The sequence below is a fragment of the Patiria miniata genome, unplaced genomic scaffold, assembly GCF_015706575.1.
Source record: "Patiria miniata isolate m_02_andy unplaced genomic scaffold, ASM1570657v1 HiC_scaffold_26, whole genome shotgun sequence".
Taxonomy (NCBI): domain Eukaryota; kingdom Metazoa; phylum Echinodermata; class Asteroidea; order Valvatida; family Asterinidae; genus Patiria; species Patiria miniata.
In genome coordinates, this window is record NW_024037065.1 from 3,815,814 (window position 1) to 3,887,902 (window position 72,089).

The 72,089-nt window shown below is 40.6% G+C and overlaps 2 protein-coding genes, 1 long non-coding RNA gene and 1 pseudogene across 3 annotated transcripts; 1 reads left to right on the forward strand and 3 right to left on the reverse strand.

Annotated features, from left to right (window-relative positions):
* Window positions 1–30,936: 30,936 nt before the first annotated feature.
* Window positions 30,937–60,058, reverse strand: LOC119733846 (annotated as a pseudogene).
* LOC119733962 lies at window positions 51,038–56,329 on the forward strand. Its single transcript, XM_038207334.1, has 8 exons — window positions 51,038–51,055; window positions 51,229–51,371; window positions 51,736–51,820; window positions 52,672–52,804; window positions 53,215–53,417; window positions 53,778–53,943; window positions 54,517–54,638; window positions 55,530–56,329. The coding sequence occupies exons 1-8, from the start codon at window positions 51,044–51,046 to the stop codon at window positions 55,842–55,844; spliced, it is 1,179 nt and encodes a 392-aa protein (XP_038063262.1). The 5' UTR covers window positions 51,038–51,043; the 3' UTR covers window positions 55,845–56,329.
* Window positions 60,059–67,426: 7,368 nt separating the features above from the next.
* On the reverse strand, window positions 67,427–68,450 carry LOC119733848. The gene is made up of 2 exons (XM_038207214.1): window positions 68,368–68,450; window positions 67,427–67,853 (listed from the first exon to the last, which is right to left on the reverse strand). Exons 1-2 carry the CDS (start codon window positions 68,448–68,450, stop codon window positions 67,427–67,429), a joined length of 510 nt encoding a protein of 169 aa, XP_038063142.1.
* A 910-nt stretch (window positions 68,451–69,360) lies between these two features.
* LOC119733963 lies at window positions 69,361–71,073 on the reverse strand. The gene is made up of 3 exons (XR_005271992.1): window positions 71,027–71,073; window positions 70,100–70,216; window positions 69,361–69,843 (listed from the first exon to the last, which is right to left on the reverse strand). It is a non-coding gene; the product is annotated as an uncharacterized LOC119733963 (long non-coding RNA).
* Window positions 71,074–72,089: the final 1,016 nt, after the last annotated feature.

Here is a 72,089-nt window from a genome sequence, read left to right on the forward strand (position 1 = left end):
TAACTTTCCTGAACTTTTGACCTCAACGCGCCTCCGCAAACACGTTGCTACTTTGTCACAGGTCCTCTGTGTGAAAGACAATGAGCTGGACATACTAACCAACTTTCTTGGTCACGACATCCGCACACACAGGGAATACTATAGACTACTAGAGCAGATAACCCAGACAGTCAAGGTTAGCCAGATCCTGATGGCCATGGAAGAGGGTAACCTCCAGGATTTCAGGGGCAAAACATTGGATGAGATAGCTGCAACTGCTGGAGGTAAGATATTGGTTCTTCTTCTCTTGTTCTTGGGTTTATCTTACGTCCGTTGGTCCCAGAGAGAAAGCAAGATTTTAAAAAAAGAAAGAAATACTAATGCTCTCAAATAACGTACAGTGAAGTCATGAGACTTGGCATCTACTGTGTAAAATATCACTTTTCCTATCGTCAAAAACAAGCTACTGTTTTTTACAAATCAATTGAAAGTTTCGAAGAGGAAAATACCAATTCTCATTCGGCTTTCTCTAATGTTTTTCTAAAATTTAACTTTTAAACACAAGATTTAGAACAACTTAATTTTATATCCATGTGCTTATCAGTTTTTAATCTTACCTTTTACAGGAGTGCATGAGTCTTCTCCTGGAGAGACCAGTAGAGAGACACTAGGGAGCATCATTGACACAGGATGTCCAGGACCAGGTCCATCCAAAGAAAGTGATGGATCAAGAGCAAGAGGTCACCTTATTTCACCTTATTGCTTAACCATTCAAGACTATGGGCAGGGGTTTATCTTGAGTAGCACACGGCGCTGCTTCAACTTGGCTCAGTATATAGTTCAGCCAAGTTTCAGTTCAAGAGCTACAGGTAACTTATTTCTCTCAATTAATTACCTTCACATATTTTGGCAAAGGATTATCCACACTAGCACACATGACTGCTTCACATCAGCTCAGTGCCATTCTGCTCACCTCTGCTACGCTACATTAAGCTTTTTTTTTTTATCGGGAGAGTACACCATGAGCTTTATCGGTTTCAATCTTATCTTTTGCAGGAGTGAATAAGTCTCCTTCTAGAGTGACTGCAGGGAGCATCAGTGACACAGGATGTACAAGACCAGGCCAATCCAAAGGACGTGATGGATCAAGAGCTAGAGGTATCTTTTCTCCATATTGCTGAACCTGTAAAGATTACGGACAGCCCAAAATTCTACTTCTCTGATGCTGAACGTTAAAACAATATGAAAACTTAAAAGATCCTTTAAAATACAATTTTGAAATAAGTCAATTGATACAAAGCCAAACCTTCGTGAATTCAAAGTTAATAATTTTTTTTTTGAATTCTAATGCAGCCTTTCAAAATCATCCCTGTGCCTGAAAAGGATCCAAGATGCTGTTTTTTCATGGCGCTGCCTTTGCAGGAAAAAAGGGGAAACTGTGCACTCGCTGAAATGTAGAACTAGCTGTTTCCTTGGATGAAAATACGAGAATTGCACTGTTTAAGTTCCCAACATACTGTAACATTTGAGCAATTGACACAATTTGTTTTGACATGGCGCGCCATAGAAAGCGATAGACGCGCAATAAGTTTGTCGCCGCCAGCGGGCTAGTCAGTTGGTGAACGCGACTTGTGCTGGAAGGACCAACCAAGCCTACCGGAGCGTCAATCCAAGGAGGCGAAAGGGCGTACTGCAGTAAGTATATGTGCCTACCTACCTTTAGCGTGGGGCATATAGCGGAGCCATAGGCGCGACTGTTGGCCGGACGCCTCGAGGGACGACGTACGCTAGCGAGCGTACATCTACTGAGGCGTCGGTCCGAGCACTGAGGCGCAGGGCTGCTGTAGGTACCGCTGGAGGCGTTAGGACTCATCGAGGAGTTACACGCTCCATATAAACCAGGCTCACGAGGAGCCTACCCCTTTGAGGCCCGAGGAGACGAGAGGCGTTGCTGAGGGAACAACTGTGCGCGACATTTAGAAGTGCATAAATGCGGCACTTGCGTGGTGGATAAGTGCAAACTAGTGGCGGCGGAGGCGCTGTGCACTCACGGCAGGCGCTATACACTCACTAGAGGCGCCATAGCAATCACTTGAGGCGATATTTAGGGCTCATTCAAGTAAATCACTCTAAACATAATAATTGATCTAATTAAATAAATCAGTGAAACCTTCTTTCTTTTGTCATTGCGTCACAGTAGTTTTTACATGTTTGTCAGTCTGTATTGCCTGTCTGGAAGTCAGCGAACTGTGAGTAGACTGAGTATACGTGGTGGTATATTTCCAACCGAACGGACCTGCACCTCGGCGCTGTTAGGGTTACTCGCCTTACCCGCGAGTGTTCGCCGAGGACAACCGACCTGGCAATAGTAAAATCCGCCACAATACCAAGAGCAGTTTTTATATGTCATTTTGTAGCATAAATTTAGGTGGTATTGTTTCCTTTCTCAGGGGTAAAACGACCATGGTCCGATGATGAAATAAAGGCCATTAAAACAAGGAGGGCCCTCGTTGCACTGAGACTACCTGGGAAGGCAGACATAGAACAGCTGCAGCGACAACATCCTGTGCTCAAAGCAAGATCCTGGAGAAACATCAAGGACTACTTCCGAAACAATAAAAGCAAGCTTTTGCACTACTAGGTTTGATTTTGCCTTTTTCAACTGGTTGGATAATCAGAGCATTATAACTTTTTTTTCATTTTATAAGAAGTTTGGTCTTTTGTCTGTTTAGCATACTGTTTCATGTCAACATCCTTTGATGAGAAGATGTATGCAACATTTCAAAGGAACAAGGCAGAAAGTGCCGTGCCTTGCTAATAAAGAAATGTGGCCGTAAAACTTTTATCACTGGAAAGGAACATGCCAAATGTCATGTTTTTTTTTTAATGAAACATAACATCGGTATATGCCATCTAAATGAAACCTGAAATTCTTTTATGTTTTGCTTATCTTTGCCAGTATAATTCTATAAACAAATTGGGGAAAAAATGATCTTTGTACTGAGAAGTTCATTTGATCATGTCAGACTTAGAAAAGATTGGTTTGTGTAAATCCAGACCCAGAACCTTTTTTTCAAAAATAGCAACAATAAGATGTTTCAATAATTTTCTGCAATTTGTGTTCTCTTTTTTTTTTTGGCAAGACAAATATTTTTGCAGTTGAAATATTAGTTAAACCTGACGCTCGTAATCAACCATAAATGCAGGAATAACTTTGCTTTATTTGACAGAAGCGGTAAGCTCATTGTTTTGGTTATTGAGAGGTCCTTAAAAACCCACAAAGAAACACGGCCATTTTTTCTTTATATTTTCAGTTAATTTCTTTTTTTTTCTTTCTGAACAACCAAGAAAAAGTTCCTGCTTTCCAGTTAAGTGATGTGACTTTACTATTTATTGCCAAGTTATTTACCAAAATCAGTGGGAGTATTACATGAAAAATCATGTTGCAAGTTCCAAATCTAAATTTAATAATAAATCATGATGCATCAATCAACAGAACGTAAAAAGTAGCACACTTAAATTTTATAATTTTTATAAAATTTTATAATGATAAACCTGTTAACTTTTTAAAGTTTTAATTCACAGTGTTGTAAGTTTCAAACTCCAAATTTCAGTAAATGATACACAAATTAAAAAATGTAGACAAATATGTATAATTTATTATGCTTTCGGTATTATAATTGATGTGCACAAATTTCCAATCTGTGAAAAAGTAAAATGCCAATTGCAAGTAGCAAACTTTAAATTTTATAACTGATGATACACCTTTAATTTTTAAAGTCTGTAAATCTAAATTTAATAAATCATGATACATCAATCAACAGAATGTAAAAACAAACCTTTTAAATTTTGCAAGTAGCACACTTAAATTTTATAAATGATGATAAACCTGTTAACTTTTTTAAGTTTTAATTCACAGTGTTGCAAGTTTCTAACTCCAAATTTCAGTAAATGATACACAAATTAAAAATGTAGAAAAAAATGTATGATTAATTATGCTTTCGGTATAATAATTGATGTGCACAAATTTCCAATCTGTGAAAAAAGTAAAATGCCAAGTTGCAAGTAGCAAACTTTAAATTTTAAAACTAATGATACTCCTTTAATTTTGTAATTAAGTCTGTAATTGTAGGTGTTGCAAGTTTTCAAAATCGAAAAAACTTTTAAATTAATAAAGTGATGCACGAATTCACCATTTGTTAATTTGTCAGCTTTCTTTTTAATGTACTGTAGGGGGGCCTATGTGTATCTTGTATCCAGAGCATTTTGGTTTGGAGAAAACCGTTTTCAACATGAATAAAAAGAAAACTCTTGTGGGATAATTTCCATCAGCCTGGAATCATCATTAGTTGGAGTTTCCTTCAGTCAAAATAAAGCCTAAAAAGAATTTGAAAAAAAAACACCTTTGGCAACATTTGTTTTGATGCAGTGGTGAGTCCTCGTCAGAAAAAGGAAAGCCTAATTTTGTACAGCTAGTCCTCACTAGAATAGAAATACCAACCTTTAGTCCTCATTAGTGAGGTCTGTGAACAAAGTTCTCATATGAATAGAAAAACCCGTATGGGTGTGTATGCACGTGCATGGACATATATGCATGATGTATGGTCTGACCTTGTTAATTGCATGTACATGTACGTTCATGTCATGTTCTGGTAAGGTGCACAAACAGGCATTTATCAGTCCTAGAATTCATTCATCCCCGTCATTAGTCACATACATTGGTAATCACAATAATATAGCATGGAGTACTGTATAGCACTATGGAGTACCGAAGTAGAACCAGAGAGTGTCTGCCTCGACTCCAGGGGCGCGTGCGCGTTCTTTACACTAACCCCTGGTCGTGAAGATGACGTAAATGACGATGATTGGCTATTCACAGCGTACTGCGCGCGCATTTCGAAGATTGCATGCCGGGCTTTGCAAGTAACGTCACGTACATAAAAAAGAATTGCTATTCAAAAGTAACGATGCCTGTACGATATGGATTATGGCAGCCTCGTTTTCGTTAAAAAAATCCTGTATCTTCGCTTGTAAAGGAACGACAGGGGTACGTACATTTCGTCACCGTTTTCACGAACAACCACATATCTCCAAATAACGTAATAATGTTTTTTTTCGATTTTTTTTTTGATATTTGGTTCAAAAACATCAAACCCTTCATCCTGAGTTGGTTTACATCTTTCAAAAATGCTTAATTAAGAAATTAATTAATTACTATAAGGGCCAATATGATTATAATTAACAGATTGCGTTTTCACGAACAGCCACATACATATGTGGCTCTTCGTGAAAACGCAAATTTCACTTCTGTCCGCACAGCCAAAGTGCGAAAATGTAGTTTCGAGAGTTTTTACGAACAAACACACATCTTCGTTAACCTTCTTCTCGGCATTACGCAAATAATCCACAGTCTGCCACGCACATAAGAACAAGGAAGTTTGCCATCGCCCCTCACTGTTTCAACATGGCGCTGTCCTTGATTGTTCAGGCATGTCAGTTCGCACGTTGACCCATACTTATACTGTCTGATATTTATCAAGACGGGGTGTGACTGGTGTTATTTTTTTTTATAAGAGCTGGAGAAACTGAGTGTGTTTTACGTTAGTTTCTCCTTGGTCTGTTCTTATTATTCCGAACATCATGACCATCATGCATGCCAATCATCCATGCACATTTATGATTAAACCCAGGCCCTACATCATGCTCGCTAAAACTGCTATATACATGTTCATGTAAAAATAGTTGTTTGGCGTACTGTACTGTAGTCTGTAATGACTGAGCTTCAGATTTTAAATAGTCAAATACAATTGGGCTAAAATAAAAAAAAAAGCCCAGGTCTAGGCCTAGGATAGTCAGTATTTTATTCCGAATAAAAATTACCTATGACTCTCTGTCCCTGAACTGTAATGTTAATCAGCTTACAATCATAGTTTGTATTGAAATTCTAATTTGTAATGAATTCCATTTCTGATTATTTTGTTTATAGACTTAAACCTACTCTGGTGGGAGAAAAGAAAAACTGAGGAAAAGCTGAAGCGCAAAATATGGTAATGGTTTTCGTGTAAATCAAACATCTTAATACATTTAAGTTAGCGTTATTTTTGCTTAATTTGTTAAAAGTAACATAAAACCTCATTGAAAAACAAAAACGAATTAGTGTGGACGTCCCGAATTTCGGCACCATTAGAGTCAATCATCATTTTTTTCGACGTGCAGTATCGATTTACCCCGTACTCCCATCGACACACAGCATGTGGGTATAGCGCATGTTGCGATACCAAAAGTAAATCGATCATAAACCTGCTTCAGTAATGTCAGGTGACTTTGTAAGACGTTCGGGTTGTCCGGAAATTCAGCACCCTGTGCGTAATTCATGTAAGTTCAGCAATGCGTGCAGTCACGTGCTTCTGCCATATTTTGGCACCATGTTTTAGCACGTGGGGAACAAGTTGCATAACGCACACGTTTAGTTCCATAGGTTAATATTTTTACGCCCGTAAAAAATGTATTTTGCCCTATATTAGTTATATCCCCAACAAAATTCAAAATGGTTCTCAGGCTAATATTGATTTTGTGAGTTTGTTTATGACGTGCCAAAATTCGGGTCACTTTTTGATCCCTGCTCGTAAGTACAGCACCCCAACAAAATTCCACACATGCACTTTGAACACGTTCTGAGAATTAATTTGCGGAAATTCTCTTTCTCCGCCGATGTATGTTATTTTCTACGATCCAAATTCGTCCTGATACGCTACTGTAGTCATGCACGGAACATCATGGTCCGGTACCGTACGTAGGCCGTAGTCACTGGTTCCTGGCCCACATCATAGCTTCGATTCTGTAAGTATGCGATGAGAACCAACGAATACTGATGGCACTGCTGCCGCACGGAACATCGCACAGCGGCATGGCTTCGACGACGTGCATCACAATGCGTCAGAATTATAGGCCTTTTCGTCAAGATTTAGCGTGTCAAGATGAAATAATATCGTGCAAATGATTATGTTGTGCATGCAAATGGCGTGTGTAATATTACTGTGCGTATCGGCGGCTTAATGTGATCAGCAATTTGTTATCTGTGTACGGTGAGTCATTATACTGACACTGTGACAACTCAGTTACTTCTCCCACGCGGTCTGGGTAAATTTTCCCGTGTCGAAAGTACAAGTGCGGACAGTGGTCACATTTGACCATTTCTCATTTTACCATCGTCTCGGTGAAACCTTCCAAAAAAAAAAGTCAAGTGCCGTCACGGCTTTAAAGGTACGAATTACAACATTGGCAACGAGGATAAATCGTTTCGTGCGATAATATTCTCAATTGTTGATGTGAAATAACTAGTTGGTAAAAATATTTATACTGTATGAGATTTTTGGAATTCACCCATACAGTTTTTCCAAGAATATTTTCGGCTCATTTGAGAGTTCCAGAAAACTTTTTTTTCGGAATACACCTATATTCAGCTTTCAAAGTAGGCAAAGTATGTTGTTAGACTAAATTTGTTCGTCGACAATAATCTACGTCTGTCAAGTGTTGTTGACGTCGGTCGAATTCCAATATTATAATATACATCGGCATTATCCTATTTGAGCATTTATTTCGATACAATCTGCATTCGCTGAAAGTATTTAAACACTCTAGATCAATGTTGGACTATATTAAATGTCTGTATAATTGTATATTGATATAAATATGTACATATGTATGTAGAAAGTTGGTATTCCTGCGAGCGTCATGTGCTACGTTAAATTTGCCAAATTGCCTAACGGAAATTGAAAATTGCAGTTTTCATTTATTTTTGACGATACGCATTCAAAGTACATGTACGAAATTGTACTGTCAATCAGGCCAATCTATTGTGCGTCACTACAGCAGGGGCGTTGACAGTGCACGTATATGTATATCACAAGTGACGGGCAATTGAAGCCACTCATTAAATACCAACGTTCATATTTCGTAAATTGTTTTTTCCGGTTTGTGCTCCGAGTATGAACCTGTAAGCCAATATGGCTCTGAACATTATAAGACTTCCCTTACACTGTAAAAATGTTGGGCCAAAAAAATGTTGGGCAAAGTGGTCTGTTTTAGTACAAAATGTTGGACTTTTTGGGTCGAAATTGACCAACACGATTTACCTACAAATGGGCATCAAAAACATCCAACAAATATGTGACTTTTGTCTTTTTATTGGTAGTATTTAATTACCAAACATTGTTGGTCACTGTTCGCCCTCAATATGGGCAATCCCAAATTTGTCGTACTAATTTATTGCGTAAATATATTTAAAAAACCAACAAATGTGACTAGATTAACCAAAGTTTTGGTAAACCAGTAATTGGTTACTTTTTTTCCCCAGTATTTTAGTTATTTATTATCTTCACACATTTGTTCGTTATGTTTTTCCCAACCAAAATGGTACAAATTGACCATCACTGTTGGGCAAACCACTTTCCCCTGTATTTTCGATTGAAATCACCCTACGACCTGGCATAAAGTGCCCATTACTCATTGGTAATGCATTTTACCCAATGAAAATTATAAAATCATCCAACGACAAAGTACAGATTACCCATGAAAAGTAGGCAAATTATTTACCCCGCGAAATTACCCTACAACTTGGTATAACTTACCGATCACTTATAGGTAATCCACTTTAACCAAAACAAATTATATAGTCACCCTTTAGTTGGAATTTCCTGCTGCTCAATTGTTTTTGTCTTCGGCGTTTGAAAAATTTGAACAAAAAAAACACTCGTATCGTATTAAACTATAGACCAATTATTGCTTGAAAATAGTTTTACCAAACAATTGTTTACCAACGTTTTTTCAGTGCGTAGATATTGGGAAACGTTAATTCCCCAATATCATTTTAACCGATGTTGAAACAAAATCTACTTCTGAGAAGGACCAACTTAAAAAAATGAGGTGAAAAAAAAACCTATTAGTTAAATAACCTTCTTAACTCCGAGTTATTACCATGATTGCCATGCTTTACAAAATATTTTTTGAGAAAGAAATAGGAAATTTTGGAGGTGAATTTCAATAAATAAATGACATATCTCTAAGTGGCACTGTTGTAGTCGAGACCGGATAGCCCGAGACCAAGACCGAGATCTGAAGTTGCGAGACCAAGACCGAGACCAGCCCCGAGACCGAGGATAATAAATAACAATAATCTAAATATAAAAACAAGACATTAATTATCGTTTCGGTTTGCGGTAACACCATGTGGTAAGAACTACTGCTTAGAAGATATTAGTTCTGAGAAGAACTTGTCCTGCTTATTATCAACTTTGCTAAGTAGTTTTTTGTTCTGTTTGAAACAGTCCTGCTGTAAGTTCTAAAAGAACTTGTCTTTGGTCTAAACGTTTCGACTAGCCTGCTTTAGTCATCGTCAGGAGACTTTAATTACAGGTGAACAGTCTGTCCTTGAGATGATGATGTGATGGGGATGTGAATGATCACTTGTACCTGCTAAATTGTGTCATGCGAGTGCTCTTCGTGTTTGCTTCGTACCATAAATTACAACATAGCAACATAATTTGTTATTGTCACAAAACATTTAAAATAAAATGGAAACAACCGAATTTAAAGAAGGGGAAAACCTTATTTGATGAATTCCATATATTGTTGCCACTTTTTTAAAAATATTTTTTTTTAAATATAATATTGTTTAACTACTATAAAGTGTCAATCTGATGAAGAAACACAATTTGCACCAGTTTTTTTGCAACGTTGAAACTTAACAAAAGTAAAAAGTTGAAGGTGGATGTTTCATCTATTATACAAACTAAACTGTTACAGGACCCTAAACTCCACGGCCACCCCTTGGTTTCAGCAATGACTACCAACGGATATTTAGAAACAGCTTTAATTTTACATTCGATCTCCTTGTAAACCTGATTCCAAAAAAATTGGATCAAGAAAATATTGATTTATTTTTTTTAAATTTCAGTCATGGAATATAGACTTGTACATGTAGACCCAAACATTGAGAGGTGGTAGCCAGAGTGGCCTGGCTTAGGCTAAAATGTAATGCGTCTTTATTTTTGTTTAATGTCAATAACGTTACATATACTATAGAAGATCGATGAACCATATTTGCCTGATCTATCTTCTGTTAATCTGCCCGCCGTCATCATCGCCATTAGCCTATTGGAGAATATTGCCGACACAATAGAAGGGCGCTGTCACAAACTGAATGTGGTGGGCGAGATGTACATGTACTTTTAGGATTCATGGCTGCGTGCACACACCTAATTTGTGTTTTGTACCACCGTATCAGCCGCATCGGCTACTATGCCGGGCGTTTTACTTAAATAACATTTACAACATATTGCCAATATTTCATGCGTTTATTGTGATGGCCGTAAACAGCATTTAGCGATTAATGGAACAAAAGTCTTCTCGACTCATGCAAATGCAATTGAAATTTAGAAAGAAGACAAGGCAGGCAATTTGACTCTATGTTTGTATGACTATGGCAGTAGCTCAATTTGTGTTTATCACAGATGAAAAGATAAATACATGGCGAGTCAAAAAGAAACTGACAGTATGATAAAAAAAAAGAAATGGCACCCTCCATTTCATAAAAAAAATATGATTGGGATAAAGAACATGTTATTAAGTAGTAACTCTGAAAATTTCACCTAATTTGCATTCTCTATTTCCAAGTCGTGTCTATTTTAATAAAGAGATCACAAAATTCAGCTGTCCACCACTTATAGCAATTTAAAAGTCTACGAAATGATGAATATTCATTAATAAATATAATGAAAAAAAATGTTTTCCCACCACCACGAATAAAGGAAAAATTGAAAAGGAAAAAAGAAAAAGTCACCAATATTTCTGGGGGAAAAGAGTTGAATTGTTTCCCATATTCAAAACAAAAAATCTGAGGGTAAGAATAATGTTTTAATCTTGATTCATAAGATTTTAATCCCAGTTGTATTTGGAATCAATGAGGATGGCTATAAAGTGCTTGTTTCAACAAACCTTCCCACAATAAAAACGATAAATAAGAAGAGGAGGAATGGTGATAGGACTATGCCTCACTAACAAAGTGAAGAGAGACATGTCCATTAGCATCACACTGCAGTCCCATTTGCCCTCAACTGATTCCTTTTTTAATCCTAAACCGGGGCCGAGGCGGAATCCACCCCCTCACTTTTTGGCTGGTCTCGACTAGAGACCAGCCAAAATATCGAGACCGAAGGGGACCGAGACCAAGACCGAGACCACAGCTCACGAGACCGATACCTGCAAAAAGTGGTCTCGAGACCGAGACCGGTCTCGAGACCTACAACACTGTTAAGTGGGGTTTTAAAAATCCCTCAAAGAAGAAAAGAACCTACCACAACAATCATGTGTTCATCACGTGTACCTGTTGCGCGCTTATATCCATACAAGGTTACAGTACAGTGGGCGAGGCTCATACCATCAAACACACAGTGTTAGGGGTGTTTTACCTTGCACTTAGTAAAATTGCTAATAATTTTTATTATTATTTATGGTTTGGGAATTGTTGAGTTTTGAACGGAAAGGTATTTATTTAATGGGAACAAATGTTTGCTCAAAAGTTATTTAGCACATTTTGTATTTCTAATACCCAGGCTTTACACACTCGATCCTGATGTCTCCACTCCCAGAAATGTATTGCACCAAAATGTTGGATGCGTGCCAACTCCGTTTACCGCGCGCGCGCAAAATCGGCTGTGATCTTCGTCGCGCCGGATCGCCCATTGCCTCTCCTGCCCGCCCGCAGTTTGCCAGTTTTATTCCTATAATACACCTCCCGTCCGGCACCGTTTCCAAAATGTTAAGGGGGGCCCGGAGCTGGAGACGTCGACGAAGATTTACCGGAAGTCGTTGCAGACCATGTCGACAGTGTGGACGAATACCTACAACATTGGGGTGTTCCCGAATTAAGAGCAAATTTCAAAGGTAGGCCGAGTATTGACATCCAGCATTTAGGGCCTACCTGCATTGCAGGGTATAGCCTAGACCTTGGCCTGGGCTAGCAGTAGGCCTAGACATAGACTAGACCCAGAGGGTCGTTAGAACTCTTTTCTCGCATTTGTCATTCGGACTGTAGCACCCCAGATCGAGTACGAAGTAGGGCCACTAGTCCCACTAACTGGGGCGCTAGAAATCCTTTTCTTGACATTTGGGATGTTGGTCTGTCGTATAATACAGCTTACAAGCGTCCCACTGTCAAAGTGACTGTCAAAGTGACAATGCAAAGGTCACACAAAACTACCTTTGAAATCACCTAAATTGCACATATAAAAGACGAAGTAGCTAAATGGGGCTTCAATGATAGGCCTAGGCCTACTCACAAATATTTTTTGGGGTCGAAAATCCGTGAAATTCAACAACTATTGAATATATATGGTACAGCGATCATTCAAAAACGTTTATGGCTTTTATCAAAGCAACGCATTGTATATCACGTATATGGTAGTATGGATGTACATCATGTACCACACACAAACAATTAACACGTAGGCTACATGTACGTGAAGCAGGGGCGCGGCCGGGACACGACCGCGCGCGATCTACATGCGGAGTTTGTGTTTGACAGATACAAACTCCGCATGTAGATTGCGCGCGGTCACGTCCTGGTGTCACATGAAAATCCGACTCCTATAAAAATCGGACGCCTTTTCCCTATTATTGGTTAATCTCTCACACGTGACAGGTCACTCTCCCAAAACGATCCTAAAAATAGCATAGTATCGTACTCACGCGTGCGCAATACTACCAATGAGTCCACATTTCATGGAGTCGGATATTCACGCTACACCTGCCCCTGCTTCACGTACGTGTTTGTATGTGTACGTGATGTATGTCCATATACCATTTGCCTACAATACGTTGGTAGATAAAATAATCATAGGCCTAAGCATTTTTGAACGATCGGTGTATGATGTCTGTTCAATAGTGGTTGAATTTCACGGATTTTCAACCCCCAAAAGGGGTGCATCACCATTGCTATTTTTTTCTAGGCATAGGCTAACTTTTTTATGCATTCACTTAAGAATGTTTTGTGGTTATCCACCCGGAATTATTAAATAAAAAGAGCATTTTACGGCAGATATATTCCATGTTGTACATGTACTTGTATACCCTACATGTATTATTGCCCCTGTGATTAGATCTTCTGATGATTCCTATAGCCCTTCAATTCAATCAAGGAGTATTAATTTTTTTTCTTGACAGGTGAGCTTACAACTACGTCACGGATATAATATTACTGAACACTGCAGTCATGGCAGTAGCTTCACATAAACATTTTTGGGGGTGGGGGTAGGATGGGGACAGATTCACCTCTTTGCCACTGAACACTGCTGCAATGCATGCTACATGTATGTGATTATGTCAATTAGCATCAGAGTTTGAATGCAAATTTTACCGTGTGTGTTTAACATGGGGGAAAAATTCTAATTTTGGCCTACCTGCCTTAAAAAAATGCTAATTTTGCTGGAATGGTATGTCCAATTTTCATAAAATTTGTGTTAGAATCATTGCAAGACATTAATGGAAAAACTCCTTCAGACATGGCACGAAAAATAAAATGCATTGCGAAGATATATCCAAGAAAATATATTGGGGGGGATAGACTCCGCCCCTCCCCCAGTGCTTTTTTGGTCAATTAGCAAAGTCACCTTTTTATCAAAACTGGCAAGATTTGAATTTGGTAACAAGTTTATTATCATTAGAAATGGTATTTCCCATGAAACTAAGGAAAAAAATTATTAGTTACCAGGTGGTCACCACAGAATTTGATTTTCAAGTACAATTTGGGCATCTGTCTCACGGCCTAATTAGTGTTTCTACTCAACAGGAATATGCCTGGTTTTTGATGATCGGAATCATTAAAAATTCCAGCCACAATGCACGAACCTGGCCAATTAAATAAAGGCCCACTTGACCTAACTAAACTATCTAGACATTTTAACTAATATGTTAATCAAATTAGGTTTTTCCCTACACGGCCTTATCATCATTTTTGTAATGAATGAACTTGGGCTTCATTGAGAAGAAACATTTCCCCAAAATAATTCTCAGAATATATTCCTGTATCATTGTATCTTTTTATGAGGGCTATGAAATTTTGAGGTTTTTCTTAAGGCTGTATGCTGTAACTTGTCATGCTTGTAACCGCTCGTACTGAGTCGTAGTGTCTTGGTTTCCTCAAACATAAGGTCTACATGAATTTGCCTTAATCATAAGTGTGGCAGGGGTGGGCTTATCTTACCTCCAATCATGTTCAGACTCATAGTGGTCCATCAGTCGTGCTGCCATCACATTTTTATCCAAGCCCAGGCGGGCTTGTAATGCCAGCCATCGCCGGCTCACTGCGGCTGACAAATACACTAGCGGTGACTGCACGCGGTCTCGTTTGTCATGTTTGTTGCTGGTGCGGTATTTAAGAGCAGCAGCTAGTCGGCATTTGCGTTTGCTGCTGGGGGTTAGGGGAGCTCTCCCTCCGCGGCCTCGGCGTTTCGTTCTGTTCATTTCTTCTTCGTGTGGTACGGGGGCGGACATTTTGTTTGTGCGCCACTTGCAAGGCCTGCACCCATTCACGGATTCGCCCGATTACAAACAAACTACATTTTATAAAACACATGTGGGGCAGTGTTCACGAACATTTCCTACGGTGATTCTTAAGAATCACCGTTGGAAAGTCCTTCTTTCGTTGATTTCTTCAAAATGACTGCCAGCCAGAACGAATAATTTCACAGGGAGTTTAGTCCCCTTACTATCTTTCAACCAAGTTCGTTTTCCATCACTAATTACGTCAGTCACTTTTTGGATAACTGCAAATGATGGACTATAGCTTTAAATTCACGTTGAGAATTGAGCTTGGCAAAGTTTGGAGACGAATTAAAGTATCCATATTGGAAATTGTAGTGATAAAAGTGTTAAAATAACTGGAAAACCAATATTACATTTCCCCAGAATGTTTTTGAAAATGTGATGGGCCTCTAGAACCTTAAATAAATCGGCCTAAATCATTTCTTTTAGATTATGCATCCACTTCTAAGGCACGCATTCTCTCTGTGGCGTGTAACTTGTCAGTAATTTTAGACGTAAATCATTAAAACGTGTCTTAAACACGTACAAGCTCACTGTAGATGTATTCATGTACATACCAGATGTAGAGTATAAAATGCATAACGCAGTATGGCTTCCGCACATGCGAATCCCTTGCGATTTCCACGCGCGGAATTATTTCGCATAATATTATTACAGTATAAACTTGATCTTTTGCAATAGTGGTCATTCGGTAGGCCTACTTCAGTTGTGAAAGGCCCCTACACTGTTAAAAAAAGGTTACATTTTGCCCAACTTTTTACCCAAAGTTGGTACAATAGTAAACATCCACATCTTTTGGGCGAAAAATGCCCAACGGCCGTTGGGCAAACACGTTTACCTAAAACCTTGGTAAAATTGAAGACGAAACATTTGGTACTTTAAGTTATCATTTAGTTGGGTAAAATTGCAGACTGAAAAGTTGGGTACTTTAAATTATCCTTTATTTGGGTAAATGTAAAGAACCAATTGTTGGTAATCCATTAACCGAAAAATGGTCAATACTTTTAACAAGTTGTTGGTTAGATTTTTTTCTCAATTATTGGGTACCAAGAAGACTCAGATGTTGGGTGCTATATTTTGCTCAATTTTTGGGCGATTTTGTTGACCAGTGGTTGGTGTTTGCGGAATATCTATATAAGGGATACTTTGAAAGCAAGGCTTGTTCTTTTTATATTTTATTACAAACATCAAACTCTTCTAAACACTTTTAAACAAACATGTAAAACAGTTAAGCAAAACCCTTTAATTTAGCCCATAATTATTTCAGAATTACATATCTCAAATCAAGACATGTTAAAAAATATGTTTACTGATGACTTGGTTTGCAATTATATATTATTTTAAGTCAAATCAAGACAGCGTACGTGTTCTAAAAAAATGTAAACACCAAAAATTTCAAGTTTTTAATTCAAATGGTTTAAAATTTGATTTGATATTGGAATTGGACCTCAGGGTAACGTGTGAAAACCCCCCACTTTGTTCCAGGTTGGCTATACATGTACATACTTTTCTCAAAAGAAGGTCCTTAATATCATGGTGCAATAATTATGAAGGTCAATCCATGTTTATTTCCTCTGATAAAAAGTGGCGGTTGATTTTAAAATTCCACGAAATGTTTAATGATTAGCCTTTAATTGTAATTCTCTAAACAGAAAACTCTAAAAATGGCCAGGTTAATCTTAGAACAGCATATAATGAACAATTGAAAGTGGTATAATGAATGTTGAAAGTGGTTAAACACTATCCTTCTAACATGGCTGTAAATGGCTCTCTTTTGGAATTAAGCAGGGCTGTATGATGGCGACAAAAATATGACCAATTCCAAAAGAGAGCCATTCACAGCTATGTTTGTAAGGCTAGTTGACATATGAAAGCTATAAGGCTCACTCTCTAAAGCAAACAGGCCCTGTTGAGACCTCTCAAAAAAATTGTTCAGTGTTTCAGGTTGGCTAAGAAACCTTTTCTCAAAAACAGGTCCTTAATATCATGGTTCCATATCAGGGTGAACCTAATATTATGAAGGTCACTCCATGTATATTTCCTCCAAAAAAGGGTGGCCGTTGATTTTCAAATTCCACCATATGTTTAATGATCAGCCTTTAATTGTAATTCTCTGACAACACTCTAAAAATGACCAAGTAAATCTTAGAACAGCATATAATGAACAATTGAAAGTGGTATAATGAATGTTGAAAGTGGTTAAACACTATCCTTCTAACATGGCTGTAAATGGCTCTCTTTTGGAATTTAGCAGGACTGTATGATGGCGAAAAAAATATGACCAATTCCTAAAGAGAGCCATTCACAGCTATGTTTGTAAGGCTGGTTGACATTTGAAAGCTTTATGGCACACTCTTGAATGCCAAGAAGGCCCTGATAGATCTCAGCGGAGGGTTCTCCTGCTTCAGCTTTCCCGGCATGTTGTAGATGCATCTCTCAAAGAAGGTCCACACTACGGAACATTGCGCCTGGTATTTACAATCTAGGGCGTAGTGGGCCTTGTAACATACGTCTATAGCCTGCATCAGTGAGTGCTGAGGCAAGGCTTGCTTTGCGATGGTCACGAACACGTCGGTTGGATCTAGCATGGACTGGCTGTGTAGGACGAGGACATAGGGCTGGGGGCGTTTCGTCTCGTCGATGGTTTCGCAGTATGTTGGCATATGTATAATGTCCTTTATAACAAGAAAATTAATAAGAAAGACATAATATAAATAATTTATCAATCGCAAAAAAACTCATTAACTTTAGGTAGCTCCATCACACCTCTCTCCACCCACATGCAACTGTGTGCACATGTGACCTCTGAGTCATACTGAGTATAGTAGTAATGGTGCGTTTGAGCATGTTACTCTTGCTACTCCCCAGTGCAGGGAAATGTTGCGTGCGCATTGCTCTCGGTGCCGGAGTATACTCCCGGTATGACGGACAGCATACTCTTGCTAACCCGAGGGTCATAATCCAACCGTTTGGACGCCCAGGAGTATACTCGCATGCTCGAACGCACCCAATGAGTTTGGACGGCTCAAACCTCTACACACCCGCTGAGTTCTATTAATTGTTGAACACACAGAGTAGTGTCATTTGATGAGGACAACATCCTCGCGGAAACTCAGTAACGGTGCCTGTACCAGAGGGATGTTTAAAATAACATCCTCAATAAATTGTTTTTCTCTATATCTTTGCATTTTTCAAAAACAGCTGTAAACATACAGCACAGCAACTTGGTGCCTTCCTCGAGTTTTATTCCTCAAGTTTTATATTCAAATCTACAAAAAGGGGATAAAAGGACTATTTTACACACATAAAACAACTCACCAACTGTGTGTCAATAAAGGAAGCCATCCAGTCCTAGGGTCCGTATCTTCCTCTTGTTGACCTCTTGCCTCCACTGAAGATGAAGGGTAGAACAAAGAAGGCCAGGTTCATTTTCTGATCTGTAATTAAACCATTTCGTACTAGGTTAGAATCCAAATTCTTTTTTTGTAATGAACATGTACATGAAATTTCAATGTTTTCACAAAAATTATCCAAAATTTCAAAGGATTACACATTTACAATTGAAAATGTTTTCTGGGACATGTGCCTGATAATTTAGAGGTATGGTGCTATGCCAGAGTTGATGCTTCCAGAATTAGTTTCATTTTGAAATCATGCTCGAGCGTTATGTACAATTGTTGTCTAAAACAAAACTTGAGATGAGCCTCTTACATTTTGGAGCACTAAAATATTTAAAAGTACCTTTAGGAAGATGTTGTAGGTCAAAATCTGCAGGCAGGCCAAGTGCTTCTTTCCAGGGAGGAAATGTCTGAGTTCCATACTGGATGAGTGGATCAACCATTGCACCCCACTTAAGGTACAAGTTGTCTGCAATTGTAGGATGCATTAGCTTGAAGTTCTGCTCAATCTGATGAAAATGATACAAATGGACATGTACATGATAAAACCCAAAACAAAGTGGACGCCTTCTATTAGCGCTTTCTTTGAGTTGCAAAGTTCTTTCATATGAGACAAATTATTTTGGTGTAATTCCAGATATACATGTACATGTAGCAAAAAGTAAAATACCATTTCACAGTGCAAACACCGGGAAGGGGGATTATTTCACTGAAAAATGGCCCATTATTTAGGAAATATATATGTGCTTGACCGGTTTTGAACACACTGTTTAAGACCGGTTGGAGTCTGGATGCTGATAATTACCTGTGCCAAAGATTAGGGCAATTATCAGAATCAAGACTGCAACTGATCTAACCAAAGTGTTTAATACCGGCTATCACATATTAATTCCAATGCATAAAATGCATTTTCTGTGAAAAAAACCAAAACTTTTTGGTCTTCTAGGAATGCAAACCAAAAAGATTGCGTTCCTAGAACTCTAACCTTATAAAAACGAGGTTCAACATCAAGAACATTTGCTTCCATTAACTAATATCATTCACAAGAAATCAATGCATGACTGCATGTTTGTAATCAAGGAACCTGCATAAAACATTATTGTTATTCATACCATGTGCATCGATCTCCAATCCTAAATATGTGATAGTCTGTACTGGCCCTACAGTTTTCTCCTCTGCCAAAGGGACCCCAAGTTCCGCACATATGCCTGTGAACGTGGTAAGCAACTCTGCACAATTTGCAAATGACGCTCCCACAAACAAAAAATCATCAAGGTAGTGAGTCAACGACAGGGATCGAGAAAAAAACTTTACACGAAATTCCAAAAACGTACTAAATTTCTCAAACAGTGAACAGGAAATACTACAACCCATCGGTAAACACTTATCATAGTAGTACATTCCACCAAATTTAAACCCAAGCAGCTCATAATCAGCAGGAGATACCGGTAATAACCGAAAGGCAGACTTATTATCCGCCTTGGCCATCCATGCCCCCTTCCCAACTTGTACAGCCAACTGCACCGCTTTATCAAAGGAAGCATAGTGAACTACACAGAGATCTTTGTCAATAAAATCATTTACCGATTGTCCAGCTAGGAAGGACAGATGTTGAATTAATCGGAATTTATTTGGTTCATGTTTGGGTACCAAGCCTATGGGAGAACACTGCAAATTTTGAAAACGGGGATCAGTAAATGGCCCTGCAATCCTGCCCAATTCAATTTCTGCTGTGAGTTTCTGTTGCACTATATGGGGGTTATTGGCTGCTGAGGACAAACAATCTGATTCACGAGCTACTCTAGGACCTTCATAACACAACTAAACCCTGAAGTAAAACCAGAGCGCAATACATTGACATCATCTGGCACAAAGTATTCAACCAACCATTTGTTTAAAACCGATGTATTAATTGGTGTTGGAAGGACGAAAAGAACTCATAGGCCTAGTGGTTCCCCTCAAAGCTGACGAGGTCTGTTTGGAAGTAGACCGAATGGCTGCAGTGTCAGCCCTATGTGTTGCAGGTGGAGCACGCGCTGGTGCAGGGAGAGCTCGTTGCTGCCTGACATGCATTGGTGTGTTTGCATTAGATGCATTGACCCATCGTGTTGGCCCTCCCACTCTACAACGATAAGCCACATGACCACTGCGCTGACATTTACTACAATTATGAGCATAGCGGCAGTCATGATAGTGACAACCATTTTGACCATTGAAGGCATAACATTGGCCTGTCCGGCTGCTAGCTGCTCTAGCACGAGGTGGAGCAAATGTGCCTCGCTGCTGTGTGTGTGTAAGCCCCGTAACACCGGCCGCTGCAACAGTAAGCCACAACTCAAAATCAAGGTCTCCCCAAGACCGCGCGGGATCAATTTCTTGTTTCAATCGGAATTGCTCATCATATGTCCGCCATGCGAACCCAGGGAACTGAACTGAGGCAAGCCGAATTATTTCAGCATATTTCAGCAACTCACAGCAACGGGACGGATGTTTGCTCAAGTAAATTGACATAAATGTGTGAAACGTAGACTGCCACATATCCAGTGAATCAACTGGAGGGTTGATGGTTGGTTGGCCCTGGCTTGCGCACTACCAATTTTTTACCCTCCAAACTTAGAGTCAGGTTTGAGTAGACCACATCGGCTCTTGCAAGAACTGCAGAGGCCGAATCATGATACAACAAAGAAAAATCAACAAACACACCCTGCCAGATTTTCTCTTTAATTGCCTGAGGAACATGTAAACCCAATGGGGTGCCCACATTAACACGAAAAATGGGTTGTGGACGACACTCCTCTCCTTGCCCGAACATATACTCACCACCGGATCCAACTTGAGCTACACCAGAAATTCCTGGTGCTGATGAAGCCACCGGGGCAGATTGACCAAATGTCAAGTTCAAGTCCGTCGACTGTCTTGGAGTTGCTGAAGCAAGTCCCTGCTGTGCCACTGGGGCAGTCGACGTTGTTGGACCTGTCAATGTGGCAGGGGCCGTCATTGTGGCAGGGGCTTACATGTGATGGGGAACCTGTGTGGTGGTGATCATCGTAGCATTCGCAAGAGGAACTGACTGGGGGACAGCATTCATCATGGGAACCGTGTGGGGGCAGCATTCACCAGTGGAACCATGTGGGGGGGGGGGGAGCATTCACCAGTGGAACCGTCTGGGGGCAGCAACCGTGTGGGGGACAGCATTCACCAATGGAACCGTCTGATGGGCAGCATTCATCAAGGAAACCGTGTGGATGTTAGGTGAAGAGCCCATGCTGGCCGTTGAGACAGCAGGAGATCGTGAGGCTGATGAAGATGTGCGCCTCCTCTTTGGGCCAGTGTGGGCCGGGAAGTCAGCCTGAAAACGCAATGGTGGCCGCGTGTTGCGAGGCCTCGGCATGCTTGGAATGATGGTGCAACAAACACAACACAAGCTGACTTCTGTCAACAAATTGAAGCACTGTTCTATCCAAATTAATCCAGAGTTGGTAGCATAGAATATATCCCAATGTCAAGAATTGAATCTTATCCCTTGACAAGTAATTTCACAGAAGAAACTGGAGACAACCAAATATAAATCCAAGGTAAATATCCAAGGTATTGAAAAGAATATATTCCAGCAAAAGGTGAAAACTGAATGTGCACAAAATAAAATGTGCTCCTGCTGTCTCAGTGACTGTGACAGAAGTGAGCACATCCCAACTCACAGCCCAACTCAGGCCACCACTTCACCAAGCAACATAAGACAAAACAAACTTTTTCATTGGTTCAAAGTTGGTCTTTACATTTGCATATGCAAGTCTCTCACTGGCATACCTTTTTATTACCAAATATGTTATACTCAGATTCCAAACAAAACAAACAAGGACAAATTCTTTGATTGAAGGCCACAGCCTTGAACTTTGTTTTTATTATTAATTGTGCCGGATACCAAAATGTTCTGGGCAAACCGGTCACACACCAAAAAGGGGATACACCTGATCCCAACTGTATACTGGGGATACACCTGATCCCAACTACTGGGGGATACACCTGATCCCAACCACTGGGGATACACCTGATCCCTACCAATTGGCACCATTGCCTTTAGCGGGGGTACACAAGACCCAAAGAACAACCTGTGAATCCCCCCGCCCCAAATTGAGATCTACAATTGTTCATTTTGAATGTTGTTGCCACCGAACTTATTAGTTGCCTGCCACCAAACTGACTGTATGAATTTTAACTTTTTCTGGCCAAAGCAGGTATTTGTAATGTATACCACATACCCTATTATAAACTGTTTATACACAAGTACGATTTTTTAACTCAAGCAAGTAATGAATTCTGACCATTGGTACTTAAAGTCAGAACTGGAATAGCCCTAGGGGTACATCAGGGCACTGTTATCACTGCTTGTTACACACATTGTAATTACGCCATAAAAATTCTCAGAAATTCCACAAAACCTGAATTCCATAACATTGTTAAAACCTCATTAAACATTGTGCACTTGAAATGCAAGGCTATTGGCTGTGTAAATCCCGTCAAAATTAAGCCAAACGCATTTATGCGTCCCAAAGGGAAACACAGCCTATATGCCCCAATAAGCCAACATTAAGCCTGCAGCGCAGAGAAACTAACAAAAAAGTGCCCAGAACGGACTGAATGCCTTGGCGCAGGTTCCCCCGAAAGAGACTGTTACCCTGGGGAGACAGATGGACCCCGTCATACCTATTCAACGACGTTTCAGTCCACACAAACTGTGGATGGCACAGGTAATGCGCGCCTAATTTCACACATTGTTTCCTTGCCCAGCGGTTTAAGGCCTTGCGCTTTCTTTCGAGCGATGACTGCGATCGCGCACCAAAGTAAAAAACACGAGGCAAAATGGCAGACCAAATTAAAACTGTGTGCGGAAAACACACTGTGCACGAGCTCAGCAGCAGCAGAATTCGCTGACGCATACAGAACTCGTCCATATTTACAAGATCATTTGTACCTACATGAATCAGCAGCACTGAGGGGTCAGGCCCGTGTCGTGCTGCCAACATGGGCATCATGTCCCCTAAATGTGCCCCCCTTTTGCCGTGCCAAACAACATCGATGTCCAGGTCAAGATTGCCTGCTGCCCAATGCACAAGGGAGTCCCCCATGATGAGTGTGGAACCTATACAGGCATTGATGAAGCATACAAGCAACAATTTCATTGTGTACATTTTGTATTGTTAACCAAAAATCAATCTGTGTGATTGGGTAATGAACACACCGGGACTGGGCGGATGTAAGTGGAAACTGCGTTAGAACGCCAGCGACCCATAGCACGAATGTGCTCGACAGAAAAGCCCAAACTAGCCGCAGAACTTGCGGCCCCTATTCGGAATGAGTGCCCACGAATATGGTCATCTGGCACATTAGCAACATTGAGAGCTTTTCGCATAACGGCATTGAACTGATGACAGAGCTACACCAGAAATCAAAATGACAGAATAGGGGGCCTGTAATCGATGGGCGGATCTGCAAAAATTCTTGGAGGGCAGAAACTGGGCAAAAGTATGTATTTCCGAATCGTACTATGCTAACGACTTGTGGGGGACCATGTTGATTATTCTTACTGTGCCTAAAGCTAACAACGATGGATGTAGCGATTTTGTCAGTGTAGCAAATGGAAATATCAGAATCCAATAATACTGACTGTTGGATGCGGTACCGAGAAGTCGCAGCAAATTCACCTCCCCGCATAAAACCAAAGTAAGCCATCAGAAAAACAGCTTTAAACAGGCTTGACTTAAAGCAGGACGAGCATACAGCAGGCAATGCCGCAACAATTTTGTGTAGTGTAGGTAATGATACCGGCTCGCGTGCGTCTATAGAGGGGATGCTCCGTCTACACCCTTCAAGTAGCTTAGATACTAAAAAATCCTTAGTGGGATTACTGAAACCAAGCACATTATGATAATAACCAATGGCCGATACATACGTATTGATTGTGGACGAGGCATAATTATGTAAGGATAACCATGCAATAAAACGACGGACATCGTCGGCATTTGCGGATGTGCCAACCACATCCATATGTTGCTGCTGAAAACGACAACAAATTCTCCAACCCGCCGCGTATGTCTTGTGCGTGTTTGACGCAAGTGCTGCTGTCAAAAGTCTATTCATTTCATCCTCTACCATACCAGCGGAACAGAAGGTAGAGGTGTCATGGCCGCCTCTGCGTGTGGTGCTGCAGCACGGAACCGACTCATCTGGAAACGGGATAACGCATCAGCAATAACATTATATGTCCCAGGCACATGAACTGCCTTAAAATTAATATTAAACCGGAGACATTCAAGCACAAACATACGAACTAGATGCATTACTTTGGGACAATGAGAAGATTGCTTATTGATGATATGCATCACAGCAACATTGTCTGTGTGGAACTTAACCTTGCGATTGGCTAGTAGAGGCGCCCAGCAAATCACAGCAATGACCAACGGGAACAGTTCAAGAAATGCAATGGATGGGGGGTTTTGCAAAACATCTGACGGCCAACGACCTTGAACCCATTTTCCGTTCAAATATGCACCGAATCCTATACTAGCAGCTGCATCAGTGTACAAATTAATAATTGAACTGGCTTCCCAACCTTGATCACAAAATGCCGAAACCCCATTGAAATGGGACAAGAAATCAAGCCAGAGCAGTAAGTCAAGCCTGGCCCCTGTTGTTATACGAACCTTATGATGTGGCCTGGTTAAACCAGAGGACAAAGCGATTAGACGCCTCATGAATGCTCGCCCAGGGGACACCGCCCTACACACAAAGTTAAGGGAGCGGACCAATGACTGAATCCCAACCAGGGTGATTTTGCGCTTACTTAACACTGTATGAATTTGCGCAGATATTGCCTGTACTTTTTCCCGAGGTACCTTTACTTGCGCACGCAATGCATCTATTTCCAACCCCAAATACTTGAGGACTTGTACTGGCCCTTCTGTTTTCTCAGTTGCCAGTGGCACCCCCAATTCTTCGCAGCTGGAGGAAAAGGTAGTTTAGCAAATGTGAACATGATGAGGCTGAGGGAGCCACAAACAAAAAATCATCTAAGTAGTGGGTAATGAGTGGGCAACCCGTTACTTGCTTAACATGGAACTCCAAAAATGTACTAAACTTTTCAAACATTGAACATGAAATAGAACAGCCCATGGGCATACATTTGTCATAATAAAAAACACCTTTAAATGAAAAGCCCAAAAGCTCATAATCTTGTGGAGAAACAGGAAGCAAACGGAATGCAGATTTTATGTCTGCCTTAGCTAACCACGCACCTCGGCCCGCGTGAACCACGAGACCAACTGCAGTATCAAATGATGCATAATGCACTGCACATAGACTTTCATCAATAAAATCATTAATGGATTGACCCTCGGGAAAGAAAAGATGGTGTATGAGTCGAAAACTCCCTGGCTGACTTTTGGGAACCAATCCAATAGGAGAACATTGCAAATTAGGTAGTGGGGGACTGGCAAATGGTCCCGCTATTCTGCCTAAACTAATCTCTTGATACAGCTTATCTCGCACTACATGCGGGCGTTGGGCAGCAGACGCCAAACAATCTGAATTACGGGGCATTCTTGGGCCACTATAACACAGGGAAAACCCATTAGTAAAACCATTACGTAAAATATCAGCCGCATTTGCATCTGGGTACCCGACCAACCAATTATTTAGAACTGATAGTTTAATTGGCGTGGGAATTGCGAAAAGAAGAAACCTTTCCGCCAGCGTTAAGGGTTGTTGGCGCACTGGCTACAGCACTGGCTTATGTGGGCCGCCATATTGCCTGCTAGTCTGGGGACGCGGCATTGCATGTGTCTGATTACGGTCAGGACGGGAACCAAGCCCTTTGGAAAGATTGGAATTGAACCAGCGTGTTTGTCCCCCAATTCAGCAAGCTGCGGCATTGTGGCCAGAGCGGTAGCACTTGCTGCATGTATGCGCAAATTTGCACATCATAAAACGGCAACCCTGAATGCTATTGAAGGCAAAACACACACCCACACGAGGTTTAGGCTTAGACGACTGAATGAGGCCTGCTGCCCGGGCTGCATTAGCATTAGGGGATGTGACAGACACGGCAACAACTGTGAGCCACAGTTCCATATCTAGGTTTCCCCATGAGCGGGAGGGGTCAGTCGCTTGCTTTAAGCGGAACTGCTCGTCATACAACTTCCAACCAAAGCCTGGGTACTGAGTGCAGGCCATGTGAACAATTTCTGTGTATTTCAGCAATTCCGCAGAGCGCCTTGGATGTTTTGTGAAATAAATTGCCATGTATGTATGGAACGCGGACTGCCACATCTCAAAAGTATCTATTTTCTTTCGAGGACACCCTGCTTTTTTCAGCACCAATTGATCCCCGTCAACTGCGAAAGTAATATTATTGTTGTCAGACCTAGCAATATTAGCAATAGCTGCACTAGTAGGATCTGTATACAATATCGCAAGGTCAACATAAGCACTTTCCCAAATTTTTTCTTTGGTAGCCTGGGATACATGAACACCTAAGGGAATATCAATTCCAACTTGAGTAATTTGTTCTGGTATTTCACATGGCATGGTCAAACTAGTAGGCATAACATTACTACTACCCAAACTATCAACAGTGCCATACTCACCCCGACCCCCTAGAGGGGAAGGACTGGCAATGACCGGAATGGCCACAGGAGGGACTATGGACGTCACCACAGGCACAGCCACAGGGGGAGTTGGAGCTGGGTTCCCTGAGGCATTGACAGGATCCCCGTTAGCTGTTGCCATCTGCACCGGTCGAGAAGCAGGCGGCTGGGAGGTCCTGGCTTTCTTGTTAGCTGGCGGTTGTGTGACAGCAGAGGCATCACCATCATCCTGGCGGTCAATGAAACGGGCTGGCCGACCCACTGTGCGCTTGGGACGCGGCATGGCAGAGTGATGGGGATGTGTTCGAAACTATCCAGTTGTCCGGGAGGCTTACCACAAAAAACAAATATGTTTAGGCTACTGAGTCTGCATCCGATAGTGTACCGTAGAAATTCAAGCAGAAATGGAGTCGGCCTAGGCCTAGGCCTATATGTTCTGTGTCCAAAACCGTCGAATAAAAAGTCGAAAACTTGTGAGAAATGTCGGACTCCTCCCACGATCGAATCACCAAGGATGAAAAGTTATGCACAGCACAAAGAAGCTAATATCTCCGAAAACAAATTGAAGTGTTGACCACACAATAGGGCTTATCCAAAAAAGAGTAGGCCTAAATCCAGAGGAAAATATATCCAAATGGAAGTGTTGACCACACAATATATATCCAAAAGTGAGTAAATCCAGAAGAAAGTCCAAATGGAAGTGTTGACCATACAATATATATATCCAAAAGCAGTGGAAATCCAACACACAAATTTTTATTTCCAAATCACTGTTGTAAAACAATTTACATGTACATGTATTCAGCTCAAGAAACTGTGACAAAGTGAGGCTATACTCCTTCAAACCCACAATCTTCCTAGAGTCCCCAGATACAGCCAACTCTTTCATTGGTTAAAAGTTTTGCCTACCTCTCCTCTGATTGGAGAGCACCTCCTCAAACTTTGCATCTAATTTGCATATCTATTTTTAGCTATCATGTAGGCCAACTGTATAGACTTGAATTCCCTGTGTGCAGCCTCCAAAAACAGACTGGTAATCTAACAAGTACAATGCAACTGAGTATAAATAATTTTATCTTTGAGGGATAAAATGTGGTAATGAAGTGCAGCTGTGCAAGGCTGGAGAACTGAGTGGGACGATCCAGCTAATTAGGTCAAAGACTTGGCAGCATGCCAGATTGCTGGCTCTTATTCTTGTATGTATATAATGAAACTAGGGCTAAGTGCAAATGAATTCATACACATACAAATATGAACTCGCTGTGTATAAAGCATTTCATCATACACTGTTGATAAAATGAAATATATATGTGCTTGACCGGTTTTGAACACACTGTTTAAGACCGGTTGGAGTCTGGATGCTGATAATTACCTGTGCCAAAGATTAGGGTAATTATCAGAATCCAGACTGCAACTGGTCTAACCAAAGTGCTTAATACCGGCTATCACATATTAATTCCAGTGCATAAAATTCAATTTCTGTGAAAAAAAAAAAAAAACTTGTTGGTCTTCTAGGAATGCAATCAATAAAGATTGCGTTCCTAGAACTCTAACCTTATAAAAACGAGGTTCAACATCAAGAACATTTGCTTCCATTAACTAATATCATTCACAAGAAATCTATGCATGACTGCATGTTTGTAATCAAGGAACCAGCATAAAACATTATTGTCATTCATACCATGTGCTTATCCAGCAACCTTGGAAACTCCCTCAGAATATCCGCCACGCTTTTGTACTCATTCTTGATGAATTGTCTTCTGTAGGGGGCAGTCAGTAGCAGCCATGGTTTCCTTGACCTGGGAAGCAGGTTCTAGGTTGTCCTTGAGCCAGTTGATATTACCGGTAGTCTCCACATCATCTGTCATCTCATCGGGTTTCTCTGGACTGGTAGTTGATGTACTTGCTGTATCTGAAAAACAAACAAACATTGAAGAATATTTCAATTTTGAAAGAATTAGATCAAGACTTGCATCATGGCTTGTAAAAATATACTACAAGTCACAACACACGGGACCTACGGCTTTACGTCCCATCCCAAGGACGAAGCAATAGTGGTAAAGTGCCTTGCTCAAGTGCACAAGCACCATGTTTCCATGGTCAGGATTCGAACCCGTGTACCACAGCACACGAGTCGAACACCGTAACCATTGGACCACAGCACCCCACTTGCGTGTCGGTGCAACAGCGTGCATTATCACGCACCTGCCCGTGCTATTCTGACAGCGAATGTAGGGAACAGGTCAACTCGGACCCAGTTCAAATCGTACCCATTTAATCGTATGCAGGTTAACTCGTATCTATAAGCACCCGTATTAATTAACTGCAAGAAACGAGCTATTGACTTTGGGATCGAAATATACGAAACTGTCAGGTACATGGTGAAAAAAAAAAAATCTCCCTGAATTCGTACCATGTGCAACATACATCTCATAAGTACGGCACACTTATTTTAACGCGTACGTATGAATCGTATGTCGTACCTACGAAATACGTACGACATGTAAGTCGTAGATGTAAATCGCACGAGATACAAGTCGTTCTCACAAGATATGCAGTATGTACGACATAATCGACAAACAAGTCGACCATACGAGTTACAATTCATATTTTTTTACACACGAGATATTGAGTCGTACTTACATATGACTTTGTCGTATGCGACATATATCGTACCCTGTCGACTCGACTTATGCACGACATATATGTCGTACCGGCACCTGTCGACATGATGTCATATGTTTGATATGTCATACCCTGTCGACGTATATGTTGTACCCTGTCGATGATATTAGTCGTACCCTGTCGAAATATGTCGTACCCTGTCGATATTTTAGTCGTACATACGGCATATAACTTATAAGTTGTTCATACAAGTTAAAATCAGTCTTACAGAATAAGTTTGCTGAAGGAGAGATATTTTTTCCCATATCCCTTTGACAGCTTAGAAGAAATACCCCCCCCCCCAAAAAAAAAATTCAAAGGTAGATATACTCAATAGTGTGAGCGCTTTTTTTGCCGCTGAACGTGAAAGTGAGCGCCAGCCGGGTCGGTGCCTACAGTGGACGGCCCCAACGTGGCCTCTGTGCATGGTGACATCGTTTTTGCCGGCGTGCGGTTTTGTATTAAACCGTTTGCCGTTTTTTGAGGGTCTAATTTTTCATCCTTTTCATTTCATTTTCGACCCAAACTATGTGTAACTTTATAAATATTAATCTACTATTATTTAAGATTTTAAGGGGGTGTTTTACAATAATTATTGTTTCCACAGGCCGTCTGGTTTATAAACCTTTGGTCGTGCTATGCAATTTAATAAATATTATTTTTTTTGTCAGCCGTTATCCAATGAGAGAAGACTATTTACCATAGCGCGTACTAATTATCATATTCAGCATACACGGTTGCGTCAAGGCTATCTTCCGCCTCGACTTACTGTACGGCTGTTTGCGGAAGTGAGTGTGCATGGGTCGTACGTACATGCACACAAAGCACACGCAAGGGTCGTTGGGGCTAACGGTATAGTACAACCTTGTGTTGCTGCGCTGCGCGCGCGGTGTGCGGTAGCGGGAACAAGCTCATTTGGGAACAAGCTGATAGCCTTGGTCAAGGCTAATGAAGAGGCTGTGAAAAATGGTCTTTTCCATTGTTATCTAGAGCCAAAGCTGAATGAGTCAAAAGAGACTTATACACATAGATTGTTATTTACTGGATATCATTGTAATTTATGGAAACAATAGAGTTAATGAAATATAAACGAAGTTCCTCAAATTCATATATTTTGCACCATTTGTGTCATTTTGGGTCAGTTACTATGACAACCATGAATACATACAACTGCTTCCTGAGATGTTTTCTAATGAAATGAGTCATATATTGTAGTTATGCATTCAAAAGTCTCTGAGCAAGTTGTCTTCATACATTTTTCCCCAAAATCCACCAAAATGCAATAAAAAACTATTTGGAATTTTTTTTTCTAATTTTGTCATTACCAAGCTCATAAGCCCTCAGATGGTATATAACTCATCTGGACATAGTGAAGAAAACTAATGAATTAAGTGCCTGAGTCTAAAGGGTGAAGTGCCTGAGTTTAAAGGGTGAAGTGCCTGAGTTTAAAGGTTGAAGTGCCTGAGTTTAAATGGTGAAGTGCCTGAGTTTAAAGGGTTAAGTGCCTGGGTTTAAAGGGTTAAGTGCCTGAGTTTAAAGGGTGAAGTGCCTGAGTTTAAAGGGTTAAGTGCCTTCAAAGGATTTGTGCTGTCGCTGTCCAAATTTACATGCGAGCTAGTGGCGTCTTGTGACATCTACATATATATATACATCATGTACATGCACATGTATATTATCGGTGCACTGAAGGATAGTCGGATAAGTTTAAAAGCTACTTTTTATCTTCAATGTGATATATCTTTACATGAAAGGATTAATGTTTCTGAGTCAATTGATGAAATGTTAAGAAAGTCTGTCAGTTTTGGCAGAAAAACTGGGAAAATTTACCTTGTCCAATGGGTAGATGGGTGGATATACATGTAGCATGGCGCATGTGACGATTTCCAACTGACCCTGGTACACGTAAAGCAAGAAACAGGTATTTAAGAAGCATTGTCATAACATCCACAATCGCTAAGCAATAACCAATTATTAATACAATGTAATTTACTTTAGGGAAAGTCCATGGTAGAAATGACATGACTTGAAACATTTATAGTATATCCATAATTTAGATGCAATTTGATTGAATTGCAGATGACTACTGCATTTGGGGTTTTGAAACAATGTACCCTACCAAATGTTTCTGTAGAATTTAAGAAAAGGTCATCTTGGTGGAAAATTCTGAAATGACTATTCACCAAAAATTTGCATTGTTGCTTGCTGTCTGTTTTATCGTCAATTAATCTTGAGAATTCCATTGTTAATGCAACATCACAATCTCATTCACCATAGCACATGAAGCAGCATGATAAATTCAGCCACACACTGCCCCTTAAATGGGGAAAACACTGATAGACACTTTCATTAAGATGCAACAAATTGCACGGAGAATGAAATTAAATTACTGTGGAATTGTCATTTACAATTTAAGACACTGGGATACTTACTCTATTATGTGGAATTATCCAACCACTGAAACATGGCTATGGTGACTGATTCAAGGTGGGGGGTGAAATTGAAGGAGAAATAAAAAAAATGCAGTTAAATTTATGTACCTTTGTCCATTTGATGGAGGCATTCACCAATCTTGGTGATTTCTTGCTCTGCCAAAGGTGCCTGATAAATGTTGGAATTCACCAGGCTTGAGTGTCCCAGATGTTTGTAGAACAAATGCCGTTCCTCCTCTGGTACGTCCATAGCCGCATAAAGCGTGCTAGCACGATGTCTCATTTTTGTTGCTGTCAACTGGTTTGGAGCCTTAAGATGATCTACTTGGGAACAAACATGCTGTATGGCATACCAGCCATTTATGTGACTATCACTTTTTTGTGTACAAGGGAAGGCATATGGATTGTCTTCTCCGACGGTGGCCATTTCCCTCGTTTGCGGGTCTGTTAAGACATTCATGGCTGTGATGCTGTCTTCAGGTATAATTACAGGTACCAGGTGATTATTTCCTCCCCCCCCCCCTGGAAGGTTAGTTTATTACAATCAAACACCCTCCTCTCTACTTCACCGAGTGTGTTTTGATATTCTGTGTTTAGCCAGGCATCATTTCTTGCATCCTCCCATTCTGTGAGTAGTAACCTTGCTGGTTCTCCTCCCCTTCTCGCATTGTATAAGGTTATTCTACTCGTGGTCAAATCACGGAGACTAACAAATTCGTGAACTGATGAAATTTCCCCTCTTGTCAATTTCTGCATCTCCGTAATGGTGAAGTCTCTCAACTTCTTCACATCACTCTCTAGTGGGAGACTGTCTGGTTTCCTGAGCTTTGTTTGCCGATTCCTGTTCAGAACATAGGTGGCATCGCCAAATACGAAATTGTGATTGAAGGTTCAATACTTCCGTGAACTTCTGGACATCTGTTGCTTTGGTGTCCTCTCCTTGGATGAGGTAGGTGCCTTGTAGGATCTTCGCCATGTTTTTTAGTAGATAGAAAATGGCACATTTCAGCCCGGCTTTGATTGTGTCATTTTGTGCACTTCTGTCTGGATTTTGTCTGGATTTGCTGTAAAATTACAGATTGCCTCTTGTACTGATTGAAAATTGTCTCTGCTAATCATATCAGCGGCTGATTGTGTTGAAGAGTTCTTGTAGTCAGTAGCCTTGAACTCCACATAAAGTCCTCCTAGTCGCCTCATGTCCGCCATCACCGACTTTTTCACCTCAACTTCTTTGTCTTTTTTTCGCTTAATTTTCTCGTAAAGCCTTTGACCTACAAGCACAATTGCCCAATCTGTCTGACAAATCCGTCCAACAGTATCGCCATGAAATCTTGAGAGAATGTTTTGCTTGAAGTCATCCGTGACTACAAAAGGATACGGCTTAAGGACCGAGGTTGGAAGTGATGTTGGAATGATGGCCGAGTCCTTAGAACAATGGAATTTATGACTCCAGAAGTAGCACCTACTAAAAAAGCCATTGCAATGCTCACACATGAGTATGTCTGTCTCATTTTTTGGGACCTCTGGATTATTAGATCTTGGTGGCCATCATCCTTTTCCATTAACTTTTCTCTATTGTACTTGAAGATTCCTTGTAGTCTCAGCTTTTTCAAGGCCCTGTCTCTCTCTCTCTTGGGAAACCTCTTCAGTCGCTTGACAGCATCATCATCTTTGTGGCAGGACATTATATGGCGACTCAGCCTGGTCTGAAAAATCCCACAGTATATACATGGTCTCTTTGGTTTCCTTCGTTTACCTGAAAGTGCAACAAATACAGATGAAAGAATAAACATTTTGAACTCGGTATCTCTTAGTGGAGAGTAGAAACATCGCAAATACAAGCAGCAAATATGAAAGAACACTAAATAACAATGCAATCGTCTACATGTACAAGTATGAATATCAAGTACTTGTAATGGTAGCCCAGGTGGACTCCCTTCCCGCACAGTGTTGCGGAAGGAGTCCAGACACGGAGAGCTCAAAACAGTGCAAAGAATATTATTATTAACATTTTCAATAGATTTACATCCTCTTGGAAACTAAGCACGCCCACATATCAATGTGTCAGGGAGGTTCAGAGATTCCATATATGCTATGCTGACCGATGTTCATAAGGAATATACACCTCAAAGCAATGCGAGTTGTAGCAATTGCAAGTTGTGGACTCATCATTTTCATGTCAAGTTACTCTGGTTCCTGAGACCCGACGAATCTGACTAGCATTCGATCGTCAGGGAATCTTTCGTCATACCGTGTTCGTCTTGTTTGTGTACGTACATCAGTGTATGCACGTCAATGCCAGCATGCACACGTATGTACATACAAAACTTGGTATTAGTCTTTGTTTAAAACCAGTATAAAAAGCACAAATATTCGAAAATTGTTTTCTAATATATTAATTTGACTTTTGATTTAATTCTTATTCTATTATTATAATGGTCCTCAATCTCAAGCCATAGAGGGCTTACACTTTTTTAGCAACTAACATAATTGCTACAAACATAGACCCCTTGCACACGTCATCACACGTCATCACGTTATGAATGAGCCATCTTAGAGGACAGCATTGTCTCTATTGTCCCTCTTTTGTCGTACCTTCCCCACTCGTAATACATGTACAATAAAAACCCTGGCATGTACATGTATGTAGGTGCGCATATATGTAACAGTAATGTAAATGAACTTCATTTTTACACTTATATTTGGTCATTTAAGTGTAGTATCTATTTTGAAAAACAAAGTAGACAAGTTGCTAATAGGATACAATGTATTTATGCATACTGTGAAAAGAACCACATGTGATACAAAGGTGAAAATTTGACTTCTGTATCCAAATTTAACATTTATTGTACAAGTCTTCAGAGGGATTGCCCTTTGTTTTCCAGTGTAATTCTCTGAGATGACCCAAGCACCCAGATGCAGGTTTGAACGAGTTCTTGAGGTACTTGGGTACTAGGCACTTCTCTGGTAGTTTGATTGGGTTGGCATTTAGCATCTGTAGTAACCGTAAATACCACGGTTGGGCCTTCCATAGAGGGGCGATAAGAAGGCAATCCAGTGTTTGGTCTCAGGCAATTTTGTCTAGAATTTTTATAGAGAGCCAGCAAAAAGGAGGGAAAATATAGGGAGTCATGTCTGACCAGAACCACAAAAAGGCATCAATGGCCCAGGCGAAAGGCTCTGCTTTCTTGTTGACAATTTTGTCAATTTTGTCCTTAAAGAATTTTACATTTTCCATTTTTAAATGTTCGTATTTGACAAATTAATTCAAAGTTTTTGAGATATATTGACATTCAAACTTATCACTGAGTTGAATCGCTCCTTTTATAAGGAGTTTTATTGACAGTATAAGGATCTCTGTTTCTGAAAAATTTATGTTTCGAGGTTGTTTATGGGCACTTTGTATACCGGTTGTTCATCCAGTGAAGTCAATTTTACAGCCTGTTCAATATCCACCTGTCAGAAGTGATCTGAGACCAGTTATTTTGGTACATTTTCAGACGTCCCGCACTTGCCATAATATTGCTTGAGTTTTCAACTATATACCAGTTTTTTGTTTTAGAAGTTTCCTGAGTGGCCATACCCCATTCTGTCCTTGGCGATTGCCACTTGGAGCATTGGGGTAGTACGATGATGCAGAGCGTCCATATGATTGCATCTTTTGATCCTGGGTTACACCCTGTATTGTAGCCGTGAAGAAATACCTCAGGCTTTCTGTGGGTTTGTTTGCTGTTCTCTGAATAGGTGAACTTCCAGCCGGCCTCAAAAGCTTTGGCAACTTGCTTTATGGACGAGTTCATGTCTTGGCTGAATAATTTCTCAGTCACTGTTGTATTACGTGCACACAATCCCCTATACATAGGATTGAGACAGGGTTTTAAATCTTCCGAACGTTTCATACTCAATTCATAGCAAGCATTGCCCTACCATCCAGAGCAAATTGTTTGATCTTGTCGGTGTTCACTGGATTACCCGATTTTGCTGCATCTTGCAACTCATTCACCATGTAGAGGTATGGTAACATAACCTTGACTACATGTACATTCTTCTGGATGTTTTGGGTGGCCAAATTTTTGGACCGGGCTGTCACAGGAATCTTGCCCCACAAGTGTGCATCTACCCTGGGTGCAGTTACAGCTGGTGTATTTGCCAGAGTGGAATACTGATTGGTGATTTTACTGTAGATTTCTTTTTTGATTGGTAAGGTAACAACCTTGGTCGCTCTACCTGCCATATTTTTGCAAATATTTCTGGTCCTTTAGCTTCAGTGCTGTCATGTATTCATAAGACAGATTGTAAAAATCTCCCTGGTTCTTGCGTGGGAGAGTTAGCCGCCACGTTACTGATCTGCTCGAACTTCTGGTTGCAGGTCACAGCAATTTTGCTGACCATAAACTGTCATCCTGTGATTTATCAGTAATTCCCTCCCCGTTCTTGGCCTGATCGTTATTCAAGAGAGTCAGTAGCATGTTTTGCATGCTGGTGTGGGACGAAGACATTTTTTTTCAATGACTTTCGAGTTGGCTTGAATCTTAGCTTTTAAGCTCTTTTCCCCACTATATGGCTTGGCCAAGTTGTTAAAACTTGGACTCGATGTCTGAAGGAATATCCATTTTGATTGCGTCCATTGAAGCTGTTTCCGCACTGCCATGCACACAAAGAACAGATAACTTCATTGTATGTTAGAACCAGGTCTTATATACAGACCTCTCAGTGTGATTCATTTGAATATCACTAAATCCTTTGAATGTATTGTGTGATCCACATGCCTATCACCTGGAAAGGAATGCAATCCCTCTTTGACTTGTACTTTATTCTTATTCGTATAATTCCAATTAGATTTCGTTTTATTAACATGATTTTGGAATTATACCATGAGGTGGACCAAGCCGCGATGCCGATCGATGTATATGTACATCGCCAATCATTCGGTGTGGCTTATATGCCAGTTCAGCTTATACAGGTGTCCCACCCCCACCCCCACCCCCAAAAAAACATGCAGAACCACATTTCGAAGGTCTTCATGATACTGGTTTTTCCAGTTCGTGATAGGAAATTTTCTCAGGATCAATATGGTCTTCATCTCATAATGATCAGACATCCGTTTGGACTTCTTTCTTAGAAGTGATCAACACTGCATGACGTACTGTTCTCTTTGGTTTATTCTTTCGGGGTTTTTTCTCTTTATTAACATTGTTTTTACTTTCCTTTTCATTAACATTGTTTTAAGCATTTGCTGCCCCACCATTCAACTTGTCCTCCATTGAGCTCAATACAGCTCTGTGATGAGTGATGACTTTCATTTACGGCCTCAATGATGGACTGCCTGACTAAAATTAGCATATAACAGATGTGTTGTGTGCCATAACCATGTCCAGGAATCAGATACATTTTCTGGACACTCCTCTGGTATCACCCACAAGACCAAAGGCATGGTTTCTTGTAACACCTCTTACATCATATATCTTATCTCTTGCAGGGTGTGTGGTGTTCAGTATGTCGGAGAGACTAAGAACACTCTCAAGAAGCGATTCTATGGCCATAGATCCACTGTAAACACCAAACGACTAGACACCCCTGTTGGCCATCACTTCAATCTCCCTAATCACTTCATCTCTGATATGATGCTACGCAGGGTATCGTCGTCTGTTGTGCACTTGTTTCTAAACAAACATTGCACGTCTGATATGTTGTCTCCAGCTCTGTCATTAGTCTCCTTGTTCAGGTCTATGCTGCCTAGGGGTTTGAGGTCGTTATTAATTGTGTCTAACCATGTTCGTTTCTTCCCCCTGCCGGTCTTTTCACTTTTCTTTCTATTTCGTCATGTGCAATCTTTGCTGGGGTGTCTTGTGGCAGACGCAGTAGATGGCCGAGCCAGCTCAATCGTCTGTTTTTGATGTTCACACTCCACGGCTTTTGGTTGGTTTTGGTGTACAGGTCTTCAATTGATATCTCTTCTGGCCAGCGAATTCCTAGTATATATCTAAGATGACGTCTGAGGAAAGCATCAATTTGGTTCTCCAAGGTTTTTGTTAGAGTCCAAAGTTCACTGTTGTACGGGAAGATGCGCTTCCAGCATACGCATTGAGAATTCCTAAAATCCAAAGGGATTTTCCATTCTAGTAAGAAAATACTCACCTCTGTTTACCAACATTTGCATATCAGCGCGCATGCGCACAAACATTTGCTGAAAAGGAGGTTGGAGAGACCATTCTGTCGGAGAGACGCGACCCCTGGAAAGGGCGTCGGCGAGGATATTCTTCTTCCCGGCCAGATGGGTGGCTTGAAGAGATATTTGATGAGGAATGCACCAGCTGAGTAGCTCCCAAGAGGCTAGGCAGAGAGACGGGGAGTGAGTTTCCCCCTTGACGGTTGATGTAAGACACTACTGTGGAGTTGTCTGACTTGACTAGAACTAATTTGTTGAGGACTTCGGACTCTAGGGAAAGTAAAGCCTTGTACACTGCCAGGAGCTCTAGGTGATTGATGTTAAGTAGACTCTCGTCCATCGACCATGTGCCGGCCTTTGATAGATTGTCCAGGTGAGCTCCCCAACCCAGAGTTGAGGCATCTGTTGTGAGGATAGCTGCTGGAGAGGGGCAAGAGAACACGACTCCACATAGGAGAACTCGTAGGTTGATGATGGGTCGCCAATCGCCCGACTTCGTCGGCGCAGGGAAAAAGGTTGATGTGACGCCAAGAGTGGACTCCGTTGGAAGCAGAATGATGGCGTTCTTGTCTATCAGAGAGAAGATTTCCTTCTCCAAAGCCGCCCGGCGTGCAGGATCTGAGGGAACAGGAGTTGGTCGTCTTGGAGGTTGTAGAGGAGAGTTGCTGGTGAATTCCAGACAGTACCCTGTCGAGATAGTTTGAAGAACCCAAGTGTCCGAGGTTACGTGAGACCATCTCTGACTGAACTCCCCAAGACGACCACCTACTGGACCCGAAGCTGGAGGGATGAAAACTGCGTTGTAGTAAAAGGCCCTTGTTACCTCGCGACTCCCAGGACTTGAAGGGCCGCGAATCTGGGGGGGGGGGGGGGCTGTCTCCTTGTGTAGCTGGGGGAAGACGAAGAAGCCTGATGCCCCTGATTCTTGGACTGGTTGGAGCCCTTGTCGGTAGAAAACGCGCGTTGATTCTTCTTGCTGGGCTGACTGGGGGCAAATGTAGAGGGGCATTTGGCTGAACGCTGACAAAGATCGAACTTGTCTTCAGCTCTGAGGCGTTTGGCTTCATGTAACATAGTCTCGTCGAACCTGTTGTCAAAGAGATCACGCCCAGCCAGGGAAAGGTCTAGCATGCGATCCTTCGCCCCAAGTGAAGGGAGAAACAACTTGTCTACAACAAGGGAGCGTTGCAGCAACGAAGTTGAAGCAAAACCCAAACTAAATTCCTTGAGGCAAAAACTCAGACAATCATCCAAAAAAATGGAACATTTCGAGTATCTTATATGGCTCACACAAGGAAGGATCTCCCTAACATCGAGCAAGGGTATCCGATAACAGGATGGAGAAAGAGGCCACTTTGGCCCTTTGACGCAGATGGCTATCCAAGTAGGCAATTCTTTTGTCAAGTGTTTTCATCTTAGCATCAAAAGTGGCAATTCTTTTGTCAAGTGTTTTCATCTTAGCATCAAAAGTTTGCTTATGAGATTGCGGATTCTCACGTCTCAGCAAGTCTTTGGCCTCAGAAGACAAGGTAGGGGTAGAAAAAAATTTATCAGTGTCCGCTTTATTGGTGTTGAACATGCCTGCCAACCTGCTCGGTCCACAAGAGAGAGATTGCTTGTTTTGCAATACGTGCTAAGGGACTAAGAGACTCATTCATAGAGTCAGCACACATTCTATCAATAGGAAAAGTGGGCTGTGAAGGCTTAGATTTACGAGTACCAGAGTCTCTGCGATATGAAGGTCGAGTAGATTCGACTGGGGAAGGGGGTGGAAACTGAAGGATCTTACCCACTTCCGTCATCGTAAGATTAGCCCGTTGGACATTGGAGAGACTATCTTCATCCACTGTCTGGCCCGAGGAAAAAGAAGGCCTTGAAGGAGATCTAGAATGTGAGTGTCGGCTTCGATGACCAGAATCCGACCGTGAGTAATCACGATAATGACGAGAAGAACGATGTCGGCGCCGATGTCGATCGTTGGAGTCCGAGTGGTACCGCGCACGAGACCGGGAACGGCGCCGTGAATCGCAGCGTTCTCTCCCCGCCTGGCTGGTGTGTTCACCGAAGCGTTGCGGAGAACGGAGTCTTTGTCCTGTGAAAGGTACGCCATGATCTCACGGAGAATGTAAAGAATTACCCTGATAAGGTGTGTAATGGTGTGAAAATCCCATCGGAAAAGTCTGGGGATAAACCCGCGGGTCGTAGGCCGGAACACTGAGTGGATACGGAGTGCGAGTATTGTGGTCGAAGTGACGAGGATGGATCGTTCGGGAAACAGGACCACGTGTGAGGCTCCGAATGATGAAGAAAATCTCACCGAGATTCGCTTGTAAAACTAGGTTGAGAATACGAACCCGTAGTATGGCTGACTGAAGATGATGGTGGTGGTGGTGCCCCAAGCCTCTGTGACCTGGCGGGGCTGGTCGGATTACCGAGGGACCTTTGGGTTTCGAACGCCAAGCCCCGCCGTCCCGCCTGCACATGCGAGTCGACCTGTTGTTCCGAAGCGTGCATGTGCTCCTGCAGACTGCCGTAAGAATGCGGGATTTGTCGGGGAGTGGCCGTAATTCTCATTGGAGAATTCTTTGACCCCGGAGAATTTCCAACTGCCAAACCCGGGAGATTGGAATTATCACGCTTGGATTGACTAGAGGGTGAATTTCCGGTAGAATGGCTTGAGACAGTTTTCTTTATGGTTTTGGCGGAGTCCGCCATTTTGTAATCACAGCAAGAACAGCTAAAAATTGTACGTCTTTATACACTACGCGTCGCTGAAAAAACTAGGACGAGCTATTACGTTACAGGGTCCTTTGTGGGCATGGGGCATGCAGTGGACAATGAGGGTGTGGTTTGGGGGCTATTCTTTTCAGCGAATGTTTGTGCGCATGCGCGCTGATATGCAAATGTAGGTAAACAGAGGTGAGGTATTTTCTCTAATGAAATTCTTATTCTCAGTTGTGGGTTGATTTTCTTGTTGTATAGTATTGGTTGATTCTGTGAGTGATTTCCGGCGTTTTATATCTTCTGCGGTTTCCAGACAGCTTCCAAGATATTTGGTTTTCTTCCACTGCTGATTTGAGTTGGGGACTATTTCCCATGTGGTGTTTCGCACTCGTCGGAGTGTAAGTTTCTGCCAGTTCTGACTGTTGGTTTTGGAGATTGTCCATGTGTATCCCTTCTTTTCCCTCTTTCTCAGAGTGAGTTTTTGCCAGTCGTCTTTCTTTGCTCTGCTGATGTGAAGCTGTTCTGTTTTTATTGTTGTTGACATTTAGTTGCCTGTCAAGGAGTATAGATGGAGCAGCATTTTTTACACTCTCCACCAGATGTTTGCTGTTGGCTATCCAGCATACATCGTCTGCATACTGCATGTTGATGAAGAGGTTGTCTGTGCCATGGTTGGTGTAGTTATGGTCCATATCAAATCCTTTGTGGTCAAAAGGACCCCATGTAAAGTGGCCAAGGTGCACAGCCAGATGACTTTGGACACATAGAGATAAGAGCTCCCGGGCTCTGTGTATAATACACTAGCACTGCCTAAGCTAGCGCGTGTACAATAAACAGACCCTACGCGCTGAGCCATTGAGCAATGGCAAATTTTATTGGAGTTTAGGTGTGCTGTCTTTAGTAAATGAATACACGCGAGCCTAAACCTTAACCAATCACAATAAGGGTTATATTGTTGGAAAGCTGACGAGACGAAGAAAAATGACTCGAGAGATCTAAGCTCCAAGGTGGCGCTAATTAACGTTATGATGATGTTAATGGACCAGTTCTTGGCTGAACGCGTGGTTTACACAAAAAACAGGGAGATTTTTGACTAAAAATGCATGCTGATGATGTGAACCTCATCTAGATGCAGTCAATGTCTTCAAACAGCTGTTTTCTATTGACTGTGTCGAAGGTTCGGCTCATGTCAAGTACATGTATATAGTATAACATGCAATTCATATTGTGATGATGTTATTGCTTTCTCTGCTAGGGCTTTGATATTGAAGACTTGTTTTGTGGTGCTCCTACCCTCCCTGGAGTAAGCGGCCTGTGTGATTGGAATTTCTTTCTGGAGTCTATCTGCTGTTCTGCGGATGAGACATATGGCTAGCATTTTCCTGATGGTGTTGAGTAGGATGATCGGTCTGATGTTTGCTACAGGCTATAGAATCTTTGGGTCACCACAAAGATGCTGTCCCTTTCAGCAGGGAGAAACTGTAGATCAAATGCCTCTGTACCATACAACCCCACAGCCTCAACATCCAAGAAGGCAATTACTAATCAATACTTTTTGTTTCCATCAGTTTGTGGATAACCCCATCAGGGGTCCACCACTCCTCTTTTCATGTATATGCTCTTTGATCTTTACCTACCCTCCACCCCTTTGTTCCCCTCCCTAAGCACTCCTCCATGTTCCGGAATAGGTATGCAACAAAGGGAAAGGAATTACGATTTGCATAATTCATCTAGCATCAACCTCAGATGTTACATAACACTTTACGGGAGTACAAATTTAGTCTACTTATAAATTAACTCGGAAAATAAAAGGAATAATTTTAACACGTCTTGTGACACTCCTGTCATTGAGCCTTTGAGAAAGATTCTGCTAGGATCGAATCATATGGCCCTCTCAATATTTGGATTTATATTTTGGTCATTTTGTCAGCAAGCAGTTTGCAGCAGTTTCTGTATTATTGTTCATTTAACTTCTGAACGGGATGTCCGATTGTAATGAGATAAAATCCATACTGATCCCGGGAAAACCAGTATTATGATGACTCAGGAAACAATGTTGTGCTTTTTAACCCAACTATTTTAAGATACCGGTACATGAAAAACTATATTTTGGGGTCACTTATTTCATTGGAAAAAAAAACAATTTACAAAAGCCTCAAATGTAGACAAAAAGTTTCCGTCTAAGTTATGGAATGTTTCAAGCCAGTGCGTAAACATTCACATTGTCAACAACCTTAAAAGAAAAACACAGATAATTGTAACATTGCGAGGTAATTTTCTTCTTTCATCTTATGTCTAATAACTTCTCTCTAGCGAGTTTCTCTGATGGTTCATTTGATGATATTGAAATAGGAAGCTCCATCCTTCCGAGAGATTCAATATCTACTACTGCTGCTTCCCACGTATACAACATTGCCATACATGTGTATATCACTGTTGTGTTGTGTATATCACGCACTACATACAGTTTCCTTAGTTTCTGACTGGCACAAATGAGGATATTGACTAACTAATTATAGTAAACAATGTAGGGCTGCAAAGCTTGCAATTGGTCATTAGAGCACCGGTATGGTATTCTGGTGATAACAGGTTAAAATCCCACCCCAGTTACATGTAAGTTTTCTTTGTCCACCCCAAATGTCTGAGAATTTCAATAGGCAGTTTTTCTTGTGGACTGCTTGACGATACATTTAAAGGTACATACCGGCCATTTTTGTGAAGACATAAACAATTCAGAATCATAGATTATACTATTTAGAAGGTTGCTGTGAAAAAAAAATTCAAAATATATTTGAATTACCGAGAAATGGTCAAAAAAACGAAATACGTGAAAGGTTAACGTATAGGCATCACCATCGAGTTTGACGAGAGTAATCAGCCCCAACCTCGTCCCCAGGGTGTCGAGCAGTACGCGCCCACCACTACCTGCTCTCTCACCCTGGTATTGGATCATTTGCATGTGCAAGATTTTTGCACACGTATGCAAATGAGGAACAGTCTGGTGCCTGGATATGCGTTACACATTAGCGTTTGTTTTTGTATGCGGTGTCTGGGGTAAAAACAGAGTCAATTCGTAGCAGCGCGAGCACGGCGTGAGTTACGAAAACACGATTTTTGAAATCAAACTGTTACGATCTTATCGAAACAACATGCAGTATCATATTTCATATTAAAATGAGCAAATTGGAAAGAAAATTAGTATTTTCGAGAAGGCGTGGACGAATGATCGCAAAAACACGTACTGCACATTGTGAATAATAGCACCTTGCTCCATGATAGCACCAAGTACACGATAAAAATCCATTACTAGCCAATTGCGGTATCCAATCAGGATACGGGAAGAAAGTTTCCTATCCAGGGTTTACTATTGGAAACCGTGTTGGAAATAAAGTAAGCACTGGGGACGAGGTTGAATCAGCCCTTCTCCTGGCAGTTCTTACGCTCGATACCTGCCGTTTTTCAGCGGATGCTTGGGCAGGATGGCCCCAACACTAAACGGCTTTTTTTTTCTTGGCATTTGAAGTAGTAGGCCTACTAGCAGACATTTCGCTGTTTTGTTTCACAGATTCAGAGTGTTCGTGTCAATGATCGACGCGGGGATCATGTGTGCTTGTGGTGTCTGCTTTCCGACGCAAGCCGCAACCCGTACAGACAGCGGCGCCAGTGGTCTGGTCGCCGTACCAACATAGACATACAATGTATTACAGCGTTGACGTGACAGATTTATGCTGCAGTTTTCTGGGTATTCGCCCCGGGGCTATGCCGCGCTAGCCCCCACGCCGTGTCGTGAGAAACATGGGTCCATCGCCCGGTCTTTGTGAAAAGTGTCACGACTTTCGACTGAACCTTATTGTTCGCAATTACAATCGACAATTAAACAACAGTTGTACCTCTGTGGTTGCACTTTGGCACATTATTCATAATTATTATGGCTAAATAGGTTATTCTCCATGGATTTACGTTCAGATATTACACTGTAAAAACGTTGGGCAAAAAAATGTTGGGCAAAGTGATTTCACCAACATTTGGTCTGTTTTAGTACAAAATGTTGGACATTTTGGGTCGAAATTGACCAACACGATTTACCTAAAAATGGGCATCCAAAACATCCAACAAATGTGTGACTTTTGTCTTTTTATTGGTAGTATTTAATTACCAAACAGTGTTGGTCACTTTTCACCCTAAATATGGGCAATCCCAAATTTGTCGCACTAATTTATTGCGTTCAAATATATTTAAAAAACCAACAAATGTGACTAGATTAACCAAAGTTTTGGTTAACCAGTAATTGGTTACTTTTTTCCCAGTATTTTAGTTCTTTATCATCTTCACACATTTGTTCGTTATTTTTTGCCCAACCAAAATGGTACAGGTTGACCATCACCATTGGGTAAAATACACTTTCATCCAACAACGTGGTACAGATTACCCCATACTATTGGGCAAACCACTTTCCCCTGTATTTTCGATTAGAATCACCCGACGGCTGGGCATAAACTGCCCATTACTCATTGGTAATGCATTTTACCCAATGAAAATTATAAAATCATCCAACGACAAAGTACAGATTACCCATAAAAAGTAGGCAATTTATTAACCCCGCAAAATTACCCAACAACATGGTATAACTTACCAATCACTTATAGGTAATCCACTTTAACCAATACAAATTATAAAGTCACCAATTAGTTGGAATTTCCTGCTGCTCAATTATTTTTGTTTTACGGCGTTTGAAAAATTTGAACAAAAAAATACCCAACGTATCGTATTAAACTATAGACCAATTATTGTTTGAATATAGTTTTACCAAACAATAATGTTTACCAACGTTTTTTTCAGTGCATAGATATTGGGAAATGTTAATTCCCCAATATCAATTTAACCGATGTTGAGAAAAATCTACTCCTGAGAAGGACCAACATAAAACAAATGAGGTGAAAAAAAACCCTTTTGGTTAAATAACCTTCTTAACTCCAAGTTATTAGCAAGATTGCCATACTTTGAAAATTCCGAAATATTTTACACAGTATTTTCTGAGAAAGAAATAGGAAATTTTGGAGGTGTATTTCAATAAATATATGACTTGTCTCTAAGTGGGGTTTTAAAAAAACCCTCAAAGAAGAATAGGACCTACCACAAAAATCATGAAATCATCACGTGTACCGTTGCGCTTTTATCTCCATATAAGGTAACCGTACAGTGGGCTAGGCTCATACCATCAAACACAGTGATAGGGGTGTTTCACCATGCACTAAGTAAAATTGCTAATAATTTTTATAATTATTTATGGTTTGGGAATTGTTGAGTTTTGATCGGAAATGTATTTATTTAATGGGAACAAATGTGTACTCAGAAGTTATTAAAAAGAGCACATTTAGTATTCCTAATACCCAGGCTTCACACACTCGATCCTGATGTCTCCACTCCCAGAAATGTATTGCACCAAAATGTTGGGTACGTGCCAACTCCGTTTACCGCGCGCGCGCAAAATCGGCATTGATCTTCGTCGAGGCGTCACGTAGGCCCTATACGTACGTACACGTACGTACGTACACACACGGTCGGCCGGATCGCCCATTGCCTGTCCTGCCCGCCCGCCGCAGTTTGCCAGTTTTATTCCTATAAGTATAATACTCTTCCCGTCCGGCACCGTTTCCAAAATGTCAAGGGGGCCTGGAGCTGGAGACATCGACGAAGATTTACCGGAAGTCGTTGCAGACCATGATGACAGTGTGGACGAATACCTACAACGTTGGGGTGTTCCCGAATTAAGTGCAAATTTCAAAGGTAGGCTGAGTATTGACATCCAGCATTTAGGGCCTAGCCCTAGGCCTATCTGCATTGCAGGCTAGGCCTATAGCCTAGACCTTGGCCTGGGCCTAGCAGTAGGCCTAGGCCTAGGCTAGACCCAGAGGGTCGTTAGAACTCCTTTCTCGCATTTGTCTTTCGGACTGTAGTACCCCAGATCGAGTATGAAGTAGGGCCTAGGCTAGTCCCACCAAGGGCGGATCCAGGGGGGGGGGCAAAGGGGGCCATGGGATGTTTGGTCTGTCGTACAATACAACAAGCGTCCCACTTTGCATTGTCAAAGTGACAAAGTGACATTGTCAAAGTGACAATGCAAAGTTAACACAAAAATACCTTTGAAATCGCCTCAATTCTACATATAATTATAAAAGACGAAGTAGCTAAATGGGGCTTCAATGATACTTGATATGCCTAGGCTAGCTGGAGTTACCCAGCCCTGAATTTTATCATTGGGTTGTCATGTAGGGCTTGAGCTAATTTTTCATGGTTTTTTTTGGGTCGAAAATCCGTGAAATTCAACCACTATTGAACAGATATCATACAGCGATCATTCAAAAACGTTTATGGCTTTTAATCTACCAACGCATTGTATATGGTAGTATGGACGTACACACGTACCACATACAAACAATTAACGTAGGCTGCATGTACCTGAAGCAGGGGCGCGGCCGGGACACGACCGCGTGTTTGTGTTTGTGTTTGACAGATACAAACTCCGCATGTAGATCGCGCGCGGTCGTGTCCCGGCCCCTGCTTCACGTACGTCTACGTGTTACTGTTTGTATGTGTACGTGACTACGGGATGTATGTCCATATTACTACCATATGCCTACAATGCGTTGGTAGCCTAGATAAAAGTCATAAGCACTTTTGAATGAGTCCTGTATGATGTCTGTTCAATAGTGGTTGAATTTCACGGATTTTCAACCCAAAAAATATCCCTTTTTGAGGCTGCATCAATATTGTAATTTTTTTTTATGAATTTAGTTGGGGCCTACTAATGCTAAATCACTTAAGAAGGTTTTGTGGTTATCTACCCAGAATTATTAAATAAAAAGGGCCTCTTCTATTTTACGGCAGATATATTCCATGTTGTACATATACTTGTACACCCTACATGTATTATTGCCCCTGTGATTAGATCTTCTGATGATTCCTATAGCCCTACAATTCAATCAAGGAGTATTATTATTTTGTTCTTGCCATGTGAGCTTACAACTACGTCACGGCTATAATATTACTGAACAATGCAGTAGCTTCACATAGAAATTAACTTTGGGGGGGGGGGGGGTGGGATGGGGACAGATTCACCTCTTTGCCACTGAACACTGCTGCATGCTACATGTATGTGATTATGTCAATACGCATCAGAGTTTGAATGCAATTTTTACCGTGTGTGTTTAACATGAAGTCCCTGAGAAAAAAATATTTTCATCAACAAGGAATATACCATAGCTGGACCGTTGTCTAGTGGTAGTATTAGTAGTAGTAGTTTAGGTTAAAAAATGGGTTGAGGGTGTATTGTCAACATTATCTCCCCAAACTATTAAAAGTTGACAAACTAGATTGTTAAAAAAAATCTAAAGTGATAATTTTTAAAAAAATGAAGTGCTTTTTCTTAAGGAAGTTTATCTTGTTTGTCTTCAAATGTAGAACATGAAATCGACACCGCTGCTTTGAAGCTGCTAGATGAAACTTCACTTGTTGAGCTGATACCCAAGATTGGCTTGAGGCTCAAATTTCTTCAGGGTTGGAGGAGAGATGTGAGTTAACAACTTGATTGAATGAAACAAACTGGTAAAAATGGAATTTACTTGTTTTAGATGTCTAACTTCTGTTGGGGGAGAAATGCAACAGTTATTTCATCATCTTAAATATGTCCACCACATCACATCGGGATCTGCAACAAGGATAATTTGCCATCAAAGTGGCTGTTTAGAGACATTTTCTTACTGCTCCTCATTTAAAAGACATCTGATTTCTCAACACTGCTCTGAAAATATTGAATTACAATCGAATGATGAAGCAGCAGACTTTGAGGATGGAGAATTTGGCACAAGTAGTGAGGATGAAGAATTTGGCACAAGTAGTGAGCATGAAGATTCAGAAAATGGCGATTTGTCTTTAGATGAGGGACTGATCCAAGACGATCCAAGAAAACATATCGAATTGTTTATTAAGACAATGATGTCATCTGCTGTCCCATCTTCATTCACTCAAAATGTAATTTCTGAAGTTGAAGAATTAGTCCACACTATTCTAAACAATTTTGAAAGAGATGCAACTACATTAGTCAACAGCATAACAGTTGATGATCGCAATGCTTGTTTTGAGAACATGAAGCAAACATTTGAAGCTATTAAGTCATCTTTCAATGGCCTTCGGACACAATATCAGCGTAATTCTTACTTGCAAAAGGAAGGTCATCTGATAACTCCAGTGGAAAAGCTTATTGGCAGGACATTTAAATCTCGAACAAACTCTACCACAGGAGAAATTATGCAAGTTGAGAATCGAGACACCTATCAGTATGTACCGATAGATTCCAACTTGAGAACTTTTTTGCAGCAGCCTGGAGTTCTCAAAGCAATTTTAAATGAAGAAAAATCAGAAGATCCAAATGTTCTGAAGTCATTCCGTGATGGAGAATTTGTCGCTGAAAAACTAAAAGGGGAAGAAACAGGCAGCATAATGTTGCCAATTCTCCTTTATAATGATGCTTTTGAGACAGCCAACCCTCTAGGATCGCATAAAGGAATACATAAGCTTACCTGTTTTTATTCCAGCATCCTCAGCTTACCCCCAATATGCCAAGCAAATCTGAGCAATATTATGTTGGTCGCGTGTGCCAAGTGCACTGTTTTGTCGGAGTATGGTATTGACTGTGTGTTATCCACGGTAGTGAAAGATCTTAACAGACTTCAAAAAGAAGGCATTGAAGTTTCAAATGATGAACTGTCAGTTAGAGTGAAGCCATATCTGTTCCAGGTTATTGGAGACAACTTAGGCCAACATGAAACCTTGGGATATGTTCTGAGCTTTGTAGCTAACCATCCATGCAGGTTTTGCAGAGTACACAGGGAGACTGCGAGATATCAGCTTGTGGAAGATCCAGATCTTCTTAGGACTGAGCACAGTTATGAAGAGGATGCAGCACTGGAAGATGTCAGTAAAACGGGTATTAAGCGACGCTCTGCCATGAATAACTTGTTAGGCTACCATGTAACACAAAATGTTGCTCCTGATGTTATGCATGACATGCTAGAGGGTGTTCTACCTTTGGAGATTAAACTAACTCTCAAATCTTTGGTTGAAGAAAATTTATTCACACTTGAAGAGCTTAATGGTAGGATTAGTGCATTTAGCTATGGGAAAGTGGACCAAAAAAACAAACCAAGTGCAATTGGGCCATCAGCCTTTAACAATCCGGGGGGGTCAAGTGGACAGAAAGCGGCTCAGACCATGTGCCTTGCGATTTATCTCCCACTTATAATTGGTGATCTTGTGCCAGAGGGATCAGACGTATGGGAGGTTTATCTGTTGCTACTGGACATTTACAAAACAGTTATGTCTGACTCAATCAGCATAGGAGCAACATACTCTCTGAAACATATGATACGTGACCACCACAGTCTTTTTCTTCAAGTTTATTCAGATCGTCATTTGACACCCAAGCAGCATCATCTGTTGCACTATCCCAGAGCAATTCGGCTACTTGGCCCATTACAGCAATACTCGAGTATGAGATATGAGGCCAAACACAAGCCATTTAAGAAGTGGGCTGCTGCATGTAACAACTACCGAAACATTGCGAAGTCGGTAGCTACTAGGCACCAGCAGCAACAAAGTTGCATGCTCTCTGATCCCAACCACACCTTCAAATGTAATGTTGATATACAGCATCAGGTTCTTGTATCTGTGAAATCGTTGGAAGAGGCGAGTGTCATCTGTGCTTCTCTGAAGGTTACACAGGATACAGTTATCACAGTTGCAAGTATGGCAGAAGTGTATGGTTACCAGCTAAAACCGAACAGCATGGTCCTCACAGCATGGACAGAAGATGGACCCCAGTTTGCTGAAGTGCAGCATATCCTTGTAAACGAGAGAGGCCTGTTTGTCACTCTAAGGCCATGGCTTGTAAAGGCTTTCAACAGACACTTTCATGCTTTTGGGGTTCAACGGATGGATGGAGGCATCATGGTGAAACGACCACAGGATCTTTTTGACTACCGCCCACATCATGTTACACGGAGCCATGATGAAAAAGATGACTCGCTGTACATTGTGATCCGATTCAACCTTATATAACACATTTTAGGTGAGTTATAGAAATATTTGCTCAATCTGTTGTTCTGCCCTTTACTGGTACATTTCCCTTCAGCTTATTTGCAGGGTTACTTATTTTTTTGAATTATTTTTTATGTCATATTTGTATGAAATTTCCAGTTTCCAAAGCAACAGCATGCTGCAATAAGAGCGCAGAAGCCTCCACTACAGTACAGTGATGATGACTCCTCTGATGACCTGACGGATGAGCATGAGTTGTCCGATATTTCCTCCCAACAAAGCAATGCATCAGCTTCAGTGTCTGGGGCATCCTCATCCTCAAGTGAACGAAAGAAACGAAAGATGTCACTGTTTGTAAGTATATGACATTTTGTTTACTTTGTAAGGTAAAAGAAAAAAATACAGTAGCACTTTTTCACATCCAGTGCACCCACTGTCATGTTACTTTTTTTGTGTGGATAGATGTTTGCACCTGTCTTGATTATCCCCATCCTCATGTATACTACTTTACTTTCTTCAAATTGCAGAATGCACGGACTATTCTTCAGACAACCAAGGTTGGCACAGCTATTGTTGCACAACTTCAAGCTGATAAAGTGCTCACAAAGAAGGCCAGATGCACAATGACATCATTGTTGGTTGGATTCCTCATTGAAAACCATGGTTTGAAGTAAGTACATGTACAAGCACCCCCCAAAAAAAAAAAAAATTGAAAAATTGAGCGTTCTTGTAATATAAGAAATAATGAGAATTTTAGAAAGACATAATCTCACTAGCACAAAAACTGTGTGTATGTGAAGCAAAGTTGCCGTTTCATGTTTTGAATTGCAGGCAGACGCCATGAGCGTCCGGGACATGTTCTCATTCTATTGATTGCAGCTACGCAATGTCACACACTGACCCGACAAATTAGAGCAACTGCGTGTATGTGCACATTATGTCAATACTTGTGTGCACCCATCACTGCTCCACCGAATTGAAAACTAACTCCGCTGAATTCAACAGTGTAACTCTTTTGTGTGTGTGTTATAAAGGCCAAGTTCATACGAGAAGCAGTGTCTTGCTGAGAGTATCATTGAGGAGTTTCCATACCTCAAAGATCCAGAGGGCAAAGGCTATGTAAGTATGTTTGCAAATTAAACAGGAATTGTGCTTGTTTTCTTTCTTTGCTGTGTTGTTTCAATCGTTTAACTCTAAAACACATTTTTATACAAAGAAAAATTGACTGGTTTATCTTCCTACTGAAAAATGTTTATCACTTTAAACTTACATCTGAAAAAAACCTTTGAAAAATCAGTTGTATACTTTAGAGATATAAGTTAATCCTTATATAGCCTGTCTTGAATAAGACAAAAAGTAGAAAACAAACAATAGTTAAAAAATGAGAATTTCAAAGTACGGTAACTTTTAAAGAATCAAAACTTTTGCATCAAATACAAGTTCCATCAGTTTATGCTACAAGAGTGAAATGTAAGAGTTCAGATATACAACATTTGTCCTACCCACTTGAGGCCAAAAAAAGGTTTCTGGTATGGAGCTTGCTTTTTTTTTTACATTTTTTCTTCAAATTTCAGCTGATGACTGCAAATGGTGTCCGACTAAATTGAGTGCAAAATGTATAGCTTTTATAAAGCCTATACAGCTTATCAAGCTTATACTAGATTGTAGCCCCATCTAAAAACACGCCAGAATTGTGCAGCAGCAGGATTCCAGTCAAACCAATGAGTTTGGCGGTTTGAGACATCATCTTACAATGAAAAAAAAAATTTATAATTCTGCTGACGCGCATGGCTACGGGGACGCGCGTGCATAACAGAAACCGGAGACTCTTTTTTTTAGCCAATTACCTTTTTTTTTCTTGTGAGACTGACTGATACTTGCATGGCAACATGAAATAGATGTATTACAAACTGAAAAGAGTATATTTTTGTACAACTAAATGAAAGGGCTTCTCCATTTCTTTTATGTAGGAAGCATGGTATATGAAAGGTGCAAACAAACGTCCAGCTACAGGGTACTTGGAGGAACGACTAAGGTACATCAGAAAGACGATGCTCGATAAGGAGGACAGGAACAAGGGGAAATTGGATGCTCCTGCTGAAGGTATGTGTTTAAGCAACATATTGTTGCATCCAAGATTTTTATGTTGTATCCTTCAATTGTTCCCAATTTTGTAAATCTTTCCAGGTAATTTTTTTTTTAATTGTCTGGAGCTGAATGCTCGCAATTAAAATGATAATTTGCACTGTGCTGCATTATTTTGTACATTTTGTTTCAACAAAAATATTTTTTATTCAACAAACATCGTTCCCAAAGGTTACACTTTCAAGGTTTCCTTCAGTCAAGTGTTAACTTTGTTTTGTTGGTTATACATGTACTTTCTAGTTTGTGGATTTGGTTGGGCCTGCCAAGCTGACTTGGTTCAGCTTGACCCTACTTTCGTACTTGGCTGCACAGGGCTAAATTTGACACATGTTGTCAAAACTTTTTTTAAATACTGCTATTATATGTAGAGCCACCTCGTGAAGGGACAACTAGTTCTCCTGAAGAAGAAGCCAGGATGGTAGCTTGGCTGAAGGACAACATGGAGCCAGCAAGCAAAGTTCAAGAATACATGGCACTGACAGCAAGGCAACGCAAGAATTTCATTGGGCAGAAGAAGCACTCTCTGGCTGGCATCTTGGAGGAATTTCCACGTATTCTCGACAAAGACATGGTAAGAAAATTATAGGTTCCAAACAGCAATATGCGACAAGAGGATGGAACGTATCATTCATTGCAAGAGGTGTTGCAGTCAATATCGTGACAGCATTGGATCAAGTTAGCTTATTGACAATAACATTTCAGTGTTGTACTGTGTGGACTTTCCAGAATAGGTTCCTAAACACCCCTCCTTAAATTAATTATCTTCAACATCAGAAATCAATAGTTTTGTGTGAAAATTGTATTCCCACAAAACATGGGATGGATCTTGAGTTGGAGTCCTCAAACAGTTCATCATTTTTTTAAAGTGTGAATAGCTGTATTTTGCCTTGTAGATAAATGTGTTTTGTTTGTATTTTTTATTTGTTTAAAGATTGCACAGGACTTTGATTTGGTGCATCATCCAGGTATTGCAGATAACCTCTTCTTCAAGTGGGAAGGCTTGTGTGACTCTGTGATAGCATATGCCAACTTCATGACTCCAACTTGGAAGCAAGTTCTCCACATGCAGGACAAAGTAGATGGTACACTCTCTACAGGTAAACTTGTCATATGCTAACCTTTTGATAAAGTTTTCAGTTTGCATTCCTTCCTCTATGGTTAGCCTATGAAGGATCATTCAAATGAGAGAAACTGGCACAGAAGTTGGTCAGCTCCACTCAACAAATTTGCACTTTGGAGCAGTTTCACTGACAATGTTGTGTTTCAATTGCACACAAATTAAAAAAACTGCTGGAGCTGACATTAAAGCTGACCAGCTCAAACTCAAACCTGGAAATTTGCCAGACAAGCTCCTCTTGAAATCTCAAGACTTTTGGGACCCCAACCCCAAATCTTTCAGCATTTGCTGCTTCGAAACACCACCACACCTCATAGCCCTCGAAAATGGGAGAAAAGGGGGTTCCTCTAAAATTTCAAACTTGCTTTACAATGTTTAAACTATTCTCTGCTGGATTGTAGCCCCACATGATTTTAATCATTTATTTGTACATGTTGGCTCGCTTCATGCGAATATATTGGTTACAGCTTTGCAAAACATATTGGCAAGTTTTGAGGAAATTTCTATTTGCAGGGTTTTGTTATTGCTTATGTATTGTTAATTTCTTTTTCAGCGGAGAAGAAAAACCTGGCCCTGTTCCTTCTACCAGTCATTCTGGGGGGCCGCAGTAAAGGCAAGCGAGGAGGCCGATGCAGCCTGTTTGACAGCATTGATGCATTTATTGACTTAAAACCGGTATGTTGTATTTTGTTCTAAGATCACATATAAAGGGATTGAGTGCCAAGGTTTTTCCTGTATAAATAAGCTGAAACTGTTCACCATAATTAATTATAGCATAGGGCAATTCAGTGAAGGACATAGTTTAATTTCTTCCTTTGCTGATAAGCTGATCTATTTCTATTGGCAAATCATACAAAGGTGCATAAAAATACCATTTGCAGATCTTCAGCTTATCAGTGGGAAAGATGGTTTCTCGCTTTACTAACGGTCTCAAATCAATTTGTTTTGAATTTTGCATGAAGTATATTATATACACTATGTCCCCAAAAAGTGTTCATCTAACTTTTCTTTAAAATAACTACAAAACCATGAGGTCAATGAACTTTTGGGTTTTCTTTTTTCTTTTTTTTTGGACACTGGCATTCCTTGCCTTATACAGTATGTGTTGTAAAGCTGTGTAAAATCCTTCGTGTAGTGAAAAGGGCTAGGTCAAACTTGCCTCTCTCTCAGTCAATCGTGGCAAGGCATGCAGTTAAATGCTCAAGGGCAAATAATTCCAATCCCAAACCACATCAACCTTTTTCTCAACATGAAGGATTTTACGCAGCTTACGTAACACAGCACTGAAACTGATTAACCCTAAAAGGGGGGGGGGGGGTTGAATCCGCCCCCTCCCCCCATGAAATTGTTCAATTGTGCGTAATTTTCACAATTCACCTCATGGTTTGTAGTTATTTTTTCAAAATAGTCAAATGGACACTTTTTTGGGAACATATTGAAGAGTACACCAGACTCCAGCAAAAGTACTTGCCATTTCAGGTTACTTGGCAAAAACTAACTGCTGTACACTTTAAAATAAAAAATTACCAGTGAGTGACATATACCGTTTCTTTTAATTTTTGTCAGGCCATAATCAACGTGGACAACTACCTGGACAGCATCAATGCCGAAAAGAGGCCACAACCGTTCATCCTTGCACTCTACACAACTGAGCGCTTGAGTCCATCTCAAGTCTTCTTGGTGGTTGAGAGACGGGCCATCCCTTACCCAAGTCTGATAAAGACTGTTGATGCAGCATTTAAGGCACATTACGTGCTTGACATCAATTACCAGCCACAAGTCAAGACAGTCTGGGAGTTCCTCCAAAATGTCGTGTACGAACTACCAGGGATAGTTCCCCCAATCTTGAGGGATTTCCGTGCGTATTTGGTGTCCAAGTGATTTAAGCATTGTAATCCAAGTAATCTGCATTTGGTGTCATAGGGGTGTGAAATCTCAGCTTTAAAGCTGATTTCAGCTTTTTCTCGCACTTGCTGTGTACAAAAATATAGATTTTCAAAGTTCAGCCTTTTTAGACCTTTTTCAGCTGTTTTCAGCTATTTTTATCAGTGGTCACTCACACCCTGTGGTGTGCAAGTTCTTAATATCAGCTACGTACATATAAACTTATGTAGCAACCATTTGTGCCCTTTTCTGGTAACAACATATCAATCAGCTACAGGTTTGACATTTGATTATCATGGTGTAGTCTAACCTGGCAAGCCAGAAATCCCAGTAAAAAAAATAAGTGCCTGCATTAACCTTAGTATTTTCATTAACGCTAAAAGGAGTGTGGAATGTTAAGCAACCAAATATAAGGTGAAGTAATCTCGAAATTGTTTCCTCATTTTGTATTTAAGAGAATATACAACATTTGCAAACATCGGGAAAAAAAAGTACCAAGTTTTTACAAAATACTTTACTAGGATGTTGGTAAATGACAGTCTAAAGCATCCTGTAAAATCATGGCACCTGGTGTGAAGTCAATAAACAAATGGTATTTTCGTTACATTTCCAACGGTGGTCGGCCGACCACCGTTGGAAAAACCTAACTATTTTTTCAACTTCTGCTCCAAATTTACCCTTTTTTTTTCAGTCCGAATTTTGTTTGCTATTGGTTATATGTTCATGAACGGGTGCAGGCCAGCTAGACTGGTTCCCTTAATTTACAATTTTCCGGCATCTATAACCTGATCCATTTCATCTTTAGTGAAGTCCGGGAACTAGACTACTTGAACATTTTTGTTTTTCTTGGTCTTTCCAGCATTTTCGAACATAAAACTTCAAACATGTAAGTGTAACAATATTTGATCTATTACAAATAGTTTAGTTCTGAAAATTACAGCAAAAGCGGCTTCAGAAATAAACTATTTGAGGGGTTAATATAATAGAAAAAATATTGTTACACTGACATGTTTGAAGTTTTGTGTTCAAAAATGCTGGAAAAACCAAGAAAAACAAAAATGTTCAAGTAGTCTGTTCCCTGACTCCACTGAAAATGAAGTGGATCAAGTTATAGATGCCGGAAAATTGTAAGGTAAGGGAACCAGTCCAGCTGGTCAGCACCTGTTCAGGAACATGTAACCAATAGAAAACAAAATTTGGACTGAAAAAAATGATAAATTTGGATAATTGAAAAATAGTTAGGTTTTTCCAACGGAGGTCGGCCGACCAAGGTTGGAAATGTAAACAAAAATTTAATTATCTTGAAAATGACTTCACACCAGGTGCCATAATTTTACAGGATGCTTTACACTGTCATTTACCAGCATCCTAGGGAGGTATTTTGTAAAAAAATGGTAGTTTTATTTTTCAATGCTTGCAAATGTTGTTTTTCCCTTTGAGGCTTCAAAATAGTTTACATGTTAAAAGTTTAATCTCTGAATAATTCATCGGCCCAAATTTAACACTCTAAAGCTTTTAAATACTCTTGGAATAAAACGAAAGTTGTTGAATTGTTCAACACTTCCAAGGCAAGATGGAGCCCAACGTTATTGTGTTAGCAATGCTAGATATTAAACATGATGATAAAAAGCTGTAAAGCTTGTTTTGGCAGTTTTCATTGGACGAAGTGAGAAGTCTATACAAAATCTTCCCAAACTTATAAGGCTTTGCAAAAAAATGCTTCATTAGCATTTGCGAAAACAAATGAACCATTGTGTTTTGTGTATGTTTTATATCAGTATGGTTTAAATAAAGGGTTTGTTTGGCAGCAAACAGTTAAGTGGTAGTTTAACATGGTAGTATTTCATTGTTTTTATTTGCTCTTGATAATTTAGGGACGGAATGGAACTTTACGTAAATTTATTTTTAAAAAATTCCCCTTTATATATTCGTGAAACAATTTATTTAAAATTTGACCTATCCAAATTGTATTTCAAGTGACAAGCACAATTACTGTCATCGCTGTTTATTATCCAGCAAGAATAAGCCCTAAACTTCTGGTTGGATTTTTATTGACAAAATGTGTTTCAAGTTTCGAAGGAAAAAAGCTAATTTTATGCAACCCAAATTATGGGGAAAAGACACTTCTGGAGAAAACCTGATTTAACCAATAAACATAGCAAAAGGAAAGGACCAATTTCTGGGTCAACCAACAAACGTGACTACGTGTGACCAATTTCTGTGGAAAAAAAATCCCAATCAATCAAGTAATTAAAGACCATTTCCTGGGAAAGTTGAAATTGACCAACATTATGACAACCAGCTTTGACCAATTTTAGGGGTGTTTAAACTTAACCAACAAAAATAGCCACCGGATTTGACCATTTGGGGGGGGAAAGTTGTAATAACCAACAAAAGTGGGAAGTTCAAATTAACCAACAAACATGGCAACCAAATTTGACCAATTATTGGAAAATTTGAAATTGACCAACAAATATGTAAACTACCCAACATTTAAACAAAAGGCATTACCCATTTTCTCGGCAAAGCGATTGCCCAATGCTTGTTGGGCAATAAATGACCAACTTTTTAACCTGTTGATATTTAGACCAACATTGGGCTAAAAGTTGGGCAAAATTTGCCCAATTTTTTTTAGAGTGTAGAACAATTTATGGCTGGAAGTAAAACTACACCCTGGCGGTCACGCGAGTTTCGTGACCAAAATTTTGGTCACGAAACTCACGTGACTTTCAATTTTTTTTTTAAATTACACGGAAACGGCAACATTTCAAATGGTCTCGCTCGGACATTTATATTCTACTTCAGAAAACCCTTCCAGTCATGGCAAAACCTAATTTAGAGCCCAAAATCGCCCAAATGGCTGGTGTGTTCCTTTAATACAAAACATTAATTACACAAAACATTGGTCATCATGATCAGTTGCACTGATCAGTTTGCATGTTTTCTACAGGGATGAGACATACCAGGTTTTTTAGATGTTTGCTTCTTTTGTTGTCTGGAGTCCCTTTTTGGTTGTCTAGGGGAATCATTCAGATGGATGTACTCTTGTTGCAGCCGCTTTGTTTTCCAGAACTGACTTCTTGTTCGACGGTTGATGTCCTTCGGTTTTTCTGTTTCCAAGCAACCACAGACAGTCATAGTTAAAATACTTTCTGTGCTCACTATTGTAACTAACTGACTAAGGAAGAATTAAGATGATTCATTTATATACTTCAATTGCTCAAAATGGCCATCTCCTCTAGTAATTCAAACTGGGATTTAATCAAACAAGCGCCACAAACAACTTACATGTAGATGCCGTTAATTACTAACATTGTTTAACTTTGCTTACTACAGTCTGATCTGGAACTTTATCATCAACTATTTTTAACTCATGACGCCTTAAAGATCTGTTCATTTTAATGTTTAATTGTGAAAGTGATAGTCAGAGATTTGTTACAACACTTAATTCTAACACAGTTCTAAATCTTCTAACACATTTCTAACACAAAAGTGATCAAATTGGAACCTTCACACATCAAAGTCACACTGGATCCTGAGATAATGATTTTACTAACAATAATGTAGGATTTTTAAAGTGATGACCAAAAAGTTTACCTGAGTTGCCAGCAGTTTCCAGTGAAGGACTGTCATCACTACTGCTAATCTCTGATTAAATACAAATACAAATGAAGCAAATCAATTAACTGAAAAAGATGAAAATTACTCAACAAGTTTGGCACACTGCATGCACAAGAGTGCTTTCCTTACAAAATATCTGAGTAGTCAATGAGGCACTTTACCTGTGTTCTCAGCTCCTGAAGGATTGTAGGTGTCATCAGTACCTACATCATCGTCACTGCTGTCAAGCTCATCTGATAAAATAAAAAGTATAAAAAAAAATTAAAGAAACAAAAAGCAAAAACAAACACATTTTAATCCAGACTAACATCCTAAACATACTCTTAGAAGAAAAGTGTTCTCATCAGTTCAGTAGACGGTGCATGCCTGAAGTTCCTTATTAGTGTACACAATTCCTACTCCACCTCAAACCCCATCATCCCATCTCCTTCATTGCCCCTCCATCATCCAACAGAAGCATCTCCTACTCCGCCCCCTCCCTATCATCCTATCCATCTCCTACTCTGCCCCTCCCCATTATCCCATCCATCAGCTCCACCCCCTCCCCATGTATCATTCCATCCATCTCCTACTCCATTCCATTCTATCATCCAATCCTACTCCCCCAAATCCATCCTTAACTCCGCCCCCCACCCCATTATCCCATCTCCTACTCCGCCCCATTATCCCATTTATCCAACCCAATCATTACTCCAACTCTCCCAACATCCCATCCATTTCCTACATACCTTGTCCTGCAACCCCCCACCCTGTACATTTTTCCAATCTACAGTGTACCTACATTGTGCATGTGTCTATATCCCCATGTAAGTATGTACACGTATATGGAGTGCTCAGTATACATATATGTACAGATACACTGTATTATGGATGTACACAATACAGCCAAAAACTTTAACGTTTAACTTTCACAATTTTTTTTTTCGATAAAATCAAAAACAGCACTTCAAAGCACTAATTCCATATATTTAACACCAATAATCCTGCAAGCAAAAAACTTACAATAACGGACAGACGGACAGAAATTGGTATTACATTATGCTCGCATTTGCTTCGCAGCTCGCCAAATAAGGTGACCCACAAATAACTGAGAATTATCATCCTTTTTCTATATTACCGTGTCTTTCTAAAGTACTTGAGCGGTTATTAGTTACAAATCGTCTTTATTCTTTTTAAACTAAGAATGATATTTTGACTAAATTGCAATATGGATTTCAGTAAAATTACTCAACCCAAATGACTTTGATTGACCTTGTTGATAAAATCAGTTTATCTCTAGATAAATCTCATCACACTATTGGATTGTTTCTGGACCTTTCCAAGGCATTCGATACCATTGACCATAACATTTTACTTTCAAAACTTAACAGGTACGGCATTAGAGGAATGGTTTTGGATTGGTCCAGGAATTATCTGTCTGGCATAAAACAATTCATTCAATGGAAAAATAATATATTGTCCCTAAAAATGTTTAAGTGTGGTGTACCACAAGGTTCTACCTTAGGTCCTATATTATAGCTTTTATATTTACATGTAAGTGACACTTGTAATTCCTCACAGTTATTGTCCATCATAAAATAAAAGATCAGCAGCTATGCTTTACATCGGAAAGGCCAAAACCATGCTATTTATAAAAACGGTTAGACATCAAGGCGCAGTCTTCTGAAATAAAATTACACCGACACCTGTTTTGCACTGTTTTGAAAAAAACACTTGAATTTTTTTTTTCTGGTGCATTTATGCTGTGGTATTTCATTTGTAGACTACAGAGTGTAGTACTTTCATTTTGTTATTTATCATACTGGCTTTACAGCAACAACGATGATTTATCAATTCTGTGATTCTGTATAGTGTCAGTTAGTTACTTTTGTGTTCTTTTTTTTCTGTATCAAATAACATTAAATCCCTATTATTCATAGAGTTATTAAGGAACCAGGCCTCGTTCATGTATAAGCCCTGCTTTTGTCTGGTATCTGCCATTCATCTTGATCTTAATTTTAACTTAACCTTGTACCTGTACATTTGTTGTGATGATTGGAAATAAAACAAATAAAACAAATAAAACAAACAAATAGAGTAAACAGATCATTAAATTGTGTTGTGAAAGACAACTTTGTTTTCTGAATTTTATTAATGATTGAAATTGTAAGACAATTGATGAAATTGAATATTGCAAGTGCACTGAATCGATTCCGCTGGACTAATTTGAAATTTTTGAATTTGAAGGAAAAACATTTTAAAAATGCTGGGAAATCCTATACTACTGTCGACATATATTCATGCTTCACAGATATGCTGAGGAAATTGTATAACATGTAATTTTTCAGGATGCCAATGTTTTTGGAATGATTTGCGGTATACCATGTCCATTGGCAATGCAATTTGGTTTTGTAGTACCGGAAGTCTCAGTCCACACTTTTAAGGTCATATTTTCATCCTGGCATCATACATGTACATTATACAACTATTGCACGTTGTGATGTGGTTCATGGCATTTTGTTCACCCGAGTTCCCCTTGGGTGCCATTCTTCCCTCGGGTTGCACAAAAGCCCTGCAATAGATGTACATCACAATGGGCAACAATTGTTTTGTCAGCTATCCGTGTAAAAATAAGTTTGAAAAGACTAGAGGTAATCGTTCTGTCAGCAACATATAACACCAGATCACCGAAACAAACAACTGGCTTGTTTTGTCATTTTTTTACTGACATGAAAAGAAGTGTAGTAGCGCTTAATGTGTACGCACAATGTTAACATTAAGGCAGAGGGTAACGGTGTGTACTGGCACCCTGACATGTCTTGACAAATCAAATTCACACAATCCAACACATAACAATATATCGACCCGTTTGAAAATTATTAGCCTCATATTTCAAAAAGAATGCTTCACTTACATGCCCCCAACTTGGTGTAGAAATAAAGTTTATTTACAGTAATTTGATGTGTATGTATGCAGTGTTCTAGCCAGGATGAAATTATAGCGTAGTGGTATTTTGCCCAAAAAGAACAATACGAGCACGGAGTGCGAAGATTTTGCGACATGGGGTCCAGGGCCCCGTTCAAGGGCCGCTGGAAATTTTTGACCATATGATGCTTTGTGGTGCATTCTGGGGCATTTCTAATGGGTTAAGCCCAATTATTTTTAACATTTTCTTATTTGAATTTCTGCATTTTTGTTAAAAATCTATTCTGAAGTTAACCTACATGTATGTATTAAAAAGTGAAACTGGTGTTTATTCCCAATTATTTTTGTCAGCAAGGAGATTGCTTTCAAATAAACCTTGTTACACAATCTCAACAGTCAACTTTCAGTGCAAGTTATTATAATTGGGGTTTTGTGTTTAGTTTATGCACAACATGTTTTATTAAAACTAACCAAGTGTTGATAGTAGTAACACTTGGTCTAGGGCTTGTGAATTTTTGTTGATGTACATGTACATGTACCCGTAGTTGCCCTTCAGGCAGGGATGTCTAAAATGTCGTTTCCGAATTCCATTGTCAGTTGCCCTACAAATGTTTTTGCTAACAGTAACAATTTTTTTAATCATTGCTCAGGCCAACTCAAACCATGGTTTTTGTTGATAACTTTGATTACGGATTCACCACTAAAAAAGTCTGATTACACCCCCTCCCCCCAAAAATAACAAATTCGTTTCATCTTTTTGTGCCTTAACCCGGCCTTGCTGGTACTTGGTGCCATTCTCTGCGCTGGACACATGGTGTGATGGTGTGTTCCTTGTCCATGCGACTGCTGGATTGCAATCATATTCTATGCCTGTGGCGAGAATTATAACTGTAGCTGAAATTTTCAGACTTGGTCGACTACAAGTGCGTTTGTTGTGTGAGCGAATAAATGTCGCTGCACATACACGTACATGTACATGTACATGTATCATACGGTACATGCAGGTATGAAGGCCTACCAACATAAAACATAACGAATCTCAGATCTGATAAACTTATCATCGCCATACAAGTACATTCCACAATAACGTTTTTTTGTTTTTTTTTAAAAGAAGAGAAAACGGAAAAGCCTTGTGTTCTGTCCAAAGACAAACACACACATTACAGGTTACTGTTTTTATGTTATTCCAAAGGGATAAAAATTGAGCATGTGACTCGGCTACTGCTCATCCAGATATTAATTGGTATCCAAAAATGAGACCCATAATACATATGTATGGGTCGAGAACACCTATAAAATTTAAATTTGTACAAACACAGTACAAACAGAGCTTCTGGCATATTATGGGGTTAATTAACACAAACTGCGAAACACTTAAAATGTATCTTACTGACAAGCCGTGTTTGCACTGGACTTTACCACGAGAGTTACTGAGTAGCTGAATGTCACGCTCGTCTCTGTGCACAGACTCTAAATTTCTTGGTAATTTTGCTTGGGGTTCTTCACAGTAGTAGCAAAACTGTTTTTTGTCCCACTTCCTACATGTCCCATCGTTGTTGGTTTTTTTTGGCAACTTTAATTGAATTTGTTGAGGATATTTCACTGTTGCCTGGAGTCGAATTTGCTTTTGCAGCAGCAGAATTCAGGTTGCCACTTGAGGTTGCCTCGGTGATCAATACGGAAGAACTTGTGGAAACATTAAACTGACATCTTGCTGCCAGAGGAATCACATATGACTCTGCAGAATCGGACCCCAAGCTAGAGTCTGGAACAAATTCACTTTCAGTTTCTACCTCTTTTGATGAAGTGCCCTCCGATAGCTCATCCAACAACTTGTTCTTTGATATTAAAGTTTGGCGGGTCTGTCTTTTACACTAATGAGGTAAAAATTGAGAAATCAACATGAAATGAATTTACAATTCATTGTCCAATTTTCTGTTTTAATACAAAATCACAAATCTCGGGGTGGCCCCGGGGTGACACTGGGGTGAAAATAAACCACATTTCACACTTGAAATAATCAACCCTGCGTCACCCCCCGAGATTGCTCATCCCTGGGGCCAGTTGAACCCTGGTCTTATCCCCGGGGCGATCGAGACACTTTTCCGGAAAATAAGTATGATTTGAGAAGAGCAAGTGGGAATCGACGTGGGGTTGAACCCGGGGATTCAAACCGGGTTGGCCGTGAGGCAGCCCCGGGGAAAGATTGCCTCGGGGATGGATGAGCTAGTGAGAAAAGGCCTATTTAAAGGTTATAATGTTGCATGCATGACCCAAGTTTGATTGCAATTGGACTTTAAGTTTCAAAATGAGACAAGTGTTACAATTTAAGCCTATATATTCTAAGAACTTTCCTTCAAATGACCTTTGACCGCAGTATTTGACCTTTAACACAACCTGATATGAATCCATGATCCTTTGCATCAGACCATTTTTGTTTACAAAACTTCAACCAAAATTGCAATAACTGGAACATGCACACATTTACATACAGACTGAATAGGGACTACATTTTGTTTTTACATGTATACGTACATTGTACCATAGAGCATGGACCCAAGGAGTCAGAACTCTTGGGCGATTTACATTTTGACCATTAACATACCAATCCCTCGGGAATGTCTATAGCTACAGCACTGTGACCGCAAGCCTCGACCATTCAAAGCGTGAATGCCAGCGGCCTTTGAACACGATGATCATCGCCGCCTTTTTAGTTGGTAACCAACAACCTCCCTATGTGCTGCATAATAAGTCATGTCACGTCGCTGCTCTTTTTTGAAAAATATATTTTACGACAAGATAGGTTTTTACAACTGCGCAGTTGTTAGATGTGAGTTATGAACTCAAGTTAGCAATGTGCAGTTGTTGGTGCTTAAAAGCGTTATCTGCCCCTGTAATTTGGAGATAAATTGGATTTCTTTCAGATAAAGTTTTCATGTATTTTCATACATTTTAATTGGCAATATATCATTGATGACGTGTTTTTTTGGAAAATTTCACAAGTTTTCTCACTAAAGGTACAGAGCATTTTGTTCTTCATGAAATGATTGTTTCAGTGATGTTGACCACATTGTTAGCCAGTATAGCCAACTCCGAACAAACACTTCAAAATCATTCATTTTTAGCGATGTATGACAACTGCGCATGCGTATTTACCATGGTACTGTCTACGAAGCCATGCAAACTCCTTTTTTTGGCATTAGTGAGCATCATCATTCATTCGGCTGCGGAGCAGGCGACCACAAGTTTCCTCCAGTTGCTGCGATCCTGGGCTAAGGATGTAATTTGGTCCGGTTGCAGGTAACCCTCATGGTCTCCAAGAAGGCTCTTGATATATCTTGAATATAATGTTCGCTGTCGGCCAGGCTTTCTTTTACCATGCGGTGGAGTGTACAGTGCATAAACCTTCGCCGGCTCATCGTTGGGCATGCGCAGTACATGCCCCAGGAATTTCAGCTGGCGGGTTCTTAGCTGGACTACAAGAGGGACTGTGTTGGTCAGGTTGTAGATAGTTGTGTTTGGAATTCTGTCCATTCGCCTGATGTTCAACATGATGCGGTAACATGATGTTGCAAAGGCGTTAATTTTATCTTCCATATCATGTGTGATGACCCATGTCTCACAACCATACAGAAGTACTGTAACACAAGTTGTTTTAAACAGCTTCACTTTGGTAGATATTGGTATAACTGAGCTCCTCCAAAGGTGTTCCAGTTTCCAAAATGCTGACCGGACCAGAGCTTTTTGCCTCTTCAGATCACTAGCACTGGATCCCATCATGGATCCCAGGTATCTGAAGTCAGACACATGGCTGATGGGATTGCCGTAAACTTCAAGTGTTGGCTGATGGTTGCAATTTAGGGTCATGTATTCTGTCTTGGTGACACTTATCGTAAGACCAAGATCTGCAGCTGCTGTAGCAGTCCTGGAGAGCTGTGACTGAGCCCGAGATATTGATGATTCTAGTAGGGCAATGTCATCGGCAAAGTCCAAATCATTCAACATCTTGGCTGGATGTCTCCTAGATCGACGTGGGTGAGTCACAACTCCTGAATCTTCGGTTGACGACGCCGCCTTCAACAGGTAGTCAACAATTATGATAAATAGGAAGGGAGCGAGAACATCGCCCTGAAGAACTCCAGTTGTTACTTGGAATGGATCTGATATACTTCCATCTACCATGACTGCACTGCTTGAGTTGTTGTACAGAACTTGGATGGCGTTAACCAAGGGCTCAAGGATGCCGTAATGTCGCAATACGGCAAACATAACAGTCCTGTTAATGGAGTCGAAGGCCTTCTTGAAGTCGATGAAAGTGACTGTCAGTGGGAGTTGGTATTCCTTGAAACCTTCCATAATCCTCCTCAGGATATGTATTTGCTGAGCACAACTACGTCCTGATCTGAAGCCGGCTTGGTTGCTCCTCAGAAGTGGCTCTATGTAAGAACGTATTCTGTTCAAGAGAATTTTGTTGTAAACTTTTGCAGCTATGGACATGAGTGAGATACCCCGGTAGTTTGTCATGAGAGATAAGTCACCTTTCTTAGGCAAGGGAATGATGACATTTGATACCCACTGATGTGGTGGAGATAGGGTTGTGTAGACTTCAGCACAGAAGGCATGGATGGTATCACGCATGAAATCGCCACCTCCCTGCAGTGCTTCTGCTGTGATAGCGCAGTCCAGTGCTGCTGCCTTGTTTACTTTCATGGCTGCTATAGCTTCAGCTGTCTCTTCACGTGTAGGGGGGTCAATGAAGATAGGCAGGTCCTCAGCAGCTGGTGGTGGTAATTGTGGTGTTGATAGACCAGGATTATTTAGAAGTGAGCTGAAGTAATCCTTCCACTCCTCGAGCAACTCTTGGTCGCTAGTAGGGGCTGATCCGTCCCTCTTCTTGACCTTGACTTTTTGCTTGGAGTTCTTCCCAGAGAGGGTGTGGATGATTTTCCAAGTGGTGGTGTAGTTTCCATTTTGGTCAGCTAGTTTTAGCTCCTCCATCTGCATGTTGAGTGAAGCAGCTTCATCAGCCTTGTAGGACTCATTAAGTCTGGTGTTCAGGTTCCTCCATCTTCTCTAGATTGACGAGACTTTGAAATGGAGTACTTCTTCTTGGCATCATCCCTTTCAACTTTCAGTCGGATGGTCTTGTCTGATACCCAACTTGGCATTCCACAAGTCTCACGCTTGCCAACCACTGTCTCTGCAACTTCCTTGACCGCTGTCTCAAAGTGTGCATATCTATCTGTAAGACTTGGTGTGTCTTCCACATTAAGAACTTGGAATCGATTTGATAGCTCCAATTGAAACATCTCTCTCGTGACAGGATCCTGCAGCTTCTTCCAGTTGAACTTAGGTCTCTTGCAAGGTTTCCCTTTGCTAGTTCTCAGACTGGTGACAAGCCGAATGCTGACGATACGATGGTCAGAATCCAATTCTACCGAGTTGTAAGCACGGCAGTTGCGGAGAGAGTTGATCCACTTGCTGTTGATTAAGATGTGATCCAGTTGATATACTGATCCAGCTGGATGAGACCAAGTCCACTGGCGGCTTCTTGGTTGTGGAAATCTCATTGGAGCAGGTCTCATCTTATGTTCCTGGCACAGGTTGACCAACCGCTCGCCATTGTCATTTGTGGTATTATGGTGGCAATAGCCTCCAATAACCTCGGGGTGAGAGGTGACTGTCTAGCCCAACTCTGGCATTGAAATCGCCAAGGACAAGGTAGATATTGTGCCTCTTAACTTGGTCTAGATAGTCCGTGAGGGATGTATAGAAGTCATCTTTGTCTGGCGTTGGTGAACAATCTGTAGGTGCATACACAACAGTGATGCTCAACTGAGGATTGCCGTGGAAAGATGCAGAGAGGATTCTCTCAGAGACGGATTCAACACTTTGCAGGCACCTAAAGATGTGTCCAGACATGAGTAGACCCACACCTCCTTGCCTCTGTTTGGTTGCTGAACTTTAGACCATGACCCAGTTTCTATCGTCTGACCAAATTTCCTCTGTGGAGTTGGATGTGATGAGCCTGTGCTCTTGGATTCCGATGATGTCAACGCCTGCATCTGCACAGCCCATGAAGAGTTGGTGAATTTTACCTTTCTGATGTAAAGTACGCACATTATATGTAGATATAACAAGAGGTTCGAAGGCAGACAAGCGACCTTTATCAAGACCAACAGTCCGGGATGTTCTACCGGTTTCCCGCTGATCCGTCATGGAGTCGTCTGTAGACAGCCGCCCGGCTACCTTCATAGTTTTACGCGGATTCTTCTTTGTGGTTTTCGTAATCGATTGGATTGCTGGAATTGTTTTAGTCCGGATCCAGCAGCTGCACGGGTGATTGGCCCTGAGACAGCTTGTTTCCGGAGACACAGCAGCCGAGCTCTACTGAATATGATGTAGATCGCCTCTGGTCAGGAACATGTTAGCCAGAGGTGGAGAAATAACTTATGATGACATGTTCAACATCAGTCCAACTAGACTAGATGGGTTGCTGATCATAGCTAACGAGCCCCACCTGCCCGGGTTTGAGATCAGAGTTCCTTCTCCTAGGTGAGCTGCCTCCCATGGCTGACGAGCCCCACCTGCCCGGAGCAATCTGGTTTTAAGGCGCCAGACACTCGCCTTTCACACCTCTGCCATCGGTTAAAAACAGGGGTCGGCGCGCGAAGCCAAGCAGTAGGAGTTTGATTAGGAGAGGCTATTAGAGACGCTGGCCGTGTGGGATACTTCATGGATAGGGAGAGGCTCAGTTCTCCCTACAATCCCGACCATTCCTAACCCTTTGACCCCCATTAGTGAGCACGGATCTCTATTGTGTCGAGATTAGCGTAGTGAGCAACTGAGCAACTGGCGCCAGGTGCTTTCTATTGTAGCTTTCGAGCGCGGCGACCATCATTTTAACTTTTGAAGTATTGGAGGACGAACTCCTTGGGTCCTTGCTCTATGATTGTACTATGTACAGAAGATGGTGATTGCATAATCTTTTTGTACTTTGTTCAGGTGAGACAATAATACCATGTTATACAGGTCCTGAAGGAAATTCTAAGCGAGCTTAATTCAATGTTCAATTTCAAGCCATCTGAAAAAATCCTTGAAAGACACATCTATGGTTTGACAGCAAATATGTTCCATTAGTTATACTTTATACTTATCATACGTACCAATTCCGAAACACACTGTAAAGGATACAGGAAGTGTCTGACTTGTACTTCACAAACAAAGATATTGACAAATTGGGAGACAACCATTATAGGGCTGATCATGCAGCTCCTAGACTCAAAACCCAGTGAAGTCAATTTCTTTGCTCAGAAGTTCAAGTCCATATAATACTATTGTAAACATTTAACACATACAGACAACTGACCTTGCTATGACTTGCAAGTTCCCTCTGATATGGTTCAGTACCATCTATGCCGGCCACTGCCTCCATCACCTGTGACGAGGAAGGTGCCTCGCAGCTTTCAGGCTGAAAAAAAGAAGAAATGCACGAAAACAGTTTAACAGGGCAACCTTTCAATTACTTAATGACAACATAATTACATTTTACTACATCAGGACATTGGGTATGGAGAAGTGGCGAACGACTCCTTCACCCAGCAACCACATACACTCAGTGAAGACAAACGCAAACTGACAACAGCATTCCTGACCATAGCCATTGCATCTCCCCTTCATCAAGGGGTTATTTAGTCTATATACATGTAAAACTAAATACAACTGACCTTGCTATGACTTGCAAGTTCCCTCTGATCTGGTTCAGTACCATCTACGCCTGCCACTGCCTCCATCACCTGTGACGAGGAAGGTGCCTCACAACTTTCAGGCGAAATACTCTCAATCTAAAAAAAAAAGGTGTTCACCCGGTTACTTTAAATAAACCACAAAACCCTTGGTAATTATAAAGTGGTGTTTTTGTATAACTTTTAACACTGGTCAGCCGATCAGTGTTGGGAAAGACCTGGCTTTTACAAATACTGTCCCCGATCTACCTTGTTTATTAGTCAGTCTGTATTTTGTTTGCAATCAACCACATAACCCATGAATGAGTACAAGCCAGCTGGAATGTTTCTCTGACCTTGAAATTTCCAGATGTGTATGAATTGCTCATTTCAATTTAAGTGGGGTCAGGGAACCAGACTACGAGGACATTACATTATTGGGGTTTCTTTTCCAGCAGGTTCGAACACAAAACTTCAAACAAGTCAGTGAAACAATATTTTCAACAAAATACTAACCCCCCAAATCCATCAATTTCTGAAAATCACGGAAAAAGCAAATGATGTACATGTATATATTCCCTTCAATGGGGCCCTCTTGCTTGATTTTTCATTCCAACAAAAGTTTTTCACGTCTTTGGGCATTGGCTTTTTTGTGTTTCAGAAAGCAGAATTCCAGATACAGCCATTTCTTTTATCAATCAACGGCCTTTTTTCTGTGTTAAATCCCATAGATCACAGGATATATGCGACTAGATGGCACAAAGGGGTGCCTTCTAATTCTATTAGTACAATTTGTGGATAAGCGTTATCCATATGCACTTACAGTGCATATTTAGGTAAAAGAAGCTTTTCGTCGACATGAAACCATTACAAATTAAGCACTGTATTATCATAAAAAATAAAACATACATATTTGAATTTTACAAATACCTGGTGGTCAAAGAGTGTCCTGGTGCACCCATCTGTCACATATTTCACTTGAAACTTCCCTGAAAATTTTATAAGGGAATTATGAACTGTGTTTATTTTTCTTTTATAGAAAGAAAAGCAAATAGAGAAAGAAAACGTGACAATTTTGCCAGGGTAGAATCTTTGGTAATTCCAAAAGGCTGAAATGTGGACATTTTTCTTGCACAACAATTGTGGTGCAAATCAGAGGGGACAGAAAAATCTTTCATTTGGAACTAAAACTTCTTGACATCGGATGTCGGGTATACTCGCAAAAGTTTTGCTATTCAGAACGGATGGCGGGTAAACACGCAGTGTGCAAGGATGGAAATATCTGTGTGCCAGGCCGCTTGCAACGAGTCTGACCAGAAATATCCCAGTGCTACCCACAGATGATGGCCTGGGCCTGTACTGGCATCAAGGTTGTGAACAAAAGATGTGCCTGGTCTGGCCAATGTCAAAAATAATGCGGTGCAAGATTAAATAAAGTCATTGACATATGAAATATTATACAACACAAGCTCTTGTCCTTGTCTGCAATGTACATATCCGGCTGCTTTATTTTGAAGGCTTTTATAAGTGCTTTCATGAACTTTCTCGCAAGTTTAATGTTTAAAAGAAGCTTTAAAAATTACCTTTCTTCAAACAAAAATCAGTAACATGTGCTTGGTGCCAGGAGCCACCAGGTGGCCACAATGCCAAGACAGCTTCTCCTATTTGGACCTACAAGATAAAAGAAAACAAAAAGAATGCAACTTTATTCAATATTCGGTTTTGCCCTTCACTTACATTTTTTATGAACAAAACAGTCTTGTCGAGATATGAGAAATGTACATGGGACTCGCACTCATGCATGTCATGACCTCTTGATTTCTAATAAAGACGCCTCACCACTCAACCATCGGATGTTTGCATCACCATCACCCTGATATGTATATTCTATCTATATTTGAATAACATGCAATTTTAATGCAGGTTCATTCTACTGTCAAATCACCCCAAAAGTTAAAATTTACACCCCAGTGACCCCGCTCCTTCACATTAG

Excerpts from the sequence above, each read along its gene's own strand:
- LOC119733848 (XM_038207214.1), bottom strand. The coding sequence starts at position 68,450 with ATGGGCTGTGCAGATGCAGGCGTTGACATCATCGGAATCCAAGAGCAC. Across the intron at positions 67,854-68,367 it reads AACTCCACAGAGGAAATTTG|CAAGTGGATCAACTCTCTCC; the intron begins GTCAGACGATAG and ends CTTAATCAACAG.
- LOC119733962 (XM_038207334.1), top strand. Across the intron at positions 51,372-51,735 it reads ATTGAAAACCATGGTTTGAA|GCCAAGTTCATACGAGAAGC; the intron begins GTAAGTACATGT and ends TGTGTTATAAAG. Across the intron at positions 53,944-54,516 it reads AGATGGTACACTCTCTACAG|CGGAGAAGAAAAACCTGGCC; the intron begins GTAAACTTGTCA and ends TTTCTTTTTCAG.